Source organism: Gorilla gorilla, chromosome 8 (assembly GCF_029281585.2).
Source record: "Gorilla gorilla gorilla isolate KB3781 chromosome 8, NHGRI_mGorGor1-v2.1_pri, whole genome shotgun sequence".
NCBI lineage: Eukaryota > Metazoa > Chordata > Mammalia > Primates > Hominidae > Gorilla > Gorilla gorilla.
The window spans coordinates 93,429,651-93,501,739 of NC_073232.2; the positions used below are offsets into that span (position 1 = coordinate 93,429,651).

The following is a 72,089-nucleotide window of genomic DNA, read 5'->3' on the forward strand; positions in this document are numbered from 1 at the left end:
TATATATATGTGTGTGTGTGTGTGTGTGTGTGTGTGTGTGTGTGTGTGATGGAATACTATTCAGCCATAAAAAGGAATGGGTTAATGGCATTTGCAGCGACCTGGATGAGATTGGAGACTATTATTCCAAGTGAAGTAACTCAAGAATGGAAAAGCAAACATTGTATGTTCTCACTGATATGTGGGAGCTAAGCTATGAGGACGCAAAGGTGTAAGAATGATACAATGGACTTTGGGGGCTTGGGCGGAAGGGTAGGAGGGGGTGAGGGATAAAAGACTACAAATAGGGTGCAGTGTATACTACTTGGGTGATGGGTGCACCAAAATCTCACAAATCACACAAATCACCACTAAAAAATTTACTCATGTAACCAAACACCATCTGTGCCCCAATAACCTATGGAAAAATTAAAAATTAAAAAATAAAAAGAAGAGAAAGAAAAAAAGAATTAAAGTTTTACATAATTTTTATCATTATAAAAAAAACCCCATTTTGCTAAGTGTAGAAAAGCCAGATACAAAGAATGCTTATAGTATGATTCCACTTATATAAAAAGCTCCAGAAAATGCAAATTGGTAGTGGCCTGAGGCTACGGTGGGATGGCGGGGAAAGAAGGTCTTAACTGCAGACAGGCACAAGAGAACTTAATGGGTGTGGTGGATATTCTAAAACTGTATTGTGATTACGGCTGCATCATTTTACTAAATAAATTTACTAAATGTCATTGAATTGTACACTTATAATGGGAAAATTTAATGGTATGTAAATGAAACCTCAGCCAAACTATTTTTTGAAAAGAGAATTTAAAAGCTGGGAGATGTGACCCAGCAAAACACCCAGAACATTTCCTAAGAATATCTTTGTCTTGCTGCAAGATTTGTTTAACCAAGTGGGAGCCTACTGCTTTTGTTGTTGTTGCCAAGGTAGAAAAGCAGAAAGACTGAGTCTCTATGAGAGATGTGTTATCGTAGGATATGGTGGTAATGTTGGGGAGGTGTGGGGAAAGGTGGGAAAATGGGATGGAAAGATAGGAACCTCATCAGGAGGAGCTAAATTTCCATAAGAGAGGTGAATATATGGTCCAAATTCTTGGAATGTTGCAAAGGTATCAGAGGCAAATTGGTCAAGTATTGAATTATTAGAGGATGAAGAAAGCAGGAAACTTGTAATGTGTTTTACAAAGATTTCTATTTAAAGAAGTTATAGAGCAATTTATTTTGTAACTGAAATGGGTAAAATGAAATGGAAACTAAGGCCTTCACATAATTACTTTAATGGCTATGGTTAGAGAAAACTTTGATCAGCATTTACTGTTGAATAGAAAAATTTCAAGAAATGCTTCTGTGCAATTAAAAAATATAATATCAGTCACACAAATGTTCCTCAATAGAATTTGAAATCAGACTCTGGCTGTTAGATGAAGTTATGAATTTTCTGTCTCATTCTTTTTCTTGTTACAACTTTTGTTAAAGGGGTAAATATGTGATTGCATTTAAATACCACTGTTTTTAAGGAAGGACACTATAAGTGAGTTATAACTAAATTAGAAAATTGATTATATTTCTCATGCCATTTAATTGTATTTTAATAGTTTTCAATTGAACAATTAAAATAAGATTTAACTACTAAAATTGATATTTTGTAATCAGGCCTGTTTATTATCTGATTAATTCTATAAAGAGTTTGACAGATCAAATTATGACAGAAATGACACCATAAATAAGTAAATCACTTAAATATCTTGCTCTAATATTTCATTTGACATTTAAAGCACATTAAAACAAGAGATTGAATCATTGGAAATTCAATATATCTTTAATCTAATAAAAGCATGCATCAAAAACCCTCTTCCTTTTTTGAAAATTGCTTCATTTTAAGAAGGGCTGAGATACTAATCTGACAATCACATATGAATAGTGATACCACAGTTGTCATCAGTACAAGTGATTTTGTATTTTACTATTCATTATGTGACTTTCTTGCAGACTACTACTATTTAATTAAACATACTATTTGCTCTGGATAATTAGCAAATAGACTTTCTCTGGATGTTTTAGATATTTCCAAACCATTCATATTTAACAAGTTACAATAATTTTATTTGGAGAAAGATAACAGAAAGAAATCTTCCTATATGCAGATAATGTTGAGTTACCGTGGTTAATGATATTTTAAACTGGCATTAGTAAACTACAAGAACATCTTGTGAGATTCTAAGAGAAACGAGAAAGATCTGTTTCAAGTTTGGAAAACATGCAATAATGTAATAATGTGTAACATAAACAGAATGTTAGACAACAATAGAAGAGTATAAAAAGCAAACAGAAATGTAATGAATATGTATAAACTCATTTAATGCAACTGGCCTATCATTACCTTTTGATAACAGTCTCTTTCTTTACAGTACATCCAAAGTTTTAGGTAAGTATTGGGAATACCAACTTCAAAACAGGTACATCATTTCACTAATTAAACATTTACAGTTAAAGTAAAAATAATCAGACATGGTCTTACTAGAGGATGGCATAAAAAGGGATATAGAATAGTTAAGAAAAATTCATAGTAATAAAATATGGAAAAAAATTCTAAAAAAATAGTGTATCATACAACTGTATATTTATTAAATATAAATTTCCTATCAACATCTATATATGAAGATCAATTATTTGAACATAAAAGAACATAAAATAAAAATAAAAAGGAATAATAATTCAGGTATTAAGTAAACTGGGTGGTAAGAAAATGACCGTAATTGAAATTGTTTTGGGAAATGTCAAATTATTCATCTGAATTGAGTCCATGATATATAGCAGTCTGTGTTCTGACTTCTGGTTATAGGATCTTTAGTTAACAAAGTTCTAATATCTGGTTAAAAATAAGTGCCAGAAATAGTAGTGAACAGAGTTATTCAGAAAATAATAACTACAAACGACCAAAAATCACAATAAAAGTGTGTAGCTGAAAGTGTAATCTGGGGACTGTCTAGCTGGTAGCTGACAAGGAGTGTTTCAAGGTATTATCCTCAAAAAGAAATGGTAGCTAACAAAGAGTGGTATTCAACATTTGGAAGTAAAAAAGCAGTAATGGGCCAGGCGCTGTGGCTCAGGCCTGTAATCCTAGCACTTTGCAAGGCAGAGTCCGGTGAATCACTTGAGGTCAGAAGTTTGAGACCAGCCTGGCCAACATGGAGAAACTCTATCTCTTCTAAAAAAAAAAAAAAAAAAAAATTGATAATGTAATCCACAATTCCACAATTATAAACAAAGTTAATTTTAAACGATAAAATATTACTAAGAAAACTGTGGTGAAATCATAAAAAGGAATGCCAATAATGTGCATTCCAAAAGGAAGTTTTTGACTATAATTGAGCTTTTTTATTTAAAATTTTTTAAAAAATCAAGAATGTAAGCTATTTACCAAATGCCTTCCTACATGTATTAATATAACGCTAATATTTATCTTCTTTAATGGATGGTTTTAAGAAATAATATTAATACATATTCTAATATTGGACCATCCTTGCACGAGTTCCTTGCGATTGGACCTCTGAGCTAATCCTACTCGTTCATAATGTTTTTCATAATTTTCTTTAGGATATCTTTGCTAGTGTTTATTGAGACATTTGAGGTCTGTAATAATTCATTTTGTCAATGTTTTATTTTTATTTTATAAGGTGTTTGACACACATGTTCATTATTATTATTAGTGCCTATTTAATGTGAAAATAGCTAAGGGAAGTTTATTATTCCTCTCACATCTAATGTGTTTCTGTCAATTTGTTTCATGTATTTAAAAAAATCTATTTTGATATAACATTATTCAGTTCATAAAGATTCACGGCAGTTCTATCTTCATTGTGGAGCTTCACTGCATCTAGAATGCTGCTATTTCTTATCAAAATTAAAATTTCATAAAGCCCTTAGAACTTTTTTCTCACATGCTACAATATAAGCATGAGCATATCCTTCTTAATTCATTCCTGCACCTTTTGTGGAACCAAATGTAAGACGTCACATGCTTCCTGTTACATTCTTTTTGTACTGGACCCTTCAGAGTAAGCAGAGACTTTTTATTCCTCTGATCAGTTATTTGTATTCTCTTCTTCCTCCTGTGCCTAGGATAAAGAGATAAAGACTTCTTAACATGAAGTATGAAAAAACGTGTTTGTAAATAAAATAATTAATTGTGAATATTCACAAAGGATGTGGCAAGTTGTATAGACCATCACCAGAGCATTTTTAGAAATGAAAATATAAGTATGAACAACTTCAACTTCAATCTGGAAATTCTTCCTTGGAAAGATATTGTTGCCGTAAGGTACATTTATGCATTTAGAACTGTAAAAAACAGTTCAGTTTATGTTAAAAATACAGCTTTATTTTATGCTGCAGTATTGGATTCTGTATTTCTGAGCTGGGCTAGCCAAGCGTGGACTTTGTTTACCATGGATTTGAAAGCGCTCTTTACATAAGCACGTGCAGCATGTCTATATTGTAGATTGTGAGTGGGTTGCCCTAGTTTATAGAGATCTCATTTATCTGTTTATGATTTTTGATTAAAACTTATGAGTTGCCCAATCAACTTCCTTAATAGCCAAATGAGGAAGGAGTCCAAGTCATTTAAGACAGAATAGCACTAGGGGGAGCAGAAATAGATGTAACCTCTCTATGCTTTCTAACTAAACAAGGTATGTGTATTTAAGGAAGTTAATGCCACCCAACTTGGTAGAAGATTACGTTTGTCATATGAGATTGAAAGAACACAATATGCATATTTTGGCACATTTCTAAATCCAACTTACACATACAGTTCTCTATACATTTAGATTCCAACTTTGTTTATGGTTAGAATATAAGAATTATGAAATTTAAAAATAAGCTTTTAAAACTCAAGAAACTACTACACTATTGACCACAATGCTTTCCTTGATCAGATTCTGACCAAGAGTTAACCTCGGATTTTGGCTTATATCAGAGCTGTAAATCCTTATACTTCCTCCTGCCTACAACAGACATATTGTATGGGTATTTTGTTCTCATCCTTTCATAAATTTTATCTTTTTTCTTCATCTTGGTGATGCAAGCTGCATGTCTATTTAGCATAATAAGCATATTCTGTGAAAGAATGAAAACAAACAATAACGTATTATTTTTCACCATTGCAGACTTTATGCATTTCTTAAAGAAAGAAAGGCAGAAAAATCCAGACTGTAATATGCAACAGGGATTATTATTATTTTGTCTGACAATTTTCTATGAACATTTTCAAATAGAAAAGTTGAAAGAATTTTACTGCAAATGCCCACACATTCACCACTTAGATCCTACAAATTAATATTCTGCTATATTTGCTTTATTATGTATCTGTTTATCTATCCATTCTTCTAATCACCCGTCAGTCTCTCTTATTTTTAAAATGCATTTCAAAGAAAGCAGGTATTAATATAGCTCAATCCTAAAACCTTCAACAAACATATCATTCATTCGATTTTGATATTTGTTCATAGCATTATTTTTGGCAAGATAAAATTTATATACAAAGAATTTGAAATATCTCAAGTGTATATTCCATGAGTCTGGGCAAATTTGTACTCCTGTGAGACCCAAAATTCTATCCAGATATAAGACGTTACCCTTGTATTTTGTCCTGGGGCTGCCTTTTTACTACAGCCTGGGTGGCTTACAACAGAAATGTATTATCTCACAGTTCTGGAGGCTACAAATCTGAAATCAAGATGTGGGTGGGGCCATGCTTCCTCTGAAGGCTCCAGGGAGGAATCCTTCCTTACCTCTTCCTAGCTTCTGTTTCCCTGGTTTGCAGCTGCATCACTCCATCTCTGCCTCTGTCTTTACATGGCCTTCTTCTCTGTGTGTCTCTTTTCTTATAAAGGACACAAGTTAGTGGATCTAGTATCCACCCAAATCCAGTATGACCTCATCTTAACTTGATTACATCTGCAAAGATCCTATTTCCAGATAAGGTCACACTTACAGGTACCAGGGTTTAGACTTCAAGATGTCTTTTTGAGCAACATAATTCAACCTACAGCAACTGTCACAGCCCAGGAAATTCCCTCATGCCTATTTCCAGTCACTCACTGTTCCCTTTCACTCTGAGGCAACCATCGTTCTGACTTTTTTCCCCTCTTATCATAGATAAATTTATCCTGGCCTAGAACATTAGTTAAATCAAATCAAATAGAATGCACACTTTTGTTTTTATAGCAGAGGCTTGAAAGTACATTCATTTTTTTTCATTTTTCAGTTGGGATTCTTATAACACAGCAAACTCTGGCTAAGTTAACTACAAAAGGAATTTATTCAAAGAAAATCAGGTATCTCACAGAACAGATGGGTCGGAGCAGCAGAGTTAGGCAATGGGTAGGGACCAGAGAAGTTCTAGAATTTAAGTAGTGGAAAATATTCAATCAGATGATAAGGATACAACCATAAGGAAAAATAAGCTTCACGTTCTTTCTTTTTTTCACTCTTGATTCCACATGAAGCTTAAGATTTAAAGTCCCAGAAATTAAAGAGTCTTATTGGCATGGCTTGAATTACATGACTCTCCCTTGACTATGAGGGAGTGTATTAATCAGTATTCTTGGTTACAAAACAAAGCTCCTCTAGGTAGTTCAAACAGAAAAGAAATTTAATAGAGGAAGTTAATATCTTACAGAATCTCTAGGATGGCCAGAGCCTCAGGTTTGAAAGCTTAAGAGCCAGGAGCTATGCACAAATTACACCAGCACTGTTCTAGGGAAGATGCCAACGCTGCTGGGACTTGCAGAAATCATGGAACCACTTACACGAGATGGTGGATGTCAGACAACTAGCACTTGCTGTCTCTAAAAGCCAGGAACCCCTGCTTCCCCTTTAGTCCAAAAGAGGATTCTGTGTGCCACTTCCTTATCACATTGTTCTCAATCAAATCAAACTCTCATGAAGGTCAATCAAATGATGATGCATAAATGGGAAGTTTATGCCTCAGCAGTAAGGAGGCCTGAGACAGTGAGTTCTGGCGGCTCTCCCAAGGAGGCAGTGCTCTAGCCCAGGAATTATCACCAAGATTAAAGTTATTCAAAAGATGCTAGGTGACCGCCAGACACATCTCTGCATCACATGAGGGTATGGACCTTGTCAAATCACCAAAGACACAATGATGGGAAATTCATAATTATCAAAAGGAATCTAGGGCTCTGTTACAAGAACAGGTGCTCTGTTGGCCAAAAAATAGCAAATATGGACTGTATAGGATATTACCATTTGATATAATGTCAGAGTTTGTCTAGTCCAACTTCCTTCCATATGAATGGATGTTTCTCTAATTGTTAATTTTCTGAAGCTCAGGGAATCCTTGGGAATAATGCAATTTATGGATCCCCTCCTAAGAAAAGTACAGATACCCTTACAGGTGTTTTTTGTTTATTTTGAAAAAAAGAAAACGCCTGTTTATTGGTGAATCCAAAGACCCGATTTTGTCACATGCTCTGAATTTAAAGGCCAAGCAATTTGAATATCTGGTATTTTCCTACTGGTTTTCTGATGTTCTTAAACTCTATATAGGTTAATGCCATTGTCTTTAATACACACTTTGGCATAGCTTACCTAATTTTGTTAGGCATTTAGAAATATTAAATAAAATAAATAATAATTAAATAATTAAATTATAAATACAAATTAAATATATGGCTTGAGCCCATATTTCCTTTATTTTGACCCATTTTTTTCTTTTAAGTCTGGTGTGAGATTTTAAATAAAATCCTACGTAGCTGGTTCCTTCTATGTATTAAAAATGATAGTTAACATTTATTGAGTGCACTCTTCCAACAGGAGAAAGGTAGCCAGGCCATCCCTTAAATGAGTAATACCTACATAGCCTCACTGCTGGAGAAATCACAAAAGAATGAAAGGTATTATTTTTCCCTTCCTTTTTTCACTCTGCTTGGGTATAGGAGAGAGGGGAGAGTGTGGTACAGGGGTTTTAACATCCTTCCTGTTTGAGGGACGAAGAAGCAGAAATTGGCCAAGTACCCGAAACCTGAGTTCCCCCAGGTTTTCATTTACAAGAGTTAGCCTAAGAGGAGAGGTTTCTCCAGTGATGCTGCTGGAGGCAGACATGGTCCTTCTTGGGGAGGGAAGGAAGGTCTAGATAGGGGAAAATAGAGATGATTGAGAAGAGTGGTTTTCATAAAGGGCCAGGGCCTGTGCACAATTCTAATGAAGCTGGATACATGTCCTAGAGAGACGGGTTGCTGATAACTGATGTCTGAGAAGCTGGGGTAAGGTGTCTCCTCCTCTTGCCATAAGGAAAACAGAAGCACAAGTTTTGGCCAGGACTTCTCATTGGTGTTGTTGAGTGGAAGACCTAAAAGTTTCTTCTATTTTCTGACGCCTTTTATGTTTAGAACTTTCGTATGTCCTATGGGGGAAAGAAACCAGTGCTATCTTGGAGCCAATCATACTGGCTCAGGAGAGCCCATGTTAAATTTTCAGGAATTTTGTGAACCAGTTGTTATACACAGCCATTATTAAAAATTAAATCATATAAATTTACAATGAAATAGGTTATATTAACTACAAAATCAATAAATACATAAAACTCATCACTTCCTAAGTACTTGACTACATTTTACTGTTACCTGTGTTCTTGGTGTGATTTACTGTATCTGAATGGTGGTAACACTATAATGGGGTGCTACTGAACATTTTTTGGCAACTCCATGTGCAGTGAGGTCACTTTGGTGGCTTGATATCAGCTTCGGTGGGAGTATTTAGACCAAAATATTGACGAACCTTATATATCAGGATTTGATTTATTGTTCTAGATAAGAAGTCAGCAAACTATGGAGCACAGGCCAGATCCATCCCACTACCAGTTCTTCTTTCTCTCTAATTTTCTTTCTTTTGGAAAAATACACATAACATCTTAACCATTGTTAAATGTACAGTTCAGTGGTCTTAAGTACATTCATATTGTAGCATAACCATCACCATTCTTCATCTCTAGAACTCTTTCCATCTTGCAAAACTGAAAGTCTACACTCATTAACTAGTAACTCCCATTTCCCTTACTCCAGCCCCTCCAAAACACCATTCTACTTTCTGTCTCTATGATTTTGACTACTTTAAGTACCTCATGTAAGTAGAATTATACAATATTTGTCTTTTTGTGACTGGATTATTTCACTTAGCATAATATCCTCAAGTTTCCTCTAGGCTGTAGCATACGTCAGAATTTCTGTCCTTTTTAAGGCTGAATAATGTTTGATTGTATGTCTATTACATTTTGCTTATCCATTCATTTTTTGATAAACCTTTGGGTTGCTTCCACATTTTGGCTATTGTGAATAATGCTGCTATAAAAATGGGTATACAAATATCTCTTTGAGACCCTGCTTTCAATTCTTTTGGATATAAACCCAGAAGGAAATTGCTTAATCATCTGTAATTTTATATTCAATTTTTTGAGAAACTGCCATACTGTTTTTCATTATAAAGCGGCTGTACCATTTTACATTTCCATCAACAGTACACAATGGTTCCCAATCTCTCCATGTGCCCACAATACTTGTTATTTTATTATTATTATTATTTTGTGTGTGTGTGTGTGTGTGTGTGTGTGTGTGTTTATAATAGCTATCTTAATGGATGTGAGGTGGTATCTCATTGTAGCTTTGACTTGCATTTCCCTAATAATTAATGATATTAGGCATCTTTTCACTTACTTATTGGCCACTTTTATTTATACTTTGGAGAAATATCTATTCAATTCCTTGGCCTATTTTCAAATCAGGTTATTTGTTGCTTTCTTGTTGAGTTTTAAGAATTATCTATATATTCTGGATATCTATCCCTTATCAGATATTTGATTTGTAAATATTTTCTCCTATTCTGTGTGCTGTCTTCTTACTCTGCTGATAATGTCTTTTGATGCACAATATTTTAAATTTTTTATGAAATCCAATTTGTATTTTTCTTTTGTTTTCTGTGCCTTTAGTGTCATATCTAAGAAATAACTGCCAAATTCAAGGTCATGAATCTTTTGCTCTATGTTTTCTTATAAGTTATAACTCAGAAAACGAGGATGTCACCTCTTTGAGTCAAGGATGAGGATGTAAGAAGAATCATAGAATGAAAGAGAATCTAAAATGGGAATTAACATATATTCCATTGATGGAAAATTGTCCTGACAGTAGTTAGCTGCCTGGACCTCTCTGAGTGTTGCACACACTGAGGATTGTTGTAGGCTGAATAATGCCTTCCAACAATATCAAGTCCTGATATCTGGAGCTTGTGAATGTTTCCTTACATAGAAAAATAATCTTTTCAGATGTGATTAACTTAAGACTGCTCAGTTGAGGAGATTATCCTGGATTATTTTGGTGGGTCCTAAATGCAATCACAAGTGTCCTTATAAGACAGGCATAGAGAGATTTGACACAGAGAGGAAAAGACAATGTGACCATGGAGGCAGAGATTGGAGTGATGCAGCCACAAGCCAAAGAATGACAGCAGTCACCAGAGGCAGAAAAGACAAAGGATGAATCTTCCCCTAGAGACCTTGGAGGGGATATGACACTGCCAACATCTCAATGTCCGCCAAATGAAACTGATTTTAGACACCTGGCCTCCAGAGCTGTGAGAGAATAAATTGCTGTTTTTTGAAGCTACCAAGTTCGTAGTGAGTTGTTATAGCAGCCCTATGAAGTCAATACGGAGCTCAACATTTGCATTTGCATCAGAAATATTTGAAGGTCAGCAGTGGCCATTGGCAGAAAGCCTGATGAGGCAATGCGCACGCTGTTGAGCCCAGGCCTAGCCATGGCCATTTGTTTATGAGTCTATTGAATGATCACCTAAGTGTGTAAGGATGAAGACTCACTGACACTCACAGAACACATCATTATATGGGGAGTATCACAAGAAACACATCTATTCTTACTCTTTAGAGAAATGGCAAGAGATTCATCTACATTCCTTTCTTCCAACCATTCACATCTTGTTCTTCCATGTCTTTGACTGCTCTGAGCAAACCACCACTGCTCATGAATCAGTGTGGATTCTTATCTGAAGTTGTCCATTCAGGAAAAGGAGAAAACAGAAAGCATCACCAGATCCTACTCAATGGGCATTTATAATGTACTCACTATCCTTTAGAGCTACCCAGGAATGAATCTGTAATCCCGCCATGGCGCTTCCAATGGGGCCATCTTATTGTGTTGAGTATGAATTGGAAAACTATAGCCATGGGCCAAATATGGCTGGTGGCCTGTTTTGTATGGCCAATGAGCTAGGAATGATTTTTATATTTAAAGGGCTGTAAAAAACCCCGTAAAACCAAACTAAAGAAAACAAAAATAAAAATAAATAATATGTGACAGACTGTATGTGGCCTGCAAAGCTTAAAATATTTACTCTGACTCTTTACAAAAAATGTTTGCTGATTCCTGATGCACAGCAATCTGCAAAGCAGGCTCCTTTTAAAAAAATCCTGACTAAACTGATTATAAGGTACTTTGAGCTTCATTAGATTAACTAGGTCCTAAGGGTTGAGAGGCAAAAATCTGCTCTATAGGTTGGACTATCCAGAAATCTTTATTTTGCTCTGATATCCAAAGTGATAGGAAGCCTCTAAAATGGCTTCTAATAATCTCTCACTTCCAGTATTCACTCTTTCCCTTAAGTAATTCCCTCCCCTTGGTTGTGGGCTGGACCTAATACCTCACTTTGTAGTAAGAAAAGCAAACAAACAAACAAATAAACAAAGAAACAAAACCAGAGAGAAAGGCAGCTCAAGTGATGGAATATTACTTCCAAAGTTAGGGTACAAAAAAAATTCTGGGTAAAGAAAGTTACCATGTTGTGAATAGCAACATATAGAAGCACCTGTAGCCAATATGTGGCCAATAGCCAGTGAGCTTGAAAGACAAACTTCTGAGGCTTGCAAACAGCCTCAGGAATGAGCTTTTAAGAAAATCAACACCGCATGTTCTCACTTATAGGTGGGAATTGAATAATGAGAATACATGGACACGGGAAGGGGAACATCACACATGGGGGCCTGTTGTGGGGTGGCGGGAGGGGAGAGGGATAGCATTAGGAGATATACCTAATGTTAAATGATGAGTTGATGGGTGCAGCACACCCATCATACATGGCACATGTATACATATGTAACTAACCTGCATGTTGTGCACATGTACCCTAAAACTTAAAGTATAATTAAAAAAAAAAAGAAAATCATCCCCAAGTTGAACTTTGCAGCCCTACCCAACACCTTGATTGCCCGCTTATGAGAGACCCTAAACAAAAGGACCCAAGGAAGAGGTTCCTGGATTTCTGACTCATAGAAACAATAAGAAAATAAATTTTTATTGTCCTAAGGTCTTAAGTTTGGGGCTAATTTGTTATGCAGCAGTACATAACTAATAGATTAAATTAAAGATGGAAGACTTTGAGGTAATTTGCTCAAAGAAACCCAAATTTGTTGTATGTTGCTTCTGAACTTCAAAGAGACTACCCAATATTCTGTTTCTTTCTTAGAAGAATGAAGTGCAAAGAAGAGCAAAATTTCCTTCATTGTGTAGGGATATTGCAACATACTCAGACAGTGGGCCCACTGGAATTGCATTGAGTTGACAAGCCTTTTTCATTTTTGTAAGACAATTTCTTATGTTACAGCAATATGCATCTTACCAAAACATCTATAGAACCTGTTGCTTCTGACTGCAGGTCCTAGCTATATGCTGTCATTAACATGGTGGATAAACACGTTATTGTATATGATTGAGACATGGTTGAAATGAAATGCCTGCAACCTAAACAGTGGCACTTTGCCAAAGAATTGACATAATCTTGTAGCAAGGTGATGAAGTCCTGCTAACTCTTCCAGGTGAATGCAAATGAATTCTGTTTGTTTGTTTGTTTGTTTGTTTGTTTATTGGGGTAGAGAAAGAAAATCATCAGCTAAAGTAGTTGCTGCATTTTTGTGTGCTGGGAGTCATATTGGTTTATTCCAAGAAATATGTTAAACCTGGAACAGTAGCTACAATTTTTCTCTCAAGTGATAGATTATGATAAATGATTGTCATTTTCCAAGATTCTTCTCTCTTTTTGATTGAAAATAAATTACATTTATATCTATATCTATATCTATATATCTATATATATGTATTGTTATAACCACTGTACTTCAGCTAACCTATTGAAAGAAAATGCCTGGTCAATGCACACGTATTTATAGGTTTGGCCTGATATGAATGGAACAGGGATTTAACATGCTCAGTATTTTCACTTTTAGAAATACATCTTGTGCTGGGCATAGTGGCTCAAGTCTGTAATCCCAGTGCTTTGGGAGATTGAGGCATGAAGATAGCCTGAGCTCAGGAGTTTGAGACCGCCCTGGGCAACATAATAAGACCTTATCTCTACAAAAATTACAGAAACATTAGCCTGGCATGGTGGTCTGCAACTGTGGGCCCACCTAGTCTGGAGGCTGAGGTGGGAGGATTGCTTGAGGCCAGGAGGTTGAGGCTATAGTGAGCCATGATAGTGCCACCGCACTTCAGCTTGGATGACAGAGTAAGACCCTGTCTCAAAGAAAAAATAAAAAAGAAATATATCCTATGAAAACTAGTTACAAATACAGATATATTATTCATATATAAAGATCCTCAGCTATTCATAAGAGTGACAGAATGGAAACAACTTGTAGTTCTAACTATTAGGAATTAGTTAAATTAATTATAGAATAACCATGTGATGGAATAAATGCCATGGTGCCATCGAAAAAAATATATTTTCTACAAAAAATTAGCTGGGCATGGTGAGATTGCAGTGAGCCGAGATTATGCCACTGCACTCCAGCCAGGGTGACAGAGTGAGACTCCATCTCAAAAAAAAAAAAAAAAAGAAAGAAAGAAACAAAGGAAAGAATGTTTTCCAGATGATGTCATTTTAGCCCCAAACTGAGATAATATACAAGCCAAAAATTATTATACACAACCCAGAATGTTATTTACAAATATATAAAACACATTTTACATATTTGTTGTAAAAGACATTACCTTTTTAGTAAAAAAAAGAATATTTACTATTATCAAATTAAAAACTGAAGATGTAAAGATCAGGCAGCATCTACTGTGATGTACTAATGGTCTGAGTAGCCTCGTGTGGCTAGAATTAAGGGTTATATTTGAAATAGTGGGAGATATGCACGAGCTGGTGGTGAGGCCAGATGGTTGATCATAGCAAAGCCCACCATGATCATCACATATTCCAGTCTTTAAAAGCACTGTTGTTTTCCATCTCTATATTTGTTCATTTCTTCTTAAATTTTAGACCTAGCTACTGTGACACTTAAAAAGAATATTGTAGCTAATTTAATTTATTCGCATGTAAAACAGGAAGCATTCCTACATATTTGACTTAAATAATATTCACAGAGTGAGACTATTTGGGAATCCTAAGAAATGTTTTGGGAAGAGATTCTGTATGTGATTCTCTTTCCTTCATGGTCAATAGAAAAGGATTCAACAGGTCTGGGTTTGTGTTCTAATTCTGCTTGTAGCTAGATGCATAGAATGTCAGATTTCTTAATGTCTCACACTGGCAGTTTTTAAAACAAATCTGATGAATTTATGAATATCTGTTAAAATTTTGAAAGGCCAAATGGGATTGTATATGGGAAATGTCTTATGAGCTTGTGTCATATATATGTTATGAAATAACGTTGATGTTACAGGTAATAAAATTCTTTTCTAAAATCCAGTTTACTGACTACATTTGGGTTTCTAGTAACCATAGAATATGTAGGTGATACTGAAACCATTTTTAATTTTCTTTTTTCATCAGTATGTTCATTCATCATCCAGTTGATCAATCATTCAATGTTTCATTTATTCATTAAAATTATTTATGTGGTGCCTACAGAAGACAAGAGACAATTGTTCAATTTAGATAACTATTTAAAGATGTATTACAGAGCATTTCTGGAAAAAGATTAAGGGGGAGAGAAGAGGCCTGGATACCAGATTAGCTCAGCTGCTAAGTTGCTTTCTGATCTTAGTTTCTTAACTGTTTTCTAAAGCTGTTTCCTTAGTTAAAATGAGAGACAGTGTTAACCTAAATAATCTCTAAGACGCCTCTCATCTCTGATATTCTCTGAGCCTGCAGAGTGGTAGTCACCTGATTTCAGAAGTGCCTTTTCCCAAGTGGCTGCCACTTTACGCCCCTGTCCATAACCAGAGCCTAAGATGCTGGGAGGAGACCATAGAGGGAGGCAGTGCTAAGCTCCACCAAGATTCAGAGCATATTTCTGGTGGAAAACATGCTGATGAAAGGTCAAAGAACAGGAGGAGATGAAAGAGAAGAAATGGAAAAGCAGACAGCTGAGAGTCTTGCTTCCTTAACCTTGAAGGGGAACATAAGGTCCTCGTTTAAACAATCCTTCTTCTTTAATCACCCACACCGTGTTGAATCCAGCACTCCAAGCATGCCAGCACCCACCATGTAGCCAGCCTTCTGTGCTTCCCCACGCAGAATCTCTAACTTCCCACTCACAGCTGTTCCCCATCGTGCCTCCCATCTTTCAACACAAGCCTGTTTGCCCAAGGCAGGGTGCCTTAGATCAATGATTCTCTGATCACAGCATCCAACAGAATCATCTGTCAAGCTTTTAAGCATACTGATTCATGGGCCCAGTCCCCAGATATTCTGAAGTGGTGGGTTTGGGGTGATGTCCTGGAAACTGAATGTTTGATACACACAGGAGGACTCTGATATAGCTGGCCCTTGAGCTATACTCTGAGAAATGCAACCTCAAATCGACTGCCCAGGAGTTCTTTGACTGCGCAAGAAAACCCTCAGCTTTTCACAATGTGTTTGTAAAATCACTGCTTGTGAGTCCTTTCCCTCAGTGGAAAGATGCTATTTCTATTTTTAAAATCTTCTATTTTTATTTGGCAACTCGTTCTATCCTAAAGTTTTACAAGCTGCTATATAAATGCAGTATTATATGCATGTCTATATATAGTTATACATATATAGAAATAATATACACCCTCCCTGAACATTCTATTTATAGTTTAGAAATGTAACATGTATCTATTTATACAAAAGTGTCTGCCTGTGCTCACATGTGCTACACATGGGAAATTTAAACTTAATAATAAACTTTTATTGAAAATGTATTATATAGATATATAGAGCATTTTATCTGTGGTGTGCACAGGTATATATTTATAGGAAGTTAATAGTTATTGTTTATTTGATGTATAATATCCATCACTTTCTAATTGATTGATGATATTTAATTAATAATCCACTGTGCTGCTAATGACTACAGGAAGGAAGAAACTATGGAAAGAAGAAAGGAAATAAAGAGCATGAAGGTAGTGTGCCAGGGACTTTGAGAGATTATATCTCATTGATCAAGTAAACCATTGTACTTAGCCTAAAAAAGCTCCTCCTTCAGCAGTAGAAAGTAAATATAATAATGCAAGCATTTCTTTTGTAGAAGGATGCACACAGCACTACAGGAGAACAGAAAAAGACAAAATTATATTTTGGGTGGAAGGCTGGAAGCTTTTTGATGGCTTTACTGAAGTGTGGCCTTTTTGTCTGATCTCTAAGGATGTACACGCCTGCATGCCAGGCACTATTCCAAGCGCTAGAATCTAGGGATGAACAGGACCAAATTTGTGCCCCCGTGGAATTCCACCCTTGTAGGGGAAAATAAGATAGGTGAGAGATAGCCTAACAACAACAACAACAAAACAATGATCCCGTTTGTTGTAGGTAAAAGAGAGAATATAAACAAGGGCTTGAGGGAGAGAAAAATAGTTTTTTTAAGACTGTTGTCCAGGCTGGAGGGCAGTAGTGCTATCATAGCTCATTGCAGCCTCAGCCTCCTGGGTAGCTGGGAGTATGGGTCCATGACACCATATCTGGCTAAAGGATAATAATTTTGAGGGTCTAAAAGGTATTCAGTTTACTGGTGAACTAGGCAGGAGATAGATAAAGATGAGTCTTACAAATGAAGGTAAAGTTGTTTTGTTTTCTTTTCTAAATACCCTTTGAGTTAGTAGTAAGTCCTTGACACAGTTCATGTAGACAGGCACGTGATCAGAGCAGTGGCACCTGAGATGATGGGGGCTTGGACAAAAGTAGTAGCAATGGAAATGGAAAGAAGTGAGTGGATTCAAAACAGATTTTAAAGAATGGTTGGCGATACTAAAATAGGGAAGAAAAATGTTTAGGGAGAAAAATCAAGATTTGATGTAATCTTATATTTATGGTGATGTGGCAAACATTTGTCAAACTTCTTGGCTTCTCAGGATATTTTACCCACTTTTTCTATATATGGCAATCAGGAAGTTCATTCACAAAAATTTCAGTTCTCCTCTTCTTCTGGGGACAGGATAGGGTTGCACTTTCCCGCCCTCTGTAGTTTTAGGCATGGTTATGTGATTTGCTTTGGCAAATAAATTGCAAGTAGAAGTAATGTATGTTATTTCTAGGTGGAAGTTTTAAGATCCCTTTCACAATTTACTATGCCCCCTTTTATTCTGTCTTGGTGATCACATGTTGAGATTGACACCTCTATGAGGTGACATTCTAGAATGTCCCAGATGCACGGAGCACCTTCCATCAGCTCCCTCTCCACTTGTTTTAGGACACTGAGATTTTCCGTTGTTGTTACTACAGCATAATCAAGACTGTCTGATTGATATACAATGTTTAGGGAATTTCCATCTATTTAGGTTCGGACTTTTCAAGCTAAAAGTCACAACTCTTCCCAGGTTTGCTTGCAGTAGAAGTATGTGAAGTGTATCACGTAGATGTTGACAATCAAATGCTTCTGCATGATGTTTGCATCTGAAAGAGATCCATGTGAAGATAGTGATTCTGTTGTGTCCATTAATGGTAGGGGTGAGTATTGGCCTTGGTCCCAGCAGCAGTACCTGTGGCTAGTAGTGGACCCTGAGGTGCTGCTGCCCAGTGATGGTTATGGCGGATTAGTCCAAATGTTAGTATGTTGCTTATTCCTGAATTTGCAGCACTCATGCCAGGTACTCCGGCTCTCAGAGATTCTATGAGCTACATTATATACTTAATACCTTCCTACTGAAGTAGCTATAGAAGTTTCTGTTTGCCACCATGAACCCTCAGTAACAGAGATGCCTATAAAAATATTAATGGAAATGCTGAGTGGACAATTATATATACAAGTTTAGACTTTGGGTCATGAGATATAAATTCTGGTTAGGTGTTCGATAAAATATTTCAGTGACAAATTAAAATTTATAGAAACATGGGGTTAAACAAAAATAAGCTTTAAAAAATTCACTGTTTCTCAAATTTCTTAGTATGTAAATGCATATTGTGACTTTCCAGAACATTGAGAGCTAGAATTCCTTGAAACAGAGTTTGGGTAATGGAGGTATCCATATATTTTGTTAAGTTTTATGCTTTAAATTTATAGAATCTGAGAAATAAATACCTTTAGTAGCAAACGATTTGCTGACTGGTCAATTTTACCATGAACCTTGTTGGTATATAGAAATATGTTAGAGAAAAACTCTATTAAACTGTATATTTTCCCTCAGAGATAGATTCAGTCAACCTCACTGAATACATAGTTTTTATCATCTGTGCTAGACCCCATATGAGGAACAAGCCTGACTGAAATATGAATTCTCCCATCAAAGACATTCTAAGTCTCTTAAGAAGGGTTAGACAGGAATAAATATAACATAAAGGAATACTCATCTCCAAAAGGCAGTTAGGTAAAGCCCATTGGGAGTTTTGAGTCAGGAGAGAGTCCTCGCAGCTGGAGGTCACCTTTAGTTAGATGACAGGATTTCTGATCACCCTCTCCTGCCGTGGCTAGCCCCATCTAGCTTGTAAAGTGGGAGTCTGTTTTAAAGTAACTTGGCTGTCTGCCCCGGTGGAAATTCTCATTTCTCCATCAGCCTGTACAATAAACAAATATGCTTTATGTGCTGCTTTTGTGCATATAGTATCTGTATGAAACATGGCCTTGGGCCTCTTGAAAATGCAATTATAAAATTTTATAGAGGATAATGGTTCCCAGAATGCTGCACCCCATCTTCTTCACTCAAACAAGTTTTATGCACTATATGCAGGTTTAGCAATAATTGACATCTCCTTGCAGAAATAGATCTAACCCCTGACTATTAAGTATTTTAAAATACAGAATAGAATTGCTGTCGAAAAAATATATTCTTGCCAGAGGCAGCTTTGCAAAGAAGTGCCACGGTGAGGCTGAGAAAGAAGAGCTGCTCAGGGTGGGGTGACTAGCCATCCGGCCAAGCTTCCACCAGGGGCATTTTTCTAACATTATGATTTCCTATCCAGGATGATGGAGTGCCTCCCCCATTTAATCAGGTCTTATTTTCTGCTCTCTAATAGGGTTTTAAATTTTTCTCTAGAGAAGACTTAAAAATTCTTTATCAAAGTAACTCTTAGATGCTTTATAATTTCTGGTAGAACTGCAAATTTTATCTTAATTTGTTCACTGCTGATTATTGCTACAGTGGAAATATGCTATTTTTCTCATTTATTATTTTAAAATGTAGTAAAATATACATAACATAAAAGTGATTGTTTTAACCACTTTTAGGTTAAAGTTTAGTGGCATTAGGTATTTTTACATTGTTGGACAATCATTACTACTGTCTGTATCTAGAACTTTTGTCATCTTACAAAAATCTGGTTATGGACCCATAAAATAATAGCTCCCTATTCTGCTCTTCTTTCAGCCTGCGGCAACCACCATTTTACTTTCTGTCTCTATGAATTCAAGTACTCTAAGTACCTCATATAGACCAGAATCATACAATATATGGCCTCATGTGACAGGTTTATTTTACTTAGCACAATGTCTTTAGGCTTCATAATGTTCTACCATATGTCAGAATTTCCTTACTTTTTAAATTGATTAATAGTCCATTGTACGTATACATTTGTTTAGCCATTCACCCATTGATGAACATTTGAATTGCTTCCACCTTTTGGCTATTGGGAATAACACTGCTATGTACATGGCTGTACAAATATCTGTTTGTGTCTCTGATTCAGATTCCTTTGGGTGTGTACCCCAAAGTGGAATTTGCTGCATCACATGCTAATTATAGTTTTGATATTTTGAGAAATTGCTATGCCGTTTTCTACAGTGGCTATATTGTTTTACATTCCCACCAGCAGTGGACAATTGTTTTGGATTCTCCACATCCTCACCAACACTTATTTTCCCTTCTCCTTCCTTCCTTCCTTCCTTCCTTCCTTCCTTCCTTCCTTCCTTCCTTCCTTCCTTCCTTCCTTCCAATAGTACACATCCTAGTTGGCATGAAGTATCACATTGTGGTTTCAATGCATTTTCCTAATAATTAGTGATGTTGAGTATCTTTTCATGTGCTTACTGAGAAATCATATCTTTGGAGAAATGACTATTCAAGTTATTTGTCTATTATTGAATCAATGTTTTTTTTATTGTTGCAATTTTTGAGTATCTCTATTCTGAACATTAATCTCTTTTCTGATATGTGACTTGCAAAATTTTTCCCGATTTTGTGGGTTGCCTTTTTACTTTTTTGATAGTGTCCTTTGATGTACAAAATAGTTGATTTTTTAAAAGCCCACTTTATTTTTTGTTTTGTTGCCTATGCCTTTGAATCATTGCTAAATTCAATGTTGTGAAGCTTTCCCCCATGTTTTCTTCTAAGAGTATTATAGTTTTAGCTCTTATGTTTAAGTATTTGATCAATTTGAGTTAATTTTTGCATATAGTGTTAGGTAAAGGTGCAATTTTATTTTTTGAGTGTGGCTATACACTTTTGCCATCAACATTTATTGAAGACTGTCTTTTCCCTATTGAGTAATCTTGGAATCCTTGCTGAAAATCATTTTACCATCTATGCAAGGGTTTATGTGTGGGCTGTCTATTTGATTCCATCGATCTATTTGTTTGCATTTATGCTGCCTTTCCCATACTGTTGTGAATATTGTAGCTTTCTATTAAGTTTTGAAATAAGGAAGTGTAAGTTCTTACTTTATTCTTCCTTTTCAAGATTGTATTGGCTATTCAACACCTTTTGGGAGTCCATATGAATTTAAGAATGTAGTTTTCTATTTCTGTAAAAACTTAGTTGATATTTTGATAGGGATTGCTTTGAATTGGAGGTCATTTTGGGTAGTATTGACGTGGTAGCAATATTAAATCTTCTAATCCATGAACATAGAAAACAATTTCATTTATTTGGATCTCTGCCACTTTCAGCAGTTTTGTATTTTTCATTTTACAAGTCTTTCATCTCCCTGGTTAAGTTAATTACTAAGTTTTATGTTGTTTTTGATGCTATTGTAAATGGAATTGTTCCCTTAATTTTCTTTTAGGATTGTTCATTGTAGGTGTATAGAAATGCAATTGATTTTTATGTTCATTTTATATCCTACTACCTTCCTGAATTTGGTTACTAATTCTAACAGTTTTCTCTTGTGGAATCTTTAGTGTTTTCTACATATAAGATTACATATCTGCAAACAGAGATAATTACACTTCTTCCTTTCAAATTTGAATGCCTTTTATTTCCCTTTTTTAGCCTGTTTTTTCCGACTAGTACTTCCAATGCTCTGTTGACTAGAAGTGGAAAAAGTGTACATTGTTGTCTTCTTGACCTTGGAGGAAAAGCTTTCAGTCTTTCATAGTTGAATGTGATAATAGATGTGAATTTTTCCATTATGGTTTTTATTATGCGAAGGTAGTTTCCTTCTATTTCTACTTTGTTGAGTGTTTTATTTAATCATAAAGTGTTTAATTTTGTCAAATCCTTTTTCTGCATCAATTGAGATGATCTTTTTTTTCCATTCATTTTGTTAATGCAGTATATTACATCGATATATTTTTGTATGTTGAACCATGCTTGCATTGCCATAATAAAAATCCCACTTGGTATGGTGTACAATGATTTTAATATGTTACTGAAGTTGGTGTACTGATATTTGAGGATTTTTGAATCCGTGCTTAAAAAATATATTGGTCTGTACTTTTCTTACAGCGTCTTTTCCTGGCTTGGCTATCAGGGGATTACTGACCTTACAGAATGAGTTAGAAATTGTTCCCTCCTCTTCAACTTTTTTTTGGTAAGAGTTGCAAAAGGATTAGTGTTAGTTCTTTTAAAAATATTTGGTAGAATTTACAAGTAAAGCCATCAGGTCCAGGGCTTTTCTTTGCTGGGTTGATTCAATTTCCTTACTACATACAGTTCTATTCAGATGATCTATGTCTTTGTTATTTAGTCTTGGTAGGCTTTGTATTTCCAGGAATTGGGCCATGTCAACTAGGATATACAATTTGTTGCTGTAATACTATTCATATTACTTTCTTATAATCCTTTTTAACTCTATAGAATCAGAAGAAATGACTTTGCTTTCATTTCTCATTCTATTGAGTCTTATATATCTTTGTCATAGTCAATCTAGCTAAAGTTTTTCAAAGAACCAGTGTTTGTTTTGTTTATCCTTGTATTGTTTTTCTACTCTCTTTAATTTATCTCCATTCTAACCTTTACTTATTTCCTTCCTTCTGCTAGCTTCAGAATTTGTTTGATTAGCTTACTCTTGTTCCATAAGTTTTAAAGTTTGGTAGTTGATTTGAGATCTTTTTTTTTTTTAATTCAAGTATTTTTAGGTATAAGTTCTTCCATTAGCACTTATTTTGCTGTGTCCCCAAAGTTTTGGTATGCTGTTTGCATTTTCATTCATCTCTTAAAACTTTCTAATTTCTTTTGTCATTTCTTCTTTGACCTTTTGGTTGTGTAAGAGTGTGTTAATTTCCACAAATTTGTGAGTGTTTCAGTCTTCTTTCTGTTACTGATTTCTAACTTCATCCTATTGTGGATGGAGAAGATACTTTGTATGATGTCTGTCTTTTAAAATCTATCCAGTTTTGTTTGTGATCTAATATATGGTCTATCCTCAAGAATGTCCCATGCACAGTTGACAAGAATATGTATTCTCTGGTCTTTGGGAAGAGTGTTCTATATATGTCTGTTAGATCTAGTTAGTTTATTGTGCTGTTCAGATTGGCTATCTCCTTGCTTATTTTTTTTTGTCTGGTTATTCTATCCATTATTGAGAGTGGAGTATTTAAGTCCCCAGCCGTTATTGTAAAGAATCTATGTTTCCATTCAATTATGTGAATTTTTACTTCATACAAGATGGTCTATTATTATGTGTGTACAAGTTCACAATTGTTATATCTTCTTGCTGTATTGAATATTTTATTAATATATAATGTCTTTCTTTATCTCTTATAACAATTTTTTGATTTATGTATTTCCAACTTTTATTTTAGGTTGAAGGGGTGCATATACAGGTTTCTTACGTGGGTAAATTGTGGTCGCGGGGGTTTGGTGTACAGATAATTTTGTCACCAGGTAATTGGCATAGTACCTAACTGTTTTTTTTTTTTAATATTACCCCTCTCCCACCCTCCACCCTCAGGTAGCACCTAGTGTCTATTATCCCTTTCCTTCTGTTCATGTATGCTCAATGTTTAGCTTCCACTTGTAAATGAAAACATGTGGTATTTGGTTTTCTGTTTTTTCATTAATTTGCTTAGAATAATGACCTCCAGCTCCACCTATGTGGCTGCAAAAGACAGTTTCATTCTTTTCTATGACTGCATAGTATTCCGTGGTGTATATGTACATTTCCTTTATCCAATCCATCATTGATGGACATCTAGGTTGAGTCCATGTCTTTGCTATTGTGAATAGTGCTGTGATAAACTTACATGTGCATGTGTCTTTATGGTAGAAAAATTTATACTTCTTTGGATACATACCCAACAATGGGATTGCTGTCTCAAATGGTAATTCTGTTTTTCGCTCTTTGAATAATTTCCTAACTGATTTCCCCAGTGGCTGAACTAATGTGCATTTGCACCAACAGTGTGTAAGTGTTACCTTTTGTCTGAAACCTAGCCAGCATTTGTTACTTTTTGACTTTTTAACAGTAGCCTTCTGACTGATGTGAGATGGTATTTCATTATGGTTTTGATTTGCATTTCCCTAATGATTAGTGATAATGAGCATTTTTATATGCTTATTAGCTGCATGTATGTCTTTTTTTGAGAAGTGTCTGTTGAAATCCTTTGCCCATTTTTTGATGTGGTTGTTTGTTGATTTAAGTTCCTTATAGATTCTGGATATTATACATTTGTCAGATGCATAGTTTGCAAATATTTTCTTCCATACTGTAGGCTTTCTGTTTACTCAATTGATAGTTTCTTTTGCTGTGCAGAAGCTCCCTAGTTTAACTAGGTCCCATTTGTCAATTTTTCTTTTTGTTGCAATTGCTTCTGGAATCTTTGTCACAATGTCTTTGCCAGGCCTATGTCCAGAATGGTATTTCCTAGGTTTTCTTCTAAGGTTTTATAGTTTTAGGGTTTACATTTAAATATTTAATTTATCTTGAGTTGATTTATGTATATGGTGTAAGGAAGGCATCCAGGTTCAATCTTCTGCATATGGCTAGCCAGTTAACCCATTTATTAAATAGGAAGTCCTTTCCCCATTGCTTGTTATTTTTGGGTTTGGTGAAGATCAGATAGTTGTAGGTGTGTGGCTTTATTTCTGGGCTCTCTATTCTGCCCCATAAGTCTATGTGTCTGCTTTTGTACCAGTACCATGCTGCTCTAGTTACTGTAGCCTTGTAGCGAAATTAGATAGTGTGATGCCTCTAGCTGTGTTCTTTTGTCTTGGAGTTGCCTTGGCTATTCCAGTTCTTTTTGATTCCACATAAACTATAAAATGATTTTTTTCTAATTATGTGTAAAATGTCACATAATTAGATTGACAGGAATAGCATTGAATCTATAAATCGCTTTAGGTAGTAGGGCCATTTTAATAACATTGATTCTTCCTATCCATGAGCATGGAATGCCTTTTCCATTTGTTTGTGTCATTTCTGATTTCTTTGAGCAGTGTTTGAATTTATTATTGTAGAGATCTTTCACCTCTCTGGTTAGCTGTATTCCTAGGAATTTTATTATTTTTGTGGCTATCATGAATGCGATTGCATTCCTGATTTGACTCTCAGCTTGAATGTTACTGATGGATAGTAATCACAGTGATCGTTGTACATTGATTTTGTATCCTGAAACTCTGCTGAAGTTGTTTAACAGATCTAGGAGCATTTGGGCAGATACTAAGGGGTTTTCTAGGTGTAGAATCACGTCATCTGTGAAGAAGGAGATAGTTTGACTTCCTATTTGATACCTTTAATTTACTTTTCTTGCCTGATTCCTCTGGCTCGGACTTCCAGTGCTATGTTGTATAAGAGTGGTGAAAGAAAGCATCTTTTTTTGTACCTGTCTTTAAGGGGAATGATTCCAGCTTTTGCCCATCAGTATGATGCCGGCTGTCAGTTTGTCACAGATGGCTCTTATTATTTTGAGATATGTACTTTCGATGACTAGTTTGTTGAGGGTTTTTTACATAAAGTGATGTTGAATTTTATTGAAATACTTTTCTGTGTCTATTGAGATGATCATGTGGTTTTTGCTTTCAGTTCTATTTATATGATGAATCATATTTATTGATTTGCCTATGTTGAATCAACCTTGCACCCCAGAAATAAAGCCTATTTTATCACGGTGGATTAGCCATTTAATGTGCTGCTGAATTTGATTTGCTAGTATTGTGTTGAGGATTTTTGCATCTATTTTCATCAAAGGTATTGGCCTGAGGTTTTCTTTTTTCATTGTGTCTCTGCCAGGTTTTGATATTAGAATGAGTTAGGGAAGAGTCCCTCTTTCTTATTTTTTTGAAATAATTTCAGTAGGATTGGTACCAGCTCATCTTTATATGACTGGTAGAATTTGGATGTAAATCCTTCTGGACAAGGGCTTTTTCTGGTTGGTAGATTTTTTTTATCACTGATTCAATCTTGGAACTTGTTATTGGTCTGTTCAGGGTGCCAATTTCTTCCTGATTCAATTTTGGGAGGTTGTATGTTTCCAGGAATTTATCAACTTTTTTTCTAGGTTTTTTAGTTTGTGTGCATAGAGGTGTTCATAATAGTCTCTGAGGGATTTTTGCATTTCTGTGGGGTTGTTGGTAATTTCCCCTTTGTCATTTCTGATTGTGTTTATTTAGATCTTCTCTTTTTTTCTTTATTAAACTAGCTAGGGGTCTATCAATCTTATTTCTTCTTTCAAAGAACCAGCTTTTGGTTTTGTTCATCTTTTGTATGGTTTTCCTCATCTCCATTTCATTCAGTTCAGCTCTGATTTTAGTTATTTGTTTTCTTTTGCTAGCTTTAGGCTTGGTTTGCTCTTGTTTTTCTAGTTCCTCTAGTTGTAATATTAGGTTATTAATTTGAGATCTTTCCAACTTTTTGATGTGGCTGTTGAGTGCAATAAACTTTCCTCTTAACACTGCTTTGGATGTGTCCAAGAGATTCTGTTATGTTATATCTTTGTTTTCATTTGTTTCAAAAAATTTCTTGATTTCTGCCTTAATTTCATTATTTACCTGAAAGTCATTCAGGATCAGATTATTTGATGCCCATTTAATTGTATGGTTTAGAGAGATATTCTCTGTATTGATTTCTATTTTTATTGTACTCTGGTCTGAGAGTGTTGTTCATTTGATTTTGTTTACTTTTTTTTAGTATGTTGAGAATTGTTTTGTGGCTGAATGTCTGGTCAATTTTCGAGTATGTGCAATGGATAGATGAGAAGAATGAATGTTCTATTTTTTGTTGGGTGGAGTGTTCTGTCCATTTGGCCAAGTGTCAAGTTTAAGTCCTGAATATCTTTGTTAGTATTTTCCCTTGATGATCTGTCCAATATTGTCAGTGGTGTGTTAAAGTCATATACAACCATTATGTGGTTATATGTCTCTTCATTTGTTTTTAAGAACTTGTTTTATGAGTCTGAATACTCCAGCACTGGGTGCATATATATTTAAGATAGATAAGTCTTCCTGTTGAATTGAACCATTTATCATTATGTGATACCCTTCTTTTTCCTTTTTGATCATTGTTGGTTTAAAGTCTATTTTGTCTGAAATAAGATTAGCAACCCCTGCTCTTTTTTTGTTTTCCATTTTCTTGACAGATCTTTCTCCATCCCTTTACCTTGAGCCTATGGGTGTCCTTGCATGTTAGATGGGTCTCTTGAATACAACACAGAGTTGGGTCTTGCTTCTTTATACAACTTGCCACTCTGTGCCTTTTAAGTGAGATGTTTAGACAGTATATGTTCAAGGTTAATATTGATATGTGCAGAGTTGATCTTGTCATCGTTGTATTGTTAACTGATTGTTATGTAGACTTGATTGTGGGTTTGCTTTATAGTGTCAATGGTCCTATGTACTTAAGTGTGTTTTTGTGATGGCCAATAATGGTCTTCTGTTTTCATGTTTGGCACTCCCTTAAGGACCTCTTGTAAGGAAGGTCTGTTGGTAATAAATTCCCTTAGCATTTGCCTTTCTGAAAAGTATTTTATTTTTCCTTCTCTGATGAAACTTAAGATTAGTTTGGCTAAATATGAAATTCTTGGTTAGAATTTTTCTTCAAGAATGCTAACTATAGGCCCACAATATTTCTGGCTTTTAGGGTTTCTACTTAATTGCCTGCTGTTAGCCTGATGAGATCCCTATGTAGGTGACCTGCCCCTTTTCTTTAGCTGCCTTTAATCTTTTTTATTTCATGTTGATCTTGGAGAATCTGATAATCACATGTCTTGGGGATAGTCATCTTGTACAGTATCTTGCAGGGGTTCTCTGCATTTCCTGAATTTAAATGTTGTCATCTCTAGTGAGGCTGGGGAAATTTTCATGGATAGTATCCTCAAATATGCTTTCCAAATTGCTTGCTCTCTCTCCCTGTCTTTCAGGGACACCAATGAGTTGTTGATTTGGCCTCTTTACATAATCTCATTTCTCAGAGCTTTTGTTCAGTTTTTAAAATTCTCGTAAATTTTTGTCTGAGTTAATTTGAAGGACCTTTCTAAAAGCTCTGAGATTCTTTCCTCAGCTTGGTCTATTCCGCTGTTAATACTTCCAATTGAGCTATGAAATTCTTACAGTGAGTTTTTCAGCTCTATCTCTCGGTTTGATTCTTTCTTAAAATGGCTCTTTTATCTTTCATTTCTTGAACTGTTGAATCTGGATTTTTTAGATCCCTTGGAATGGGTTTCAACTTTCTCCTGAATCTCTATGATCTTTGTTGCCATCCAGATTCTGAATTCTATTTCTGTCATTTCAGCCATTTCATTCTGGTTAAGAACCATTGCTGGGGAGCCAGTTGTTTGGAAGTAAGGAGACATTCTTGCTTTTAGAGCTGCCAGAGTGCTTGTACTGCTTCATTCTCATCTGTGTGGGCTGATAGTTCTTTTTAATTTTATTTTACTTTATTTTATTATTTTATTTTTGAGACAGAGTTTCACTCTGGTTGCCCAGGCTGGAGTGCAATGGCACAATCTCAGCTCACTGCAACCTCCGCCTCCTGGGTTCAAGCAATTCTCCTGCCTCAGGCTCGTGAGTAACTGGGATTACAGGCACCTGCCACCACGCCCTGCTAATCTTTATTTTGTATTTTTAGTAGAGACGCCGTTTCACCATGTTGGTCAGGCTGGTCTTGAATTCCTGACCTCCTGACTCAGGTAATCCACCTCGGCCTCCCAAAGGGGCTGATGGTTTTTTAACTGTTAATGTAATTTGAGTACAGTCAGTTAGCTTCATTTCTGGATGTTTTCAGAGGGCCGAGGTGTTGTGAAGGGACATTATTTGTGGCTGAATTGTTGTCCTTGGTTTCATAGGAGCATATATTAGCGAAGTATTTTTGGTGTTGATGTTTGGGCTGCAATCCAGTAGATGGAGCTGAAGTGTAATGGCTGGTAGACAGGCTCCTCTGTATTTCCTCGCAATTGCAGCTGTGCTCCCTCTCAAAGCTCTGAGAGTGTATGTTCCTCTCCCAGATTTAGGCTTGGCACTCGTGGGCTGTGCACTGCAGCCTTGGGGTGAGCTCAGGCTTTCTGCTTTTTTCCTCAGCTTGGCAGAAGCAGGTGTGGGGACTTTAGCAGTGGCAATGGCAGAGGGTCTTTCCCTTTCTCTTGGGGCTCCATCCCAGAGAAACACAGAGCAACTACCAATCGGAAGGATCACCAAGAGTGGGGCAGCTGCACTGTGGGCCCAAGCCAGGGAGTCTTGCCTCTTAAAGAGCAGGCGGGGTGGAGGGACTCATGGGGAAGCCAGTCTGGCCTCTTCTCCAAAAGTGCCTGCCGCATGCTGGAGTGTGAGCAAAGCACCCAGGCTCTTTATTCCTTCCCCAGCCTGGTGGCAGCAAAGGCAGGTACTACTGCAGTGGCAGAGGCGAGGTAGAGGGGATTTCAGATGCCTCTTTGAACTTCACCCCAGAGAAACATAAAGCCACTGCCAATGGGAATGTTCAGCTGGGGAAGTGGGGGTGGCTGTACTGTGAGCCTGAGCTGGAGGCCCTGCCTGGTGAACAGCAGGGGGTCAAGGGCTCATAGAGAAGAGAGACTGATTTCCTCTCTGTATGGTGGCTGTGGCATGCTGGAGGTGCCAGCAAAGCAACCAGGGTCTTTATTCATTCCCCAGGCCAAGGGCAGCAAGGGCGATACCACTGCAGTGGCAGTGGCAGAGGGGCTCTCTGTTGCTTCTGGGAGCTCCACTCAGAGAAACAGAGCCACTGCCAATGAGAATGTTCAAGCAGGGGCAAGGCAGCTGCACTTTGGACCCATGCTAGAGGCCCTTGCCTGGTGAAGAGCAGGGGGCCAGGGGCTCACAGGAGAGACTGGGCTCCTCTCCTATGGCGCCTGTTGTGTGCCGGAGGTGCCAGCAAAGTGATTGGGCTCTTTGTTTTTCCCCCAGCCCCAGGGCAGCAAGGGCAGAAGTGCTGCCATGGCAATGGCAGAGGGGCTGTCAGTTACCTCTGGGAACTCCACCAGAGAGACACAAAACCACTGCCGATTGAATCCTTTAGAGGTGGAGTGACTGCACTGTGGGCCCAAGCTGGGGATCCTGCCTGTCAAGTGCAGGCAGCCAGGGGCTCACAGGGAAGTGAGATCAGGCTCCTCTCCATATGGCAATTGTGGCTTGCTGGAGGTGCCAACAAAGTCATCCGGGTCTTTATTCTTTCCCCAGCCCAAGGACAGCAAGGGCCGGACCACTGCAGTGGAATTACAGAGAGCCTGTGGGTTGTCTCTAGGATGTGCTCCCCAGAGAAATGCAGAGCCACCACCAAATGAAGTGATCAGGCAGGGGCAGAACGGTTGTGCTGGAGAACCCATGTGGGGAGGCCCTGCCCAGTGAGGAGTGGCAGGCAAAAGGATCCATGTGGAAAACAGTCTGGCTGCTTTTCCATAAAGCAGCTGTAGTGTGCTGGAGGCCTGCAATAGTTCTTGTGCTCTTTGCTCCCTCCCTAGCATGAGGACAGTAGGGGCAGGGGCTCTGGCAGCAGAAAAGTGGTGGGCCTGTCGATTACCTCTGGGAACTCTGTCCCAAAGAAATGCAGAGCTGCTACTAGTCCAAATGCTCAGACAGGGGTGAGGTGGCTACACTGGGGTCCCAGGGAAGTAGGCTTTGCCTGTCCATGTGTAGCGGAGGTGAGGTCTACAGTTCGTCTGCTCCTCAGCATCGTGGATGTGGCTCCTATCCTGGGGCCACATGAGAGATCCTCACCTCCTTTGTTGGTGGAGCTATGGCAGCTGGCACCAGGGCCCTCAGGAGTCCAAGGCCCTTGTGGCTCCCCATGGGCCTGAGTAGTGACTCTGCCCAGACTGCATGCAGAGTGTCAGTCTGGAGGTCCCAGGGAGAAGAGGTCAGGGGAGATCTCCTGTGCCCAGAATTGCAACAGTCCATGGTAGAAGTGTAGGTCCCCGGGGACTCTCACTTACCAAAGGAGGTGGGAAGACACCGTTGACTCCATGCCAATCCCAGGTGGGTGGGTGTCCTGTCTTGCTTCTCTCTGCTCTCTGTGAGTCACGTTGCTTCTTTAATGAATCTCAATGTGTCCTCCAGAACTATCCAGTTGAAGAGCTGGTGTTTACTGGTCACTCTGTCTCCTTTCTGTAAGAGTGACGCACAGTAGCTGCTTCTAGTCAGCCGTCTTGCCATTGGTTCCCCAAGTTTTTGATTTAAAGTCTGTTTTGTCTGATATTAGTATAGCTACCCTGCTATCTTTTGGTTACTATTTGAATGGAATATATTTTTCCATTCCTTCCTTTTCAACCTATTTGTGTCTTTGGATCTACAATGAGTCTCTTGTAGACAGCATATAGAGAAATTTTTAAAATCTATTCTTCCAGTTTCTGTCTATTGATTGGTAAATTTAATTCATTAACATTTAAATAAATTATTGGTAGGGAGGAATATAATTGTTATTTTACCAGTGTTTCCATATACCTTATAGCATTTTGTCCTTTATTTTGTGAATTAGTGTCTTCTTGTGGTTTAGTTGGTCTTTTGTAGTAAAATGTTTTAATTTCCTTCTTATTTCCTTTTGTGTATAATCTATAGCTATTTTTAATTGCATATATTTAAGGTGTACAACAAGATGCTTTAACATAGTTAATTGATTACTACAGTCTAGAAAATTAACATAGTTAATTGATTACTACAGTCTAGAAAATTAGCACAGCCACCATCTCACACAGTTATCTTTCTTTTTTTGTGTGTGGTAAGATTAGCTAAAATTTACTCCTTTAGTAAATTTCCCGCATACAGAGCAATATTATTAATGTAGGTCTCATGTTATACATTAGATACCTAGACTTATTCTATATAACTACATACAACCTTGTACACTTTAAACTACATCTTCCTATTTTCTGCACCCCTGGTAGCCACCATTCTACACTCTGTTCTATGTATTCAATTTTTAAAAATATGCCACATATAAATGAGATCATGCAGTATTTGCCTTTCTGTGGCTGGCTTACTTCACTTAGCATAATGTCCTCTAGGTTCTTCCAATGAACTAAATGTCCCAAATGTCAAGATCTCCTTTTTCAAGGCTGAATAATATTCCATTATGTGTGTATACATTTGTGTGTGTCTGTATGTGTATAAAACAATTTTTTTATTCATATATTCATCGATAGACAAATTTGGTTGTTTCCATATCTTGGCTATTGTGAATAACGCTGCAGTGAATATGGGAGTACAGACATCTTTACAAGGGGGTGATTTGCTTTCCTTAGGGTATCACTGTTTTCTTTTCAGTTGCCATGAAGATTACGTTGAACATCCTAAAAGTGTAACATTCCAGTTTGAGTTTGTACCAACTTAACTTTAATAACATACACAAATTCTGCCACTGTATAGGTAGGTCCATCTTCACCCTTTTTCAGTTATTAGTGTCAGAAATTATATCTTTATGCATTTTATGTCCAAAACCATAAACAACTGTTTTTATGCATTAGTCTCTAATTCATGTAGAAAACAAACAAAAGAGTAACAAACCAAAGTTACAATACTACTAGCTTTGTAATTATTTATGTATTTACCTTGACCATAGATTTTTATTTCTTTACATGACTTCAAATTTGTGTCTAATATTCTTTCATTTCTCCATAAAGAACTCCCTTTAGCATTTTGTGAATGGCTGGTCCACTGGTAATAAATTCTCTCAGCATTTTTGCAATTAAAAATGTTTTTAGTTCTTACCATATGATTTTTAGTAGATTTTGCTTTTTAAAGCAATTTTCAGTTCACAGGAAAATTAATCAGAAAGTACAGAGCATTCTTATATCTCCCCTGCCCCCACATATGCAAAACCTCCTGCAATATTGACATCCCACACAACAGTGGCACATTTGTTAAAGTCAATGAACCCGGCTGGGCGTGGTGGCTCATGCTTGTAATCCTAGCACTTTGGGAGGCTGAGGCAGGTGGACCATTTGAGGTCAGGAGTTCAAGACCAGCCTGACCAACATGGTGAAACCCCGTCTCTACTAAAAATACAAAAATTAGCTGGGTGAGGTGGCGGGCACCTGTAATCCTAGTTACTCAGGAGGCTGAGACAGGTGAATCGCTTGAACCTGGGAGGTGGAGGTTGCAGGGAGCCGAGATCGCACTGCTGCACTCCAGTCTGGGCAACAGAGTGAGACCCTGTCCCACCACCACCCCAAAAAAATCAATGAACCCACACTGATATATCATTATCACTCAAAGTCCATAGCTGACATTAGGGTTCACCCTTGGTGTTGTACATTCTATGGGTTTTTGACAAATGAATTCACCATTGTACTATCGTACAGAAAAGTTTTGTTTTCCTAAAAATCCTCTGTGCTTGCCTATTCATCCCTCTCTCCCTCATCCCATTACAACCACTTGTCTTTTTACTGTCTCCATAGTTTTGCCTTTTCTGGAATGTCATATAGTTGAAATCATGCTGTATGTATGCAGTATTTTCAAATTGGCTTCGTTCACTTAGTAATATACATCCAGGTTTCCTCCACGTCTTTTCATGGCTTATTTCTTTTTAGTGCTAAATAATATTCCCTTGTCTGAATGGGTGATTCTTCCAGTTGATTTATCCATTCACCTACTGAAGGACATCTTGGTTGATTTCATATTTTGGCAACTAGGAAAATGGATCTACAGTTGCTATAAAAATTCATGTGCAGGTATTTGTGTAGGCATACCATTTCAACTCTTTTGGATAAATAGTAAGGAGCATGATTGCTGGATTTTTATGGTGACAGTATAATAAGTTTTGTAAAAACTGTAAAACTGTCTTCCCAACTACTGGAAAATTTTGCATCCCCACCAGCAATAAGATTTCCTGTTGCTTCACATCATCAACAGCACTTGGTGTTTTGGCCATTCTAATAGGTATATAGTAGTATCTCATTGTTTTAATTTGCAATTTTCTAAAGTAACCTATGTTGTTGAACATCGTATTCTTTAAAAAAAATTTCTTTTTATTTCCATAGTTACTGGGGAACAGGTGGTGCTTGGTTACATGAGTAAGTTCTTTAGTGGTGGTTTGTGAGTTTTTGGTGCACTCATCACCCAAGCAGTATACACTGCACCCTATTTGTAGTCTTTTATCCCTCACTCCCTTCCCACCATTTCCCCCGAGTCCTCAAAGTCCATTATGTCATTCTTATGCCTTTGCATCCGCATAGCTTAGCTCCCACATATGAGTGAGAACATACAATGTTTGGTTTTCCGTTTTCTGAGTTACTTCACTTAGAATAATAGTCACCAACCTCATCCAAGTTGTTGTGAATGCCATTAATTCCTTCCTTTTAAAGGCTGAGTAGTATTCCATTATATATATATAAAAATTCCATCATATATATATAAATATATAAAAAATATATAAATATATATATATATAAAACAGTTTCTTTATCCACTTGTTGATTGATTGATTGATTGATGGGCATTTGGGTTGGTTCCACAGTTTTGCAATTGCAAATTATGGTGCTATAAACATGTGTGTGCAAGTATCTTTTTCATATAATGACTTCTTTTCCTCTGGGTAGATACCCGGTAATGGGATTGCTGAATCAAATGGTAGTTCTACTTTTAACTCTTTAAGGAATCTCCACACTATTTTACATAGTGGCTGTACTAGTTTACATTCCCACCAGCAGTGTAGAAGTGTTTCCTGTTCACCGCATCCACACCAACATCTACTATTTTTTGATTTTTTGATTATGGCCATTCTTGCAAAAGTAAGGTGGTATCACATTGTGGTTTTGATTTGCCTTTCCCTGATCATTAGTGATGTTGATCATTTTTTAATGTTTGTTGGACATTTGTATATCTTCTTTTGGGAATTGTCTATTCATGTTCTTAGCCCACTTTTTGATGGGATTGTTTGTGTTTTCTTGGTGATCTGAGTTCGTTGTAGATTCTGGATATTAGGCCTTTGTCAGATATATAGATTGTGAAGATTTTCTCCCACTCTGTGTGTTGTCTGTTTACTCTGCTGACTGTCCTTTTGCCATGCTCTTTAGTTTAATTAAGTCCCAGCTATTTATCTTTGTTTTTATTGCATTTGCTTTTGGGTTCTTGGTCATGAAATCCTTGCCTAAGCAAAGGTCCAGAAGGGTTTTTCCAATGTTATCTTCTCGAATTTTTATAGTTTCAGGTCTTAGATTTAAGTCCTTAATCCATCTTGAGTTGATTTTTATATAACGTGAGAGATGAGGATCCAGTTTCATTCCCCTATATGTGGCTAACCAATTATCCCAGCACCATTTGTTGAAAAGGGTGTCATTTCCCCACTTTTTGTTTTTGTTTGCTTTGTCAAAGATCAGTTGTCTGTAAGTATTTGGGTTTATTTCTGGGTTCTCTATTCTGTTCCATTGGTCTATGTGCCTATTTTTATACCATTATCATGCTATTTTGGTGACTATGGCCTTATAGTATAGTTTGAAATCAGGTAACGTGATGCCTCCAGAGTTGTTCTTTTGGCTTAGTCTTGCTTTGGCTATGTAGGCTCTTTTTTGGTTCCATATCAATTTTAGAATTGCTTTTTCTAATTCTGTGAAGAATAATGGTGGTATTTTGAAAGGAATTGCATTGAATTTGTAGATGGCTTTTGGCAGTATGACCATTTTCACAATATTAATTCTACCTATCCATGAATGTGGGATGTGCTTCCATTTGTTTGTATCATCTATTATTTCTTTCAGCAGTGTTTTGTAGGTTTCCTTGTAGAGGTCTTTCACCTCCTTGGTTATGTATATTCCTAAGTATCTTATTTTTTTGCAGCTATTGTAAAAGGGGTTGAGTTATTGATTTGATTCTCAGCTTGGTTGCTACTGGTGTATAGAAGAGCTGCTAATTTGTGTATGTTAATTTTGTACCTGGAAATTTTGCTGAATTCTTTTATCAATTCTAGGTACTTTCTGGAGGAATTGTTAGGGTTTTCTAGGTAGACAATCATATCATCAGCAAACAGAGACAGTTTGACTTCCTTTTTACTCATTTGGATGTTCTTATTTGTTTCTCTTGTCTGATTTCTCTGGCTAGGACTTCCAGTACTATGTTGAAGAGGACTGGTGAGAGTGGGCATCCTTGTCATGTTCCAGTTCTCAGAGAAAATGCTTTCAACTTTTCCCCACTCAGTATTATGTTGGCTGTGGGTTTGTCATAGATGGCTTTTATTACATTGAGTTATGTCCCTGGTATGCCGATTTTGCTGAGAGTTTTAATCATAAAGTGATGCTAGATTTTGTCAAATACTTTTTGTGTATCTATTGAGATGATCATGCAATTTTTGGTTTTGAATCTGTTTGTGTGGTGTATCACATTTATTGACTTGCATATGTTAAACCTTCCCTGCATCCCTGGTATGAAACCCACTTGATCATGGTGGATTATCTTTATGATATGCTGTTGGATTTGATTAGCTAGTATTTTGTTGAGAATTTTTGCATCTATGTTCTTCAGGGATATTGGTGTGTAGTTTTCTTGTTCTGGTTATGTCCTTTCCTGGTTTTGGTATTAGGGTGATACTGGCTTCATTGAGTGATTTAGGGAGGGTTCCTTCTTTCTCTATCTTGTGGAATAGTGTCAGTAGTATTGGTACCAATTCCTCTTTGAACATCTGGTAGAATTCTGCTGTGAATTGTCTGGTCCTGGACTTTTTTATGTTGGTATTTTTTTAATTGCCATTTCAATCTTGCTGCTTGTTATATAGGGCATCTAATTCTTCCTGATTTAAGCTAGAAGTGTTGCATCTTTCCAGAAATTTATACATCTGTTCTAGGTTTTCTAGTTTATGTGCATAAAGGTGATCATAGTAGCCTTGAATGATTTTTTGTATTTCTGTGGCATCAGTTGTAATATCTCCCTTTTCATTTCTTATTGAGCTTTCTTATGGAGCAATCTCTTCTTTTCTTAGTTAATCTTGCTAGTGGTCTATCAATTTTATTTATCTTTTCAAAGAAACAGCTTTTTGTTTCATTTATATTTTGCATTGTTTTCTTTTTGTTTGTTTCAGATTCATTTATTTCTGCTCTGAACTTGGGTATTTCCTTTCTTCTGCTGGGTTTGGGTTTGGTTTGTTCTTATTTCTCTAGTTCCTTGAGGTGTGACCTTAGATCATCTGTTTGTGCTCTTGCAGACTTTTTGATGTAGGCATTTAGGGCTACGAGCTTTCCTGTTAGCACTGCCCTTGCTGTATCCCAGAGGTTTTGATAGGTTGTGTCACTATTGTTGTTCAGTTTGAAGAATTTTTAGATTTCCATCTTGATTTCATTTTTGACCCAATGATCATTCAGGAGCAGGTTATTTAATTTCCATGTATTTGCATGATTTTGAGGGTTCCTTTTGGAGATGATTTCCACTTTAGTCTGAGAGAATGCTTGATATAATTTCAATTTTCTTAAATTTATTGACACTCATTTTGTGGACTATCATATGATCTATCTTGGAGAAAGTTCCATGCCATATTGAATAGAATGTATATTCCGTGGTTGTTGGATAGAATGTTCTGTGTATATCTGTTAAGTCCATTTGTTCCAGGGTATAGTTTAAATCCATTGTTTCTTTGTTAACTTCCTGTCTTCATGACCTGTCTAGTGCTGTCAGTGGGTATTGAATCCCCCACTATTGTTGTGTTACTATCTATCTCATTTCTCAGGTCTATTATTAATTGTTTTATAAATTTGGGATCTCCAGTGTAAGGTACATGTATGTTCAGGATTGTGACATTTTCCTGTTGGACAAGGCCTTTTATCATTATATAATGTCCCTCTTTGTCTTTTTTAACTGCTGTTGCTTTAAAGTTGCTTTGTCTGATATAAGAATAGCTACTGCTGCTCACTTTTGGTGTCCATTTGCATAAAATGTCTTTTTCCATCCCTTTACCTTAAGTTTATGTGAGTCCTTATGTGTTAGCTGAGTCTCTTGTATGCCGCAGATAGTTGGTTGGTGAATTACTATCTATTCTGCAATTCTGTATCTTTTAAGTAGAGCATTTAGCCCATCTACGTTCAATGTTAGTGAGTGTTGAGATGTGAGGTACCATTGTATTCGTTATGCTATTTGCTGCTTGTATGCCTTGGTTTTTTGTTTTTGTTTTTGAAATTTACAATTTAAATTTACAATTTTGTTTCATAGGTCCTGTGAGATTTATGCTTTAAATAGGCTCTGTTTGATGTATTTTCAGGATTTGTTTCATGATTTAGAGCTCTTTTTAGCAGTTCTTGTAGTGGTAGCTTGGTATTGTGGAATTCTCTCAGCATTTGTTTGTCTGAAAAAGACTATCTTTCTATCTTTTCTTCATATATGAAGCTTAGTTTTGCTGGATACAAAATTCTTGGCCAATAATTGTTTTGTTTGAGGTGCTGAAGATAAGGCCCCAGTCCCTTCTAGCTTGTAGGATTTCTGTGGAGAAATCTGCTATTAATCTGATAGGTTATCATTTATAGGTTACTTGGTGCTTTTGTCTTACAGCTCTTAAGATTCTTCCCTTCATGTTAACTTTAAATAACCTGAGGGCAATGTGCCTAGGCAATGATCTTTCTGCGATGAATTTCCCAGGTGTTCTTTGTGTTTCTTGTATTTGGATGTCCAGGTCTCTAGCAAGGCCAGGAAAGTTTTCCTTGATTATTCTCCCAAATATTTTTTCCAAACTTTTAGATTTTTCTTCTTTCTCAGGAACACCAATTATTCTTATGTTTGGTTGTTTAACATAATCCCAGACTTCTTGGAGGCTTTGTTCATATTTTCTTATTCTTTTTTTCTCTGTCTTTGTTGGATTGGGTTAATTTGAAGACCTTGTCTTTGAGCTCTGAATTTTTTTCTTCTACTCATTTGATTCTATCTCTGAGACTTTCCAGAGCATTTTGCATTTCTATAAGTGTATCCATTGTTTCCTAAAGTTTTGATTATTTTATATTTATGCTATCTATTTCATTGAACATTTCTCCCTTCACTTCTCATATCATTTTTTGGATTTCCTTACATTGGGTTTCTCCTTTCTCTGGTGCCTTCCTGATTAGATTTGTAACAAATCTCCTGAATTCTTTTTCAGGCAAATCAGGGATTTCTTTTTGGTTTGAATCCATTGATGGTGGGCTAGTCTGATTTTTTGGGGTTGTCAAAGAACCATGTTTTGTCATATTGCCAGAGTTGGTTTTTGGATTCCTTCCCAGTTGGATTGGCTCTGTCAGAGGAAAGATCTAGGGCTGAAAGCTATTGTTCAGATTCTTTTGTCCCATGGGGTGTTCCCTTGATGTAATACTCCTCACCCTTTTCCTATGGATGTGGCTTCCTGAGAGCCAAACTGCAGTGATTGTTATCTCTCTTTGGGATCTGGCCATCCAGCAAGTCTATCAGGCTCAAGGCTGGTACTGGGAGTTGTCTGCACAGAGTCTTGTGATGTGAACTGTCTGTGGGTCTCTCAGCTGTGGATACCAGCACCTGTTTCAGTGGAGGTGACAGGAGGATGAAATGGACTCTGTGATGGTTCTTAGCTTTGGTAGTTTAATGCACTATTTTTGTGCTGGTTGGCCTCCTGCTTGGAGGTGGCACTTTCTAGACAGCATCAGTTATGGTAGTATGGGGAGGAACAGGTGGCGGTTGGGGCCCTAGAACTCTTAAAAGTATATGCCCTTTGTCTTCAGCTACCAGGGTGGGTAGGGAAGAACCATCAGGTGGGGGTAGGGCTAGGTGAGTCTGAGGTCAGACTCTCCTTAGGTGGGTCTTGCTGCAGCTGCTGGGGGATGGGATGAAGTTCCTAGGTCAATGGAGTTATGTTCCTAGGAGGATTATGGCTGTCTCTGCTGTATCATGCAGGTTGTCAGGGGAGTGGGGAAAAGCTGGCAGTCACAGGCCTCACCTAGGTCCTATGCAATCTGAAGGGTCGGTCTCACTCCCACTGTGCCCCTACAACAGCACCAAGTCTGTTTCCAGGCAGTGGGTGAGCAGGGCTGAGAAATTGCCCCAGGCTACCCACCTCTCAGCTGTGAAAGCAAGTATGGCTTTCCTTCCCCCGCTGTGGCATCTGCACACCAGATTCACACCCTCCCCCGGGTTCTGGCCAGGAGACTTCTGGATCAGTTCAAATTGTTACTAAGTTGAGCTGGAGATTTCCTTCTCCCTGTGGCCTTTGCCAAGTGCATCTGGCCGCCCTCCCAAAGGACCCTTGTGAAGCCAGGCAGAGATGGCTTGCTAGGGAACCCAGCGAGCTCACAGGGCTTTTTCCACTGCTTCCTTTACCCCTGTATTTTGGTCAGCTCTCTAATTGACTCAGCTCCAGGTAAGGTCAGGATCTCCTCCTGTAATCTAGACGTTCAGTTTCCCCAGTGGGGGTGTGTGTTTGAGGCAGACGATCTCCTTTTCCCACTTCCACAGTTTGGGCACTCACAGTATTTGGGGTGTCTCCCTGGTATTGAAGGAGCATTCCACTTTCTTCAGAGGGTCTGTAGGTCCTCTCGGGTTTCCTGATTAATTCCTGCAGTTGTTCTGGAGCAAAAATTCACTATGTGAGCCTCTACACACTGTTCTGTTTGTCCAAGTCAGAACTACAATCTAGTCCTGTCTCCCTTGCACCATGATCCCCTTATTCTTTCACTTATTTTTAGTCAACACATACATGTACATCTTTATGGGATAGAGAGTGATATTTCAATACATGTATGCATTTTATGATAATTAGAGTATCTGGTACCTCAAACACTTATAATTTCTTTTTGTAGGGAACATTCAAAATTCTGTCTTCTAGCTTTTTGAAAATACACAATAAATTATTATTAACTATATTTGCGCTATAGTGCTATAGGGCCCTGTAACTTACCTTATTTAGCTGTAATTTGTATCCATTAACCAACCTCTTCCTACCTCCCCTCCCTATTAACCTTTCTAGCTGCTAATAACTAAAATTCTGCTTTCTACTTCTAAGAGAACAACTTTTTTTTTTAGCTCCCCCAGATGAGTGAGAATATGCAGTATTTATTTTTCTGTGCCTGGCTTATTTCAGTTAACATAATGTCCTCCAGGCTCATTCATGTTACCATGAATAAGAAGATCTTATTATTTTTAAGGCTGAATAGTATTCCATTGTATATGTATACCACATTTGTTTTATCCATTCATCTTTTGATGGACATTTTAGCTTATTCCATATCTTGGCTATTGTGAATAGTGCTGCAATAAAGATGAGAGTGCAGATATCTCTTTAATATACTAATTTCATTTTTTTGATAACTACCCAGTAGTAAGATGAATGGATCATATGGTAGTTCTATTTTTAGTTTCATGAGAAATCTTCATACTATTTTACCTAATGCTTGTCCTGATTTACCTCCCACCAACAGTTTATATGAGTTAAACATTTTTTCATATGTTTAATTGCCATCTGTATATCTTCTTTGGTAAGGTATCTGTTTAGATCTTTTAATCCATTTTTAATTGGGTTGTTTTCTTACTATCAAATGTTGAATTTTTCTATATCTTAGCTAACAGATGTTTCTTTTGTGAATATTTTCTGCCAGTCTGTGCCTTGTCTTCTCATTCTCTTGACATCGCATTTTGCAGAGTAGAATATTTTAATTATAATGAAGTCCAGCTTATCAATTATTTATTTCATGGATCATACTTTAGACGTTGTATCTAAAAAGTCATCTCCATACCCAAAGACATATAGATTTTCTCATATGTTATCTCCTAGTTCTTTATAGTATTGCATTTTACAGTTAGGTCTATGATCCAATTATTTAGCTCTATGATTCAATTATTTTGAAATAATTTTTGTGATGGGTATAAGATCTGTGTGTAGATTCTTGGTAAATATTGAATCTATCTATCTATAAACATGGAATATCTCTCCATTTATTTAGTTCTGTTCTTAGATTTTATCTGGCAATATATCAATTCCTCTCTCATTTTTGAAAGACAGGGTGCTTTTTCCCCACCCTGGCTCCTGCAAGCTGTGTGCATGCTGCTATATAAAAACATGGGCATGGCTGCTTGCCCTGGGACTAGGGATTGGGGGAAGGGTAGAGCTGTGTTAAGAGCAAAATTGCATTAAGAGCTGTAATTGACCAAAATTAATTGCAATTTACTGTTTAAACCTTTAATAGACTGCAGAGTTCCAAAATAGTCACATCAGACAGATTCCACCAGTGCAATTGTTGTCTAAGTTGGGAGACAAATTCTTGGTGTTTTTTACTCCACTATCTTCCCTCTAGCTACACCACTATTAAGTTGATTTTCTATTCTGCAACCCCAATGATCTGTCTGTCCTGTTTATTGTAAGTTTCTGTTTCGATTATGTTGACCGGTCAATGTAGAAAGCTCATGCCGTCTGTAAGACTGAGAATTTTATCTCTTTTTTTTTCCAATTTTTCTCTTATTTATTGTCTTCCTATTAATATATTTGTTCTGACCTCCACTTTAATGTTCCACAGTTGCTGTGTTAGTGGGAATACTTATCTTTTTCTCAGTTTCTAAGAAAAAGCATCAAAGTTTCTCCATTAGGTAAAATGCTTTCTGTAGTTTTTTTGTTGTTGTTGCTTTTTACAAAATAAAAAAAAATTTCCTTTTACTTTTTGGTTTCATGAGTTTTTAAAATTGTTGATGTATTTTATAAAATTATTTTTATGCCTCTAGTAATAATCATATAATTTTCTTCCTTTATTCTATTAATATGGAGAATTACATTGGTAGACTTTCTGATATGGAATTATGCTGTAGTACTAACTTTGTCTGTCACTATCTTGTTTTGGAAAAAATTTTGTTTGTCTCAAAAATTATCTCTTATTTTCTTTTTTATGTTTCCTGGAACATGTATTTAAAGATTGAGACTCTACTTTAAAAGTTAGTAAAAGTACCTATGAAAGTATCTGGGCAAGGAGACTTTTGTTTTTAATTTTAATTTTAATTTTAATTTTAGATTCAGGGAGTACATGTGCAGGTTTGTTACAAGAGTGTATTGTGTGATGCTGAGGTTTGTGCTCTTATTGATTCCGTTAGCCAGATAGTGAATATAGTACTCAATAGTAAGTTTTTTATCCTTGCCCCCCTCCCCTCTCCTTTTCTTTTAGATTTCCCAGTGTCTATTGTTCCATCTTTATGTCTGTGTGAACTCAATACTTAGCTCCAGTTTATAAGTGAGAATATGCAGTATTTGTTTTTCTGTTTCTATGTTAATTTGCTTGGGATAATGATCTCCAGCTGCATCCATATTGCTTCAAAAGACATGATTTCTTTAGTTTTTATGGCTCGGTAGTATGCCATGATGCATATGTACCACAGTTTTTTTTATCCGATCCACTGTTGATCGGCACCTAGGTTGATTCCATGTCTTTGCATTGTGAATAGTATTGTGATGAACATTCGAGTGCATGTTCTCTTTTTGCAGGAGGATTTATTTTCCTTTGGGTACGTACTCAGTAATGGGATTGCTGGGTCAAATGGTAGTTTATTTTAAGTTCTTTAAGAAATCTCCAAACTGCTTTCCACAGTTGCTGAACTAATTTACATTCCCACCAGCAGGGTGTAAGTGTTCCTGTTTCTCTGCAACCTTACCAGCATCTGTTATTTTTTGACTTTTTAATAACAGCTACTCTGAATGATGTGAGATAGTGTTTCATTGTGGTTTTGATTTGCATTTCTCTGATGATTAGTGATATGGAACATTCTTCAAATGTTGTTAGTCACTTGTATGTCTTCTTTTGAGAAATGTCTGTTCATGTCCTTTGCCAACTTGTTAATAGGGTTGTTTGTTTTTTTCTTGTTGATTCTTGTAAGTTCCTTATAGATTTTAGATATTATTTTTTTATCAGATGCATAGTTTGAAAATATTTTCTCCCATGTAGATTGCCTGTTTACTCTGTTGATAATTTCTTTTGCTGCGCAGAAGCTCTTTAGTTTAATTAAGTCCCATTTGTCTATTATTTATTTTGTCATATTTGCTTATGGGGTCTTCACCATAAATTTTTTACCTATACTGATGCATAGAAGAGTATTTCCCAGGTATTCTTCCAGAATTTTTATATTTTGTAGTCTTACATTTAAGTTTTTAATCCATCTTGAGTTAATTTTTGTGTAGGTGAGAGGCAGGGATTCACCTTTATTCTTCTGCATATGGTTAGCAAGTTTTCTGGGCAAGAGGATTTTTGGAAGAGATAGTCTTTTGTCACCCTATCAGTTTGGTTTAGTAGTTTTTCTAGGTTTCAAGTTTTTCTTTTCCTTTTTTTTTTGAATGAATTTTATGCTTTTGCATATCTCTAAATATTATAGAGATTTTCAAATTTCTTTGTAGTTATTCATGATACTCTCTCTGTTTTAAAATTTTCTGATTGTGTCTCCGAGAACAACTCTTACAGTCGTAATGAAGCATTATTAATAAGAGTGGTCAGGTTACAAGTTTTTCTCAAAGATTTTCTTTTCTTTCTCCTGTTCCTCTCCTTCCTCACTATTCTTTCCCTCTTGTTGTGGCCTTTCTTTGATAGTATCATATGCTGTACATACTCACAAACCCTGGGAACTCCTGTGTCGTTTCCTGCATAGACAGGTCCAATTCACCACTGCTAAAATCCACAGCTGCTTCTAATGGGTACTGCCTTGTTCATCATGTCCTGTTGCTGCTTCCGTTACTTAGCACCAGCTTTCAACTGACTCTAGCTTTTTATTGAGTAGTACAGCTCCAGCAGTACCAAGGCTTATGATATTCATTGATGCTATAGTGGTATCACCATCTTCTTTTGAATACTTACAACTTCTCTGCACACTCCTTCACTGGAGGGTCCAAGGTGATGGTGGTCTGTGGTGAATCCACTTTACACAACCTTCTGAGGAGTCCTAAAGTAGTCCCACATATATCTCAATGTCTCAAAGGGATTTGGAAAACAAGATCTTGGAGTTTTTGGTTATAGCCACCAATCCTCTCTAAGGGATTCACAAGTGAGTATTTAGGCTTGGGCCAGGAGACAGATTTTTGTGAAAAACAGTAATGTCCTTCCTGTTACATTTGAGACCCAGCTTGTATGCCTGACATTTCTTTCTTTCTTTCTCTCTTTCTTTCTTTCTTTTTTTTTTTCTGATGTGAAAGCTCCTTTGTTCCTTATGGGAATGGACTTTCAATAGACAAACCTCTGTTAGTCGGCAAACACGCCTGGATATTTTAGCACCCCAGGGGTGTACATTGTTCCCTCTCCCCCGCTCAAATGAGAAGGCCACTGGAAAATAGAACTCGCAGTTGGAAATAATATTAGCAGGGACCTGGCCAGTGTACTTCTGCCTCAAGTATGATGAATTACAGAATAAATCAAAATGATCACATAAAAATGGGCACAGATCAAAATAAAAAGTAATTTAGAATTCAAAATTTATCTGTCAAGTGCTCCCACCACTGGACCATATTTGGATGCATCTTATCAATCAAGATTCATCAACCAACTACCCTGGGATTCATTGTGTCTCTTTAGTGTGACTTCTCTTGTCTCTTTACTTATCTAGTCAGTATGCATTACATATCATAATCTCCAAGGGAACAGCAGGATACTGCTCATTTTCAAGTTTTTGGAAATCTTGACTCCATTCTTTCATCTATACAACTTATATTCTGGATTTCCTAAAACCCATTATATAATTTTAAAATTTTAAAGTAGGGCCCATGCTGGCTGACAAGGCATGACATTCTCAAGTTTTTGACTCTTTTTTGTTCTTGCTAGAGAACCATTGATGAGGCTGATGGGGCAATGCAATGTTCTTCTCTGCTTGAAGACGTCTACTTGTGAGGGACCTCTGGAAGAAGAGGAAGAAGACTTAGATTTACTCCCAGGTCATCCACTCTTCAGACCTATGAACTTGGACAAGTTATCTAACCATTCTAGCTGCACTTCCAGGGTTCTTTTTTGGGGGGAGGGGGGATAAAATACAAAATTATTTTTTTCTGGCTATCATTTTAAGGCTATTGGATAGAAAATTGGTGTAAGAATATTTGATTATCTCTAACTTGTATGCTTGTGTAATAAGATGGGCAGGATTTTTTTTGCTTAGCAACTAATTTGGTGCATTTTTCTTAGAGTAAAATTAACATCATTGGGTCAATTATTTAATGAATGTGTTAAGGGTAAAAGTGAAATTTCTGGTTGAGTAGGCTAGTGTAAAAGCTTTAAACCACTACTTCTAATTGAGAATGTGTAGTAGAAGTTTAGAAAGGGAGGCCGGGCTGAGTGGCTCATACCTGTAATCCCAGCACTTTGGGAGGCTGAGGCGGGTGGATCATGAAGTCAGGAGGAGATAGAGACCATCCTGGCTAACACGGTGAAACCATGTCTCTACTAAAAATACAAAAAAAATTAGCCGGGCGTGGTGGCGGGTGCCTTTAGTCTCAGCTACTCAGGGAGGCTGAGGCAGGAGAATGGCGTTAACCTGGCAGGCGGAGCTTTCAGCGAGCCAAGATCGCGCCACTGCACTCCAGCCTGGGCACAGAGCCAGACTCTATCTCCAAAAAAAAAAAAAAAAAAAAAAAAAAAGTGACTGGAACTCCAGGGGTATGACAGGAGTATTGCTCATGTGACATCAACATTTACATCAGATCCATCTATATCAGATGAACTGAGAAAAGAAACACAATTACTGAGTTCTTTCTGTGGATGAATATTTCTGTCCTTATAAAAATTGTGAGCAATCTTAACCAGCAAGCCATAGCAATGCAAACCAGACACCAAGGAAGACAAAGATCATACCAGTGGTACAGGCAGCACAGATGTTTAAAACCAAGATCTCCACTTTGGGAGTCCGAGGCGGGTGGATCATGAGGTTAGGAGTTGAAGACCAGCCTGACCAATATGGTGAAACCCCGTCTCTACTAAAAATGCAAAAATTAACTGGGTGTGGTGGTGCATGCCTGTAATTCCAGCTACTCAGGAGGCTGAGGCAGGAGAATTGCTTGAACCTGGGAGGCAGAGGTTGCAGTGAGCTGAGATTGCGCCACTGCACTCTGTAGCCTGGGCAACAGAGCAAGGCTCCATCTCAAAAACAAAAACAAAAACAAAAACAAAAAACCCAAGATCTCACCATGGTGTTGTTTCCACACATGGCTGAGAGAGTATATAACATCTGATGGCTGTTCTACCATGGTTTGACTTGGGCTGTGGAGAAAGGATTTCTTCTTGGCAGAGAAGGGGAGGGAAGGAAGACACAGGCCTAGGGCCAAGTCATGAGCACATGGGTGTCTTGCAATTAGAACACAGACTTGAGAATAGCCACACATTGTCAACACTATGATTTCTTCAATGTTATAGTTGGTGGGAAAACATCCTCTTCCTGCTCAACATCCTGAAATTCTCTGGATCCAGTGAGTGCTGCCCGAAGTCTGGAAGAATGGCCACAATTGCCAAAAGTCTAGTACCCATAATCTGTAAGATGGAAAGATGGCAATGGTAAGATATGAATCAGCTACTGGGACAGTGTTTGGAATGTAACCAGTAAGAGAGACAGAACTAGACTAAAAGCAGTCTAGTCTTGAGATGTCCAGAGAGAGGCCATGGGCAAAAGAGTGAGAAAGATTGCTTCATCAGGGAGCTCACCTCTGTCTCTACGCTCAGGTTCTATGCTCCAAACTGCAAGACCCTGTTAAGACAGGGGAGAAAGCAAGGCACAATTAAGTGGGGCCATCTGGAGCTTCAGACCACTGGATTACACATGTGAGATATTCTTGGCTATTCTCACTTTTCCACCTCCAACTTTCACATGAAAACTCGTATTTTGGCCTTGAATCCAATTTAGCAAAGTCTTTTGTTTGAACCTTCTGCGGTGTTGCCTGTTGCAATGTAAGCATGAATCCAAAAAATCAGATGGAAGTGGTTACGTATGTCATGTCGCTGAAAAAGGCCTCCCTCTCATCAATGGTGAAACCCTGGCACCTGTTAAGAAAAATTATTCAAACTTTGAATATAAGGTAAAAGAACGACTCTGTGTCCTTTTGATGTTATACTATAACATTGTCTTTTAGGACTATCTAGGGATTATTTAATTCTCTAAGAGAATGCTTTTTCTTGACATTTATTGTTGATGAAAATCCAGACAGCGTGCAGTTACATACAAACTTGCAGAAATTGAGAAACTATACATGATTTTTGATTAGCAGAAATGGAAATGATTTCTTTCAGACAGTAAAACAGAATCCCAAGGATACACAGTTTTATTGCCTTGTAGAACATTAACCAGTTGTGCATATAACTTAGCAAAATTGTTTCCGTATCCAAGTTTTACCTGACAATATAAATCTCTGTCCATTAAATGCTCTTATAACTGCTTTGTGTGCTTCCCAGTTACTGGATTGAGTTAAATTACTCTCTGACATGTTTCTATGAGTCATATTTTACTATTTTTGGGAGTTATACATTGAGAGACTAAGAGAAAATATCTAGGTGAGAGAATGGAGCCCCAGTCTTCTAAATTTTACTCCTCCCCCTTACTAAACCAAAAATCCTCAGCTAAATGTCATGACTGGTTTCATCTCCTGGATCTTATCCAATCACTAGTGTATGCCCTTGGATCTGGATATACTTATTTTATTGTTATAAAGATAACAGGCTCAAACCAAGCATGAAAACCCACCATTATTAGTTTGGGGTAAACATTATAATTTTCTACCACTTGTCTCTCATCACCCTGAGGTTTCCTGTTTAATAATAAAATCATCTGTTTCTTTTTAATGCCACCCACTCAGTGTACCTAAACAACTGTTTATTTTCTCCCTTTCTAATTTGTGATGAAGAAGTGTTTCTAATGTGTGATGAAAAGAGTCCATTTATTCAAAAAAATACAAAAATATAAATTACTCTGCTTCAAATTGGTGTTATATTTTGCTTACTTTGTATTGCTCATGTCTGTGATACTTCAATGTTGTAAGGGTAAATGAAAGAATCTAATGAAAGCCCTAGACTCTTTGCCCTGAAAAAGATGAACATATACATGAAGTTTCCAAACAATGTCAGAATTTGGAAGATCCCATAAGGCTTACCTATGAATCAATGAAGAGTCTCGGAACCCCAAGTGAAGAAATTCTCCTCTATCAGTAAGAAACACCCTCTCACCCTTTTTCTCTTCCTACATCCACATCTATATCACCCTTTTTGAATTTTTGGGATCACATCCTAGTTTCTCTTTATAACCTAACTATTTCAGCATTTTATTTTGTGCTGCTCCAATTTCTTTTCACTTAGCATTACATCTAGTTTTACCACAATAATGGATATACATTTTTTTGTCATGAGCTGTATATTTTATAAGAGATAAGGTTTCTTTTATGTATACTTTTCTTGATGTAACTTGCACTCTTAAGCCATTTATCTTTTTTGCATTATGACTTTACATATACTGCTAAAATTTAACTATGTGGGATCAAAATGGGGGAAAGAAGCCAAATTCCAGTTGAAATTGTAATATTTGCTCTCTGGTGCAATGTGAACAAGCCTTAAATAGAAGTTATTATAGTCCTCATTATATTGTTTTTAAAGGGATTTTATTTCCACTGTACTGAAGTCCTTGAAGCATACAACTGGTATCACATCTGAATCTGCCAGTATTGAGCAGGCCGTTTGGTATGGAGCAGCAGCTCATAAAATATTTTAATGGATAATGAGTGTTAAGAGAAATTTCGAAGATTCTGTTTCCTCAGGCTGATACTGGGTTTTTCAGTTTCATGATTCAATTACTGTTGGATTAGTTAGCCAACCCCACTTTTTTCCTCCATGCTCTGTATTACTATTGACATTGTGGTGAATAATTCTACTGTATAAACATGAAAGTAAAAAAAATGGAGCTTTTTATTTAAAATATATAATAAATAGAAGAAAAAAGAAATCAGTGTTTTACAGACAGAAAGAGTTAAGACCAATTGAGATATCTCTTTAAGCTTAGAAACTAATGTATTTCTTCAATGTCCTCTTATAATCAGACTTTCTGGAAGCTAAAAACACAGCAGTTTGGATTTATTGGTTCTTCTACTTGAAAGTGACATTTCTGAGACATAGAGGAGGAGAGGAAAGAACATGGGTTTTGGAGTCAAAAGAACTAGTTTAAAATCCAGGATTCAAGATTTCCGTGCTGTAGGACTGAGATAAGTTATTTAACTTTTACATGTCTCATTTTCTTAATCTATAAATGTTAAGGTTATAGAATGTGTAGGGTTGTTGTGAGTCAGTCATAAGTGAAATAATAATTTCCTCAGGATATGGCCTGAATTCTAAGATATATAAATAAATAGACTGTATCAGTATTTTGTCTCTTCTCAGTCAAGTCAGACTCTGCAACAACAGTTTGTTGCTTTTAACTTGCATTGTGCCTCATGCAGAAGTGGTGAAATTTTCTACATACACATGCTTGTAAATTTCTTCATTATTTGAAAACAATAACTACAAGAAGAATAAAGGGAGAAAACACAGCTGAATTAAGAGAAGAAAAATGTACACAACCAACACGATTTGCAATGATTGAAAATAAAACCTGAGTTTCCTGATAGCGATAGTGACTATGTAAATGAAATGGTTTGCACATGTTGCCTGTTATGTGTATCCTTGCAATCATCCATAGATGACCCATCTTCTTATTGACGTGTCATTGCTTAAATCCAACAACCAGGTATGGTCAACTCCGGATTGTTGGAAGCCCAGTCTGTTTCTTCCAATTGAATTGCCCACTCTTGGCCAATAGGTTATTATTTTAAAGTCAGCCTCTTCCTGTGATAAACTCCATCTCACACCTTTTTCAATTTGTTGCTGTAGAGTTTGTGGGAAGAGTGGCAACTCGCTCTTGCCCTCATATATTCATGAGGCTAAATTTAGAGAGAAATTTCTCGCCCAAGTCTTTTCTAGAGTGTTGAGTGATGCGGTGTCCTCCCAGTGTTAGAGTGCTCATCTTTCCAGAAGTCTCCTGTGCCACTTCCCTCTTTGCTAAACTTTGACTCTCTCTTTCTTTGTACTTACGTGTATGTGTGTATATATAAATATGTGGAACATCTATAGTACCTTTTCCCAGTGACCAATTTGCCATTTCTTTATCCCACGAGCCCAGTGGTCCATTCTCCATCTCAGCCTCAACTTCTTTAAACTTGGTTTATTTAGGGATTTTTCTTGAGTTATCTTCCTACTTCCTTCCCAAGGTAGCCTTTTTTTCTACATATATATTAAATCTCTTAGCTGCATTTTCTTCTTCGTTGTCCTATGTTCAGTATATTTTGCCAGTGAATGTATAAAATTGATCATTTTGGAAAAGCAACCTCCTTCCTCTTGATCGAGAGGCACATTTAGAGGATAATATTATGTAAGGAAGACATAAAAGGTAACTGTAAAAACAGACTTGAAATAGAGCCCTAGATCCTGTGTTCTAGTCCAGCATTGCTCCCAATAAAAGACAACTATTCAACAAGCTACATTTAACGGCATTTATTTGAGCAAAGAACCATTCTTGAATCAGGCAGCCCTCAGAACCAGAAGAGGTTCAGAGAACTCTGCTCTGCAGTGTGGGCAGTGAGTATTTATAGGCAGAAAAGGTTGATGCAAGCAGAAACAAGGAACAAAAAGCAAATTGGTTATTTCAAAGGTACTTTTTTTGTAAGGTTAAAGCAGAGGGGATTTTCTTATTATGCTAGCTAAGCTGGCTTGTTTGGAGATTTGGTTATTTCTCTCTCTCTCTCTCTCTCTCTCTCTCTCTCTCCTAATTTCTCAGTCCGGATAAACGACTTAGTTTTGGCTTGGGGTGTTTTAGTTTAGCTTGAGTGACTCCATTTTGGTTTGGTAGAGCTCAGTCCAAATTAATGGATTTCTATAAATTTTATTTAATATGCCCAAGCATGGTTCTGAGTTACATAATTGAAACTCTGTGGCCTTTCTTTCCCCTAAAGACAGCTCAGGGGAAATGAGAGCAGCTCACTCTAGCCCTACAGACTCAGTGCTTGGCACATTGAGAGCAACGTTCAGTTTATGTGGCCATAGTGCCTATAGTCTGTGAAAGCCTCAGCGTGGGGTCTGTGTCTTGTTTATCAATTTTTTTTTCTGGTTTCCAGCCCCACATATAGCAACTGCTATTAGTCAACAAATGTTTGCCAAGATAATAAATTAACAGACGAATGACTGTCTCCAAGTTCAATTTTCTCCTAAAGGTAGAAAGAGCTTTGTTGGTGAACTTAGAAATTGTTCTAGTTATGGCACTGTAATATGATGCAAGGGTCTTCATTCCATCCCTATACTTCTACCTAATGAAGAACGCAGGAGCAATTTTTTAAGCTGGCCATCATTGTATTTTTTTTCATTTAAAAATATGCATAGTAATGGGAAACACACCAAACAGTCCTAAAACAGTTATTGTAGGGACACTGTGTCAGGCTGACTTTACTCAAAAGCATATTTCTCTCTTCCTTCTGTGCATGTAAAACACATCTCATCTTTGACCATATGTTTCCAGCCCTCACTTTCTTCTTTTCTCTTGCTTTGCCCTTCTCCAGCTTAAAATATTTTCCAAACTATTTTTTAAATTCTGATTTTTCACTTTTCATTTTTCTTATCTTCAGTAAATGTTATTGCTTCAGGAAAGACATCCTGGTAGATTTTGATAAACTCTATACCTCAAGACTTAACTCCCCTAAATGTCCCACTTCCCATCCCCAACGATAACAGACAGACAGACAGACAGACAGACAGACACACACACACACGCACGCATGCGCACACAGCTGTTACTGCCTTCATGAGAAGTCATAAGAGCATCTATCCTAAATTCATTGAGTTGTACTAAGAAAGTGCCTGCTTAATCAAAGAAAGGTATTATATATTTGCAACCTACAATCTAATAATCAATCTAATAATAGCAATACTTCCCTTTGGGCATGATGGTTGCAGGGGTGGGAGAGCTTCCCTGGCTGTTGTACACATAGATTCTCAGAGCTCATAAAAGAAATTATTTTAGTTGTTTAAGAATTTAATATGATTAATATTATACTTTTAAATATCTTACTTTTTCCTTTATAGAAACATATTTCTTAGAAATGGTAGACTTCATCAATTCCCTTTTTACAGAGGTGAGGAACTGAGTCTCAGAGAAGTTAAGTGAATTGCCCAAAGAATAAACAAATAAGTGGCCAAGATAAGACTTGGACTCAGAGTTTCTAACTCCAAAAGCCACATTCTTACAAGCAATTTCTATTGGACTTTAAGTTTACAAACCACTCTCATATAATCAACTAATTCAATTCTTACAATATTGTATTCAGTTGACGTTTTCTACATTTTACTAAGAGAATCTACCAAAAGCTCCTCAGAGTTGGAGCCAGGACATATCCCATGTTGCTTGTCTCTAAATCTCTGAATTTTTAACTGTCACTGCTGAACTTTCTGTCCATCATATGTCCCCGAGAAATAGTGATGAAAAGAAATAAAAGTAACTGTGAGATTTTATTTTCTTAAAGTCAAAATTGTCAATGACAGAAAGATTCTTGTATTGTTTTAATTGCAGCTTCTCAGACCCTCAGATGACAGGTAGCATCAGACAGTTTGACTACTAACCATAGTTATCAGGGAAAGATGTTCTTGAAAGATGTGTTTGTTATGAACTAAATTGTATCTGCCCTAAAATTCATATGTTGAAGTCCTAAGCCCCGGTGCTTCAGAAGGTGACAATATTTGGAGATAGGATCTTAAAGAGGTAATTAAGATAAAATGAGGTCATTGGGTTGGGCATTAATCCAATAAGATTTGTGTCCTATAAGAATAGCAAATTTGTAAGCAAATTAACACAGAGGCAGGAAATCAAATATCATATGTTTTTACTTATAAGGGGGAGCTAAACATTGAGTACTCGTGGACATACAAATGGCAACAACAGACACTGTGGACTACGAGAAGAGGGAGGGAGAGGAAGAGGTAGGGGTTGAAACACCAACTATTGGGTACTATACTCACTACCTGGGTGATGATGGGATCGGTCCTACCCCAAACCTCAGCAACATGCAATACAGACGTGTAACAAACCTGGACATGTATCCCCAGAATCTAAATAAAAGTTGAAATTCTAAAAAATGTTTTGAAAAAAGAATAGGAAATTTGGACACAGACATGTACAGAGGAAAGACCCCGAGGTAGGGAGAAGATGGCCAACTGTATGCCAGGGAGACAGGCCTGGAACAGATCTTTCCTTCATGACCCTCAAAAGGGACCAACCCTGCTGAAACCTTGATCTTGGATTTCCGGATTCCAGAGCTATGAGAAAATAAATTACTGTTTTTTAAGCCATCCAGTTCCTAGGACTTTGTTATGGGAGCCCTAGCAATCTACTACAGTATTCAGAAATAATTAATTAAACAAAGTCATACATGGCTTTGTAAGTCTTGGCAAAATAGTACACTATCTTTGATATGACAAGGAGAATTTCAGGATGTACATGCCTCCAGAAATTACAATTAAAGAAAATTTTCCTAGGGGTGGGAGGAAACTTTTGGAGTTGATGGAGGTCTATGACACAGATTCTGGTGATGGTTTCACCAGTGTATACTTATCTGCAAACTCATCAAATTGTATCCATTAAATGGGTTCTCCTTTTGATATGTTAATTATACATCAATAAAATGGCTTAAATACACACACACACACACACGAATATTATTCAACTTCTCACAGTACAGGATACCAGGATATTGGTAATGTGATCAGTGTTACAGAGATGTCCAGCATTCAAACTTCGAGATTCTATAAGGCTTTAGTTAGATTATAGGGGTAACCTCTCTTCTAGGCTTAAGGAAGCTGACAACTAGTGCTTGCTTACAAAGGTTTTATGGTAATCAAGGATAGTGTGAGGTGATAGCAGAAAGCTAATTTTTAAAGTTATCCTTCATTTTTTTCTTCCATTTTCTGAGCATTTCATTACCTTTTTCACTGTTAATTTATAAGCAGGACACCAGCAGCTTTCCTTTTCTATTGCCGCTAGGTGGCCTGATACAAGTTAGCAGTAATATTTGGAGAATGGCATATCCATCTGCAGTATAAAGTCAATTACTATCACGCCTGTAATCCCAGCACTTTGGGAGGCCGAGGCGGGTGGAGCAGAAGGTCAGGAGTTCAAGACCAGCCTGGCCAATATGGTGAAACCCCGTCTCTAATAAAAAAATACATAAAAAAATTAGCCGGGCATGGTGGCGCACACGTGCAATCCCAGCTACTTGGGAGGCTGAAGCAGGAGAATCTCTTGAACTCGGGAGGCGGAGGTCGCAGTGAGCTGAGATCACACCACTGCACTCCAGCCTGGGTGACAGAGTGAGACTCCATCTCAAAAAAAAAAACAACAAAAAACAATTACTAGAAACTGGCTTTTGTAACACCAAGGAATTTTCCATCATTCTTCTAGTATAAGGAAGCTCTTTTGGAAATGCAGTGGTAAGAAAGTCAATATGAAAGTCATGAGTTTTGAGAGCTGCAACGGGTGTTAATTCATCCAGTCCAATAACTTTGAACCGTGGATGTACGTCATAATCATCCATGAAATTGTTTAAAGTCAAATATACCTGAATGTCCCTTGTTCCATGGGCCCAGGGTGAGCCTTGAGCATTTAGGGTTATGAAAATTGCCACAGGCGATTCTGATGTTCACTCTTGAAGAACCAGGACAACTTCCTCATTTACAGGCCTCACAATGACTCAGGGCTGTCTGGGCTGGAGCAGGCTTGGAGGCAGTTCTGAGTTCCAGCCACCTCCTTTTTGCTGCATCATAATCCCTTAGTGTTCTTTCAGTGTGTTTTGCTGTCCTCACTCTCCCCATCACCACAGCTTTCTCCTAGATTTAAATTTGACTTTGGCAAGAGAGGAGATCAGAAAAATATCACAAAACCTTATCAGATGAATGCTGAGCAATCAGAAAGCAAACATTTACTTCCTTCTTATCTTCATTACCCCTGGTGACCATAATTTCTATTTCATCACCAGCCTGGCTGGGCAGGCCCCTAATTAAATAGTTAGCTTCATCAGCTGCAGGCTTTGAGATAACAGTAGGCACAATAAACAATAGAATGTGACTCAGCTAGGTAGTTGTAGCTAATGAATGACAATCATATACAGAGTTTCAAGTGCACATTTCAGGGGATGCATTCAGTTAGAATATTATTAGTGGAATTGCTAACAGTACTAACCAGAACACTGGGACCTTATCTTTCCTATAATGTGGCCCTCCTCTAGTTTGGAGACCTGACTCAATCAGTCAAGCTTGCTTGCTCTTCTGCTTCCTTTGTGTTCAATACCAATTATAAGAAATATGGTATATAGGGGACCATACATCTGTTTGCAGGTTGTTTAGAAACCTATATGTTAGGTCTTAAGTATGTAAATTGGATTTTTTGTATCTAGGTCTTCTGGAGAAAGACTTTGCTTATGTATTCAATTTATTTTCATTGCTTGGCAGTACTTAGTAAAAAGGCTTTTCAATTACCTCGGAGGCAGGATGGTCCAATCTAGTGGAAAGTTCATTTCAGTAGGATCTGAAGACTCGGATTTTAGTTTTGGCCCTGCATGAAAGAGGAAGGCATGAGTTCTGTTTCTCAAATGCAATAAGTTACTTATAAGGTTTGATCGATGGGTCATTGTGAGATAAGATAATCCATTCAACAATACTTTGGGGATGACGCACTGTTGTGAAAATATGATGCTATTCTGGTCCAGTTCCATGGACTCATTGATATAGTCATTAAAAATAACACGATTAGCTTTCCAAGGCAATTTTCAGATTTTAATTTGTTTTTTTGAAATATAATATGATGGTAATTTTCTAAGTTTGGAATTGCTGCCTCTTCTATAGAAAATAATTGAAACTGAAAAACTGAAAATATAATGTAAATGTAATTAGATTTAAATGTCGCTAATATTTTTGGTTCTATTCTGTTGTGCCACTGGGGCAAGTGCCTATCTACTTGCTATGCCTGTAGCATCTTCATGTTTATGAAACAATTAACGTTTCCTAGAACCATTTGGAAAATGTTATGGTATCTTTACTTTGCTCAGCATAAACAGGGAGGCAGAAAGAAGCTCAAAACTATGGAAACTCAAGGGGTGGTGGCTTACCATACTCAGTAGAACCATATTTATCCATGTTTCCCCCCCAAATCTCCCAATTTATTAGATTCCCACATTAGGAGGAATCATCCCTTCCAAACTGAAACTTTGTTTGTGGAGAAATGTCTTGGGATTGATTACAAAGGGAGAATTATCAAATAAATATTCCGCTTTTATGTTATTGTTTTGACTGGAATATAATTGTAAGGTCTTAGAGACACAGAGCAAATATATTATTCATTTGTACATTAATTTTTAAAGGAAAACATTTTAGTCTGATTATGAATACTACAAGCAGCATAATACTAGACAATAAAGAAATGTATAAAGATGCTGGCAAAATCACCCATAATTCTGCTTTCAAGAGTTAATACCATTTGGTGTGCTCCTTAAGACTTCTTCCTTCTTGTGTTTACTTAGAAAAAAATATGTATCTTTGTGTATGGTTTATAAACAGTGGGATGCTATTACATGCTGTTTTGCAAGACATTATTTTCATTTGATGGAATACCTTTTACTGTTTTCGAGTAAATGCGCCTGTGCATCATCATTTTTCATGGCTTTAGTTTCTTTCCTTTTATGGACTGGCCATCATTTAATTTTCCAAACACTTTTATGAGCCCTGTAAGTTGTTTCCAATTTTTTATTGTTATAAACAATGCTAAACTTTAAGCACTGTTATTTAATGTGAAAAACAGGGCTCAGGCTGTCTACTGTACAGGCTTTACGTGGGGAGTATACAAAATAATGTTTGCAGAAACCATGATAACTTATATTCGTATAAGACGGCGTGGTGGCTCATGCCTGTAATCCTAGCACTTTGGGAGGCCAAGGCAGGTGGATTGCCTGAGCTCAGGAGTTCGAGACCAGCCTGGTCAACACAGTGAAACCACGTCTCTACTAAAATACAAAAAATTAGCCAGGCATGGTGGTGTGCACCTGTAGTTCCAGCTACTCAGGAGGCTGAGGCAGGAAAATCACTTGAACCCGGGAGGCGGAAGTTGCAGTGAGTCGAGATTGCGCCACTGTACTCCAGCCTGGGCAACAGAGCAAGACTCTGTCTCAAAAAAAAAAAAAGACTTTCATGTTATCTAGGTTTTCAAATATGTTATCATATTGTGGGAAATTCACAAATTTGTAATTTAAAAATTTTACATCTGTATATATGTTATTCTCTTTCCTAATACTTGTGGTCTATTTTTATTACATTTGTCTGAGGTTACTAGGCCAATCATTCAACAAACATGCATAGATGATTTTTCCTGTGTTGGTCACAGTGCTACGCTAGGGATACAATGGTTAGCAAGGCAGACATAGTCTGTGTTCTAATGGAGACACACTTCCATTCATATGGCAGACACAGAATTTAAAAGGACTGTGTATTAGTTTGTTCTCATGCTGCTAATAAAAACATACCTGAGACTGGGTAATTTATAAAGGAAAGAGGTTTAATTGACTCAAAGTTCAGCATGGTAGGGGAGAGGCCTCAGGAAACTTACAGTCATGGCAGAAGGGAAAGCGGACACATTCTTCTTCACATGATAGCAGCAAGGAGAAGTGCCGAACAAAAGAGGGAAAAGCCCCTTATAAAAACATCAGATCTTGTGAGAACTCATTCACTATCATGAGAACAGCAGCATGGGGGTAACTGTTCACATGATTCAATTACCTCCCACCGGGTCTCTCCTACAACATGTGGGAGCTGCAATTCAAGGTGAGATTTGGGTGGGGACACAGCCAAACCATATTAGACTCAAAACGATGAATAAGAAATTTTGTAAAGGAAATGAATAGGGATTTGAGAATGAAAATAATGAAAGGGTAGTCCCAGATAAAGTGTTTAGTAAGTACTTTCTGAAGATGTGACACTCAAACTGAGACATTAAGCATGGGAATACAAATTCATTTTTAAAAAACAAGAAAAAAGAAAAGAAACTATAGTAAGACTGGAGCATTTGGGGTGTGTGGGAGACTGGCTGAGACAATGCTGTAGCCTTACAAACAGGTTATGTAATAAAGAGTCCTGTGACCACAGCAAGGAGCTTTGGTTTTTATAGAAGTGCAGTTAGAAGCCTAGATGTCACTCACACCTCTTTTATTTTTTCTTTCCTGTGTTTTAAGTTAAAAGCTTCATTTATTTTACTTTTCCCTTTATGATGAGACAAAGCAGTTTTTAAAAACATTTTCTTTCTTGATAGGCCAATGCAAATGTTATGTTTGTCCAGTGTGATACCTAAGTTGGAACTTTAATTTCGGTGAAATGTTAACTAATTCAGAAGAATATATTTTTTATTTAGAAAATTAGCCCTTTGATTTTTAGACAACCTATCTGTTATTGAAAGAGAATATTTGAAATCTCCAACTACAAATGTAAATTTTCTATTTATCCTTTTAGTTCCATCTACTATTGTTTAATATACTTTGATCGCTTTGTTATTAGTTGCATGTAAATTTAAGATTGTGCATCTTCTTGTTGAATTGACTTTTTCTTCATTGTGAAATATCCCATTTTACTTGACTAATTCTATTTGCCTTAAAATATTCTTTGGTGTTATTGATAGAGCTACAACAGCCTTCTTTTGGTTAACGTTTCCTTGGTAAGTCTTTTTCTTATATATCTTACATTTAAAAAATATAATTGTCACCTCCCAAACACAGACGCTGTTTGCCATTTGTTGTTGTTCTCAATTTCTGTATTCAAGTTTACTGTGCTCAATGCTCAATGTTATCAATGACTTTCTTTTTCTTTTTCTTTTTTTTTTTTGAGACAGAGTCTCACTCTGTCGCCCAGTCTAGTGTGCAGTGGCACCAGATCTCTGCTCACTGCAAGATCCGCCTCCCGGGTTCACGCCATTCTCCTGCCTCAGCCTCCAGGGTAGCTGGGACAACAGGAGACCGCCATCACGCCCGGCTAATTTTTTGTATTTTTAGTAGAGACGGGGTTTCACCGTGTTAGCCAGGATGGTCTCAATCTCCTGACCTCGTGATCCACCCGCCTCAGCCTCCCAAAGTGCTGGGATTACAGGCGTGAGCCACCACGTCTGGCCTATGGATGACTTTCTTTATTACTTGCGGGTTTTGTATCCTGCTTGAAAAGACTGACCCCTTTCCAGTTTGTGAACTTATTCACACATTGTTTGTTCTAGAATCTTATAGTTCTGTGCTTTGTGCTTAAGTTTTTGATCCATTTGAAATATTTTGTTTTCTAAGGATTGAAGTAACAACATGATATTTTGAGTGGTGAAGGGCATTGATCAATTGATTCTGACGCACAGTGTTTAAAACAAAGTTAGCAGAAACTAACCTTCTCATTTAGGCAAATTTGTACACTTTTTTTTTATTACTTAATCTATCAATAACATATGAATGTAAGTTAAATTATGTCAGAATTTTTATAATTTATCATTATAATTTAAAATCCTTCCTTAATATTTTAATAGTTGTGAACTTACAGATTTAAATATAATCTTATTTGGCTGATGGCTTCCTTGCTGTTATATTTTCAAATTGACTTTTACCTTGGAAGTATAAAATATTATCTTTTTGTCATTTACAGCTATTTCACTTAATTTTACTCTGCCGAATTAAAAAATTGTTTATGTTGCTTCTTCTTTTTAAAATTTACATTTTGTTTGACGTATCTTCACCCATTCTTGAATTCTTTAGTCTTCTAGATTTTTTTTTTTTTTTTTTAAGGTGGAGTCTCTCTCTGTCACCCAGGCTGGAGTGCAGTGGCGCGATCTTGGCTCACCGCAAGCTCCGCCTCCCGGGTTCACGTCATTCTCCTGCCTCAGCCTCCTGAGTAGCTGCGACTACAGGCGCCCGCCACCACGGCCGGCTAATTTTTTGTATTTTTAGTAGAGACATGATTTCACCTTGTTAGCCAGGACCGTCTGTATCTCCTGACCTCGTGATCTACCCACTGGCCTCAGCCTCGTGATCCTCAGTGCTGGGATTACAGGCGTGAGCCACCGTGCCCGGCCAATCTTCCAGAAATTTTAATGGTCTTGTAAAGAGCATATGTTCCCTAGTTCTCAGAATCTTATTTTCTATTCCACATCCACTAGGGTATTTGCATGTACTAGGGGACATAGTTTATGCATTAATTTATTATAATTAGCAGAACAGCAACTGTGTAAACTGTTCTTTTCTCTATTTCTCTGAAGAGAAAGACGAATATTAGGGAGGTGAAACAAGTTACCTAGAGTTACACACCTAAAAATTGTCTGTTTATTGTAAAAGTTCTTTAAATAAAACTTACTTTTTTTTTTTTTGAGACAGAGTCTTGCTTTGTCGCCCCGGCTGGAGTGCAGCAGCGCAATCTTGGCTCACTGCTACCCCTGCCTCCCGGGTTCAAGAGGCTCTCCTGCCTCAGCCTCCAGAGTAGCTGGGACTACAGGTGTGCACCACCATGCCTGGCTAATTTTTGTATTTTTAGTAGAGATGGGGTTTCACCATATTGGCCAGGCTGGTCTCAAACTCTTGACCTCAGGTGATCCACCTGCCTTAGCCTCCCGAAGTGCTGGGATTACAGGAGTGAGCCACTGTGCATTGATTTTTATTTCTAATTTTATTTCTTATGCATTTTTCTTACTGTATTTCATTATATGGAATATATTTTCTTTTGTTTTATGTTAATTTTGGAAGTTTTTAAAATATTCTGGTCAAAAACACATGAAATTTACCATCTTAGCCATTTTTAAATGTACAGTACAATACATTTGTGTGTGACAGATGACGAGAAAGTTTTTGTCTTGCAAAACTGAAACTTTATGTCCATTGTACAAGTCCCTTCCTCCCACCCCCAAGAAGATATATGTTCTTAAATATTTATTTCAAAAGTATACTGTAATAATTTCTTTAATTATATGCCTCGAGTGTCTTTGAAATCTTCCTATTGAAACTTGAAATATAAGACACATTTTCTCCCTTCCCTTAATTTCAAGTTAGTATAATCTGGGTTTTATTTCCATACAATTATTACATTCTGTCCTATGTCCTATTATTTTACTTATTTATTTTTTCCTATATCCTTTGTCCTATATCCTATTATTTTAGTTATTCATTTTTTTGAGACAGGGTCTCACTCTGTCACCCAGGCTGGAGTGCAGTGACATGATCATGGCTCACTGCAGTCTCAGCCTCCTGGGGTCAAGCAATCCTCCCACCTCAGCCTCCAGAGTAGTTAGGACTACAGGCATGCGCCACCATGCCTGCCTAATTTGTATATTTTTTGTAGTGATGGGGTCCCACTCTGTTGTCCAGGCTGGTCTTGAACTCCTGGCCTCAAGTGACCTTCCTGCCTCAGCCTCCCAAAGTGTTGGGATTACAGGCATGAAGAACTGTGCCAGGCCCATGTGTGTCTTTAAAGAAAAGTGCTTAGACTACTTTTTTCACCTTCATAACCACATTTGTCTTAGAGTTATCTCTACATTGAAGTGGGTTGAGTTCATTTAAAAATCACCTGTTTTTCCTGTGATTTATCTCATTATTTCAATCTTTGTTGATTAGAATATGTATTTGAGAATTTCTTTTATTTTTAAATTGTGGGCATAATGGCTATGCTTTTTGAGTGCTTGAATATGTGAGATTATTATATTTTTTATTGCTTTCATAATTCCCAATAACACATTAATAAGAATTGCTTATTTAAGCAACTTAAGAGTTTGAGAAATTTCTCAACTATTAACTTTGGGTATAATGTTACCTATTTTTATGGTTTTTAATTTTTAAAGTTTTTCTTCTATATTACATTAAACTTTAGAGCTAAACTCTAAGTCTTCTGGACCTAAAGTCCAGCATCACATATAAATGTAACACAATATATATATATACAAAATATTTGTAATTACAATTATATATAGGTGCAGTTATTGCCTGATTTGTTTCCAGCTGTCATTTTATATATAGCTATGTCATTGCATGTGGATAGTATAGTTCAGATATGATTGACTAGTAGACTTCAAACATTTTTTATTGCATATGTTTATAAGTGAAACTCTTTGAGCATGTACCTCAAAACATTACATATTTATTTAACAATTATGCATGTAGTGCTATTAACTCACATATTAAATTTTAATAAAGTTCAAGTTCTTTCCAAACATTTTTGTAAAAATAATTAAAATTCATATGCTCTGAGATTTTCTCTCTGACTTCAAAGTTGATGCCTGCACTTTGATTTTTTGACTGTGTCCTTTGTTAGGTTATACATACAGATCAAATCTGGCTTGTTTACCACTGTAACACCACTACCTTCCACAATAGCTGGAATCTCATAGGTGCTCAGTAAATACTTATGGAATGACTCATTGGTCTAAGAATGACTTACACATATGCTAAGTTTATAAATGCTAAGGTTGGTATCTAGAGAGAATAATTTATTTGCTAATGTCACACAACTTTCATTCCAAATCGGTGAAACTGCAATGCAGTTTTCTTTATTGCACCCCAGAGTTTGAAATGGTGCCGTGCAGAGTCGAGAGTTGCACGATTTCCTTATGGGAGCTGTTCCAGGAGTGGAGAGGGAAGAGGGAGAGAAGGGGAACATATTTCAATTAGATGTGTCCAAACAAGTTGATCTCAGCTTAAATCTATTTTCTTTGTTTACAAAACAAAAGCAAATGATAAAAGCAGAAAAGTAGATAAAGTTCAAAATTCATATCCCTGCACAACGCTGTCTTTTAAATTAAATACCTATTATTACCTCTAAGTGAATTTACTTATATGTTGTGACAATCGTATTTCATTTTGTATTCTGACAGTAAATAGGCCTCTAAATGTGAGCCTAATTAATATATATACACAGAATGTAGAAAGATGTATTTAAAAATTATATTAAGATAATGCATAAATCACATTGAACACTTCAATAGGTGTTAAATATATGATTAGCTTTTATATTATTTAAAATTGATGCTTTTAGCTTTCATCTTAAAATATCAGGGGGATTGTAAAATCTCACAGCCTGAGATAAAGAGTTGAGGAGGACAATCTATTTTTAGGGGAAAAATATTAGTTGCCATATCTGTCTTAGAGCCCAGCATGACTTTGACAGATGTGGTCAGTTTTGATACTGTAAAGTTATTGAAGTGTCCACAAGATGGCAGATCCAGAGTCTAGGATGCCTTATTCACCAGCACCTGGCAAATGTGCCCAGTAAGCCTTATTTTTACAACACTGGTAAGCCAAGCTGGTTGCAACAATTAAAATTAACATGCTTAAAAAATCAACTTGCTACTTGCTGTCTTTATTAGAATATATGTCACACCCCTTTAAAATAACAATCAGCCTCATGCCACACCATGTTGGTTACTAAATCTATAGCAATGAAAACCTAGCTAATACTGTTCAACTTTTCCTAATTATTTCAAAATGAATCACCTTGCTTTCATATAGTTATGATGTAACAAGATTGCTGTCATACAAAATACATATGAAAACCACTCTTTTTAGAGTTGTCTCATCCATGTTGTCTTGTATCAGCAATAACCAACCTTTATGGCACGAGAGACAGGTTTCGTGGAAGACAAGTTTTCATGGACGGGGAAAGGAGGAAGGGGAGGGTGTGACGGATGGGGGCATTGTCTCATCTAGTTTTGGGATGAAACTGTTCCACCTCAGATCATCAAGCATTAGATTCTCATAAGGAGTGCACAAACTAGATCCCTCGCATGCACAGTTGACAATAGGGTTGGTGCTGTATGAGACTCTAAAGCCATGGCAATCTGAGAGGAGGTGGCGCTCAGGCGGTAATGCTCCCTGGCCTGCAGCTCACCTCGTGCTGTGCTGCCCAGGGCCAGTCCATGGCTGGGGGGCAGGGGACCCCAGTTTTGTATAAAGTTGGGAGAGATCTATCTCCTTCCCTCACAGGTTGTTGCATAGTTCATGAATTAATAGATGGTTAAGTCCTATAGAAAAGTTGAAAGAAGAGTTTAATGAACACCTAGATGAACTCCCACCTAGATGTCTCAGTCATTAACATTATGCATTATCCTCTTTCTTTTACACACACATAATTATATATGTCACACACAGAGTTGCTTTTTGCTGAACAACCTCAGCATGAAGTGGGCAACATGACATTTTAGTTTAAATAATGCAGCGTATATCTCCTAAGCATAAGATCATTACTTACCTAAGCAAAATATCATTATCACTCCTAACAAAATAACTTTATTAATATATAATATACATTTTATGTTCAAATTTCCCCAATTGCCCTAAGAACATTTTATAGAGAAAATCCAATAAAAGGTTGTGTACCATACTTATTTGTTATTCTTAAATCCTATTTAACCTAGGATGGTCTTCCTTCTACATTTTTATTTTTCAGGACATTCAATTTCTAGAACTTTTCAGAGCATTGTGGCATGTTGCACATTCTGCATATATCTGACTGTTTCTTTGTGATCAGATTTGGGTAAAATATTTTTGACAAATGTTACATAGATGGTGTTATAGGTTTATTTTTCAGCAGTAGGAGATATAAAATGTCAGATTGTTCTACTATTGGTCATATTAAGTTAAATTACTTGGCTACATTGGTGACCTATGGAACTCTCTATAAGTGTACATTTTCTTTTTTGTAATTATTATTCTGTGTCTTAGAGGCTCTTTGAATATCCAGTTTATAAAAGCTTTTACCCACTGGTTTTAGTATCCATTGATCATTCTTTGAAATAATTTTTGTAAAGAAAAAATTAAAATATTAATCCATGCATTCATTCCACAGGTACTGACTGAACATCTTCCACCTGTGAGGCTTTGGGTGAACTGGTGATACAATGGATAGTACAGTGATATGCCCCTTCACTCAAGAAACATAAAGTCTAGAAGACAGACAACTAGGCACAGACATTAATCCATTTTTATAAACTTTATTAAGAGCCAGAAAGAAAATAAGCATAATGCAGTGATAGAAAATAATGGTGTGTGAGTATAATTTAATGTGGATAGAGAAAGTTTCTTACAGAAATGTCATTTAAACAGAGAACTAAAAATGACATGAAACAAGCAGTGTGCGACGTGGAGAGTTAAGTGCTTGAGGAGATGGTTCGGATGGAGACGAGAACAATCTAAATTATTTTAATAATTTTTTAAAGATCTTTCTGCCTACAATGTTGAGAATCAATTTTATAATTATAAGAATATTAAATTCAGTAAGACTTATTAGAAAACTATTAAATTCATCCAGGTGAAAGATGAGTTTAGGATAACAAAGATGAAGAGAAATCAAAGGAGATATAACTGAGCAACAGTATTAGACAAATATTATATTATTATTATGTGAAGATGTTTTGTAGGGGTGGGTTGCCCCTACACACCTGTGGGTCTTTCTCGTAAGGTGGAACGAGAGACTTAGGAAAGAAAAAGACACAGAGACAAAGTATAGAGAAAGAAATAAGGGGACCCGGGGGACCAGCGTTCAGCATATGGAGGATCCCGCCAGCCTCTGAGTTCCCTTAGTATTTATTGATCATTCGTGGGTGCTTAAAGAAAAGGGGGTTGTGTCAGGGTCCCAAGACAATAGTGGGGAGAGGGTCAGCAGACAAACACGTGAACAAAGGTCTTTGCATCATAGACAATGTAAAGGATTAAGTGCTGTGCTTTTAGATATGCATACACATAAACATCTCAATGCTTTACAAAGCAGTATTGCTGCCCGCAGGTCCCACCTCCAGCCCTAAGGCGGTTTTTCCCTATCTCAGTAGATGGAGCATACAATCGGGTTTTATACCGAGACATTCCATTGCCCAGGGACAGGCAGGAGACAGATGCCTTCCTCTTGTCTCAACTGCAAGAGGCATGCCTTCCTCTTATACTAATCCTCCTCAGCACAGACCCTTTACGGGTGTCGGGCTGGGGGACGGTCAGGTCTTTCCCTTCCCACGAGGCCATATTTCAGACTATCACATGGGGAGAAACCTTGGACAATACCTGGCTTTCCTAGGCAGAGGTCCCTGCGGCCTTCCGCAGTTTTTGTGTCCCTGGGTACTTGAGATTAGGGAGTGGTGATGACTCTTAAGGAGCATGCTGCCTTCAAGCATCTGTTTAACAAAGCACATCTTGCACCGCCCTTAATCCATTTAACTCTGAGTTGACACAGCACATGTTTCAGAGAGCAGGGGGTTGGGGGTAAGGTTATAGACTAACAGAATCTCAAGGCAGAGGAATTTTTCTTAGTACAGAACAAAATGGAGTCTCCTATGTCTACTTCTTTCTATACAGACACAGCAACAATCTGATCTCTCTTGCTTTTCCCCACGTTTATATCAATGACATGGTTTAAAATGATAAATATTTCTAGTTTTTTTCCCCCTAAGAAATGAGGAGTCTCCTACTTGATTTCAGTATAATTTGGTAGCAATACTGCTATTCATTTTGGCCTGAGGGAAGTGAGCAATAAGTATCTGTGTTTGAGTGTGTGTGTGTCTGTCTGTGCCTGTGTGCACGCACACGCACACACTTGTGGGGTAGAAGGAAATATTGGGGAAATGATTGTGGTTCAACATAAGACCAGTACTTTTGAAAGAGAGGCTGAGGTATTCTTTCATCAAATTTTATCTTCACAAATAGCCTAAAATATACAATTGCCTCCTCTGATCTTATTTTCTCTTATTCACCTTTTCACGATAGACATTTGGAAGAATAATTTATGCACCGATCCTATATCCTCCACACCCCTCCCACTCAGAAAAGTGCAGCTCTTGAATATTTAAAGGAATCAGCTACAATAACCCTACCCCAGCTTGAATTCACTCCTAACTGGCTTATGTCCTATTCCAAATTTGCTTAAATTCTGACTTTTGGAATTGTCTCTTGGATTTATCTGTTTCTGCCCTTTCCACTTCTCTATTGACTTTTCTGGGACACCTCCCCCTTGATCTTTCTGCTTTTAGCCACCAAGGGAGGACACCCTGTCGTTGAAGGACCACTGGTCCCTCAAGCCCCAGTTTCTGGCTTTGAATCATCTCAGTATATCCTTCCTGGTTTGGAATTCAGACAGGTTAGTACACACTTGTATGTTAAGGCCCTCAAAAAACAAGCCTAATAACTCTAGGCTTGTCCTAATAAACACAGAAATCAATCAATAAATGCTCATTATATTTCTAACAAAGTAGCCATTTGCAAATTGGAAACCCTTTTCTAATTTCAACTTCTTTCCAGAAAGGAGGAAACTCCTATTTTTTTTTTAACTTTTTTTGAGTGTGCGCTTCAGAGTCTCAATCCTCTTTTTTAAAAATGCCCTTAAATGGTGCTACTTTCCAACCTTTGCACAAAGATTTAATATTAAGCTTTGTTTATAAGTTATGCAGCATCAAATTTGGGGAAATAATGAGTGATCAAGTTAGAAGTTCTGTTTAACAGTGTTTTTTTGTTTGTTTTTAAACTCTCATATGTAAGAATTGATTCCACTGGGACAAGGAAGCTCACTCTGAGAGTGATTTCAAAAAACAAACAAACAAATCTATTCAAAGATACAAATACCAAACTGTTTTTTTTTTTTTTCCTTTGAGACGAAGTCTCGCTCTGTCACCCAGGCTGGAGTGCAGTGGTGCGATCTGGGCTCACTGCAACCTCTGCCTCCTGGGTGCAAGCAATTCTCCTGCCTCAGCTTCCCGAGTAGCTGGGACTACAGGCGCACGCAACCACACCTGGCTACTTTTTTGTATTTTAGTAAAGACGGGGTTTCACGTTGTTGCCCAGGCTGGTCTCGAACTCCTGAGCTCAGGCAATCCACCCACCTCAGCCTCCCAAAGTGCTGGAATTACAGGCGTGAGCCACTGCACCTGGCCATCAAACTGTTCTTTTTGGGCAGAAAACACCACTTAGTTTCACTTCATCCAAACTCATCCATGCACACACACCATCGTTTCCCAGGCTAGTCCACTGCTCTGTTGGGATAGTAACCAAGAAATCCACAATGTTGTTGCTGAAGCCTCCTTCTGCTCTTTAAATATGCAAAGCTCAAATTCAACTTGGGGTACTTTAAGGAAAAATTTTGTAATACACATAATAAGAATATTTTCTAGCTGTCAGACCAAAAATGTGACAATGTACCTGCTTTTCTTATAGCCCTGACAATGTAAAAGAGGTAGAGATGTAGGTGCAAAAATAGAGAAAGAAGGTTGAAACTCACAGAGATGCACATAGGAGATGTGATTCAAGTCTTTTATTTTCTGGATTAGAAAATACTACTTATTTAAGTTTAGAAACCTTTGGATTTTCATTTCTCAGTTTTTTTTCCTCCATGAATTCTTGTCTCAAAACCAGCCCCAGAACAAGAGATGTAAAAGGAGAATCAGAAAGAAGATTTGAAACTTAAAAAGAATGGCATTCATGAGCATGTGCTTTTCCTTTATTTGGCATTCTGTTTGCATCACAGTATAGTAAGGATGTGGTGATTTTGTTCTTAGAGTCCCAGGCCACTGGCATCCCAGACACTCTGCCAATATGCTTTGTGATCTCTGAAATTTTCTTAGCTTTTTTTTGCTTGTATAAATAGGGAGAAATGATCATTCTTGATATACATATATACATATATATATATAGAGAGAGAGTAAATTTAGGTCTTGTCAATGTGTCAGAGAAACATAGGAAATTCAGAGATAAATCACAGCAAAATTATCAAGTCAGTGAAGTGAGTTTTTCAAAATGTGAACCTCCTCTACGTAGGCTGTCTGAGTTGACTTTTGGTGTCACTCTGAGGGCAGTTCATTGTCCTTGGACATGTATTCTTTATCCCTCTCTTGCCCTCAGCTTGCCACTATATACTTCATTAAATTTATTTGATAACCCTGTCAGAAATTAGGCTAAAGTTGGGGACAATATTAAGAAATGAATGTGGATAAGACAATGAAAACTGTCTCATATAAGTAGAGAAATTTAAACTCTCTTTGGCAAGCTCTTGTTCCCAATATTGCTGACTCTGTCATAAGGGAGGGGACTTTGGCCTAATGATGGGGGTGGGGGGTGCACGATTGGGAAGTGAAGAGCGAAATGCTTGGGATATGATGCTGAGTTTCTTGCTTAAAGAATGTGTAAAGCATTTAGCATGGGCCTCTTACACAGTAAGGCTTTTTAAGCCCAACATCTTTTTGAAGAGAGTCAAAGACTTAATGAAGTATTGAAGGATTTTAAGGTTCAAATTGGAACTTTAAGAATGAGAAAGCGGGAAGAAAGCACTCATCATTTACTGAGCCTCTACCACATGCCATAGACTGTTCTAGAGAATTTACACAATGGTTAAATTAACCCTCCATACTCCCATGAAGGAGATATAATTTGGTATAATTAATACCATTTCATAAATATGGGAACTGACAGACATAGGTTAATATAAAGCTATGTTCTCATGTCAAAATTTAGGTAGAATCCAGATGATAGCCCACTTATTTTTGACTCCAAATTTCATTTTGCCTCTCCTGGGTTGTACTGATAAGTTCTAAATCACACCAAAATCAATAGACTGCTGTCTACTGATGAGTGATTAGTCTCAGGGCCATCTTCCAGTGTTTCAGAACAGCTGATGACAATGGCAATCAAATGTACATCAGAATGATGAATTTGAGTCAACAGGTATTATTGAGAATGTGCTACCTGCTGGCTGAACGGCAAGCTGATCCGCTATTACAATGTCTGACTGTTTCTGAACAAACCTGATTTTATCCCCTGAGATGTGCTGATGGCTGCCCATTCCCACTCCCAATTTACAGCCTTGATTACTAGCACAGGACACAAAGTCCTGCTCCACAGGCTTTCCTTCCACCCGCACCACCAACTTGCTCTTCTGAGTACAGTTATTTTATGTTATTGGCCCTGTTAGATTTCCATCCTCTGGAACAGAGACTCCAAATTTGCATATCATGTACTTATTCAAAAAAAAAAATCTATTTTATGTGTACTTTCAATATGCTGGCCCCTACTGATCTTTTGTGCAAATTAGAAAGAGGTGTTTCTTCACTTTTCCTTTGGATCAGAAACTTTTCCAAATGTAATGATTTCTGATAGAAAAGTCTACTGTTTCGTTATCTGCTTTCTGAAACAAATATGGAAATCTCCCCTATCTATAATATAAATGTCTTGTCTTTATGCAGTGCTGCGTAATTAACCCAAATGGATAGATTTGAATATCCAACAATTATTTATTGAATACCTATACGCTATGACAGTTTCAGTAAATGATAATAGCAAAATGCCAAACTTCTTGCTTTTTGGAGCTTACATTTTGTGGAAATTATCAAGGATTAAATAAAAAGGAAAAATGAGGATCATGTATATTATATTGTGGTAATGCTAAGGAGGAATAGTAAAGCAATGAAGTTACATACAAAACATCAAGTTTTAGAAATTACACATATTAGATACTGATCTATTACGTGCATTATAAAATATACACAAATATAAATTTTAAAATTAGATAAAAATAAACATGAATGGCAGTCCCAATATCACCCTAGGTGAATGATCTTGTATCTCTCTGTAAGATGAGATGGAAGACAATAGAACTTTCTACAATGCTGGAAATCTTCATTCTGTGCCATGCACAGAATGCAAATATTGCATATTTAAAAAATAACTAATGGGTACTAGGCTTAATATCTGGGTGACGAAATAATCTGTACAACAAACCCTCATGACACAAGTTGACCTATGTAACAAACCTGCACATGTACCCCTGAACTTAAAAGAAAAAAAAATGTGGCTATTGAGACAGAGGAACTGAATTTTAAATCATCTTTAATTTAAATTAATTTAAATCTAAATAGCCGTAAATGTCTAGTGCCTATTGAACAGCAGCAGAGCAAGCAAAGTTCTGCTAAGGATGCAGTGCCTGGGGTAAGTAGAACATTCCCCTTGACCTTGAGCTATGGCATTCATTTCACCTGTAGACCCTAAGGTTACCCTAACCTTAACCCTGTTTGATCTGGATTAATGACATGTGTTCTCCATCAAGTCTCTAACAGGCTTCCTGCTGAATTCCAGGATGCTTAATTAACCTCATGTAACACTGT

At 37.1% G+C, this 72,089-nt stretch overlaps 1 long non-coding RNA gene across 1 annotated transcript; it reads left to right on the forward strand.

Annotated features, from left to right (window-relative positions):
- Positions 1 to 17,673: 17,673 nt before the first annotated feature.
- Positions 17,674 to 47,607, forward strand: LOC129524939 (uncharacterized). The gene is made up of 3 exons (XR_008668928.2): positions 17,674 to 17,934; positions 45,707 to 45,816; positions 47,285 to 47,607. It is a non-coding gene; the product is annotated as an uncharacterized lncRNA (long non-coding RNA).
- Positions 47,608 to 72,089: the final 24,482 nt, after the last annotated feature.